General features: G+C 33.5%; 1 protein-coding gene across 1 annotated transcript; it reads left to right on the top strand.

Annotated features, from left to right (window-relative positions):
• The first annotated feature begins 9,793 nt into the window (after window positions 1–9,793).
• LOC129234386 (progranulin-like) lies at window positions 9,794–34,896 on the top strand. Its single transcript, XM_054868380.1, has 3 exons — window positions 9,794–9,815; window positions 19,187–19,296; window positions 34,176–34,896. The coding sequence occupies exons 2-3, from the start codon at window positions 19,188–19,190 to the stop codon at window positions 34,841–34,843; spliced, it is 777 nt and encodes a 258-aa protein (XP_054724355.1). The 5' UTR covers window positions 9,794–9,815; window position 19,187; the 3' UTR covers window positions 34,844–34,896.
• The last annotated feature ends 37,193 nt before the right edge of the window (window positions 34,897–72,089 follow it).

The raw sequence follows: 72,089 nt of genomic DNA on the forward strand, positions 1-72,089 counted from the left end.
ATTGCGTGGTAAGTTAATGCTTTTAGTAGCGCCGCTTACCCGGTGAGGAGTCAAAGGGCAACGTAACAGAGTCCTCAGAGCGAGCTGAACATTGAAAAAGTTTGGAATTCTTGATATAGGTGCTTGATTCAAATGGAACAATTTAGTACGCGGTCAGCATATAAAGCGTAAGGCAGCAGATGTGTAGTCTCAAAATTAGCACTCGGTAGATGGCTTAATACAGAAAAAAAAATCTACTTTCGTCGAAAATCACTAACATATAAAGCGTTTGGTTTTCTCCAAGCATAGACTATCATTTTTCGTGTTACTTTAGTAGCGTTTGAAATGTGTTGCGTCTTCGCGTGAGCCCAAAAGCTTTTGAAAGGAGTCTGAAGCAGTTTCCTCATACGCTGTTTTTAACCCGAACCAAAATATTTTTGAAACAATTTTGGAGCAATCTTCTTGTACGCGCTTCTGTAGTCCTTTCTAAAAATACCGTAAATGAAAGGATTTACTGCAGACGATAAGAACATCAACGTGAACGATAAGTAGTGAATTAGAGGGGGATTTGAGTGGCCATCTAGACTAACAACGTTAATATTTGTTATGACGATGTAGGGCGCAACAGAAAGGCAGTATGTTACGACCAGAACAATGACGCTCGTAACTGTCTAATTCATGATCGGAGTTTTCGAAACCTTTTCGACGGGTACAACTCTACGACGTCTTACAAACAGCATCATTACCTCGCCCTTACTCGCTGCAAAGATAATCAACAAGTTGCAGATTAGAATATGCACAGTGCAGGAATGTAGAAGCACGTGACGAACGCAAACAGCGTCGCAAAGTACTGTGTTTCGGGGAGATCCATGTCGAATGCGCATATTGCTTCAATGTAGTTGAACGAGGTCCAGTCCAGGATCAAAATCGGAAAGATGAAAGTCATTCCCAAAAGAAACAGACATATACCGAACCAGATGAATCTTTGGGTAGTCATTATGCTGTGGTACTGTAAGGGCCTAATCACAGCCACCGCCCTGTCCAGGGTTATAAACGAAATATTGAACGAAGAAGTACATAAGCAGCCGTAAGCTAGGGCATTTGCAGTTTGCAGAAAAGATTTGAAGAATGAATTGTCCAACCGTCGAACGCAACTCCTAAACCCGCCGGAATTGTAGCAACAAGTCCCGTGACTACATCAATCATCACAAGATATACCAACAGTAGATTATTCGGTTGACTTCGAAGGGTTTGGACCCGGAAAGAAGCAAAGATGACAGCAAGGTTTCCCAAGACGGAGGCCACGCCCATGAGCACGGGGAAAGTCGAACCGAGTACCCTCGTTGGAAGACCACGTCTATAAACTTCAGAAAGGTTTTGGCTGAAATCGGCAAAGAGTACCGTGGTGTTTGTAGTGTCCAAATCCATGCCTGTGAGGGAAGAAAGAAGTACTGAGAAAAGAATTCGTGTAATTCGTTTTAGCTGTTTTAACTAAGCATTTAAAACAAATTAGAGATAAAGTGATATTGTATTGTAAAAAGAAGCAGTTAAACGTGCATAACTTGTGAATTACAAAATTGAGTAACCATGCCATCGCCCTGATAATGGTTTAAATAATTTAAATTGAACGAAGCAGTTGTACAAAAGCTAGAACATGATGTAGTAGAGTCCTTTCCTACAAACTAATGGTCTATCAAACCACAAAAAAAAAAAAAAAAAAAAATCCAACAAATTTAAATACCAACAGATAGTGCCAGATTCAAAGTCAATTACGAGATGCAAATTCAGTAACCAGATTGGTTGTATTGACGTTATGTGGTAAGATTCTCACAGACCCTGTATAACACATGACTGACGAAGTTTCACTCGTTAATCATCGCAAATCATCTTTTTTGAATCGCTTCCAAATTGACCAGGATTTGTAAATATTTCAAATTTTCTTGTCTCTCTCTAAAGAGCTTTTGTTTTGTGATTTAACACCATACAGTTAGATGAATAGTAAATTCATTTTTCATAGGCGCGCAAAAAGAAGAAATCCCTTTAAATTTTGTAAGTGCCGTTCTCTCTCTATAAAAGAGTTTATTTGTTTAAAGACTATGCGTTGTTATTACGCATACATGATTAAGGGAGAGAGTTGTTCCTTGGGAGACTTTTCGTATTTTAATTTTTAACATCAAATATTTAAATCAAATTAAAAATTTAAAAGTCACATTACAATACTCCAACATGTTTCTCTGCCATATATATATATTTTTTAATTCAGACTGTTTTAAAATAAAATATTGTCAGCCATTTAAAGTAAAAGTTTCAAACTGTCCCGAGGTACTGCAGCCTATTGTATCTTGGGACACAACCTGTAATACCATGGGACACTCTTCATGATTCAGGAAACAGCCATATACTGAAACCAATTTTGCGCCGAAAAAAAAAATATTAATTTGAATTCTGAAATTTTGAATTCAAATTATGTTTTTCGCAATCACGAGCTGCTACAGGACTCTACTCAATGGAGTTATTGTTTCTAGAAACGGCTTCTGTCCCCCAACGCCTGCTACTCCTCTTGGGCGGTTACATGTGTATAGTTGTGTATGTGTATGTGTAGGCTTGTGTGTGTGCGTAGACCAGTGTGTATGTGTGTAAAGACGCGTGTGTGTATGTGTGTGAGTGTGTACGTCTATGAACGTACGTGTGTGTAGGACATGGACGCCATCGACCAGTAGAAGCGGATTCCGGGGGACATTGCTCAGGACCGAAGGAGACGCGCCTGCAGAGGGTGCTGGTGTTGAAAAAGGAACCAGACGCCTAGAACGGTCAAGTGAAAACAATTAGCAATCGTGATTGCTCAAAATATATATATATATATATATTTTTTCATGGTAATAAATTAAATTATGAACAATGAATAAAAAAATCATAAATTATAAACTAATGAATTAATATCTAACATTTAATGTGTTTAAAAGATTACATTAGATTACAACATTTTCCCGTATTCCTAAAGAAATCTTTAAAATTATTAAGATCATGCATATGTTGCGCCTTAGAACGTGTCCTAAGGTATAATATGTTGGGCTGTCCCGAGGTACAATCACCACGTGTTTTAAGAAAAACCAAAATGTTGGTCAATCTAGACGCAGTATCATTTTTTTCTCATAACAAAAATATTTAAAGTACTTCTCTTTTATATTGAAATTAAATTCAGTTGATTATTTTTACAAATACAGAAGTTACAATTACATTACAGAATTTACAATTACAGAAAATGAAATGGAAATGAAGAAAATATTTACTTTGGAATCATGGAATTTTCTCTCTCCCTCACAAAATCATCAGTTTAACTCATGTGATGCTGATTGTTACTATGGCACCATTTAGTTCTGAAGGTCATTATGAGACATTACAAGAAACATGGCTGCTAAAAATAGATTCTTAGAACTAAGCAGTGTCTCAAGGTACAACTCTTCCCTACCCATTTCTTTTGGGTTATTGAATAATATATGGTTAGTTGGGGTTGAAAGAAACTTGGGGTAAATATGAGCAAACTCTATTACGCCACTTGGGGTGGGTTTTAAAACTGAAACCTTCGTGAGTGCAGAGTAGACATTCTGAGAACTCCACGTTTTACCAAATAATTGTGTCGTCGTCATCGTTGCTTGACTGCACTGTAAGGAAAAAGTTTTTTTTTTTTTGAGCAATCACGATTGCTTATTGCTTTCATTTGACTGTTTTTGGCGTGCTATTATTTTATTTTCCCACCAGCACCCTCCGCACCATCACCGTCGACCGGCTCCTCACGATGCTGCTCCTATAGCGAAAGCCGTCTCCAGGTTGCATTCATGTCCTACACACACGCGCATACATACACAGCTGCACACATACACGCACACATACACACACATACACCTACACATATACACCTATACACACACATACACACACGCATACATACAGACACATACACACACACATACACACAACTACTCACACATTCATGCCTGCACACAGACAAAAACACACATGCTTATACACACACATACACACAACTACTCACACATTCATGCCTGCACACAGGCACACAGACAAAAACACACATGCCTACACACACATACACATACCCCCTACACACAAGCCCACATACCCCCCCACACAGACAATCACACACGCCTACACACATTCATGATTGCGAAAAACATAATTTGAATTCAAGATGTCAAATTCAAATTAATTTTTTTTTTAATTAGTGCTCCTAAACTTTCTTTTCTAGCTTTCTTACCCAAGCAAATTGGTTTCTGGAAAAATAGGAGTAAAAAGAAACATGATTTCGTTTGCTAACAATCAGTCAAAATGTTAAATTTTTCATACCCATTTACTCTCAGAGAATGCAATCTTTGAAATTTATATATAGTGTTTAAATTTATTATATGTTCTAAACAAAACTAAGCGAACTTTTTTAAAAGCATGATAAAACTTTATTATCAAGATATTCACAATCAAAAAAAATACTAAAAGCTTTATCTCACAGAAGTCTCACACTCAGAAAACATTTACATAGTAGTGAGCATTTTATTTTCCAAAAATTCTTAATTATTGGTGATTTTTTTTTTTGTTTTTTTGTATCCGTAATTATAAATTTAGTATCCTTGCATTTTGAATCGTTTTCATATGGGCCCTTGGCCTTTTCACGTATAACCCCTATAAGAGCACATGTGAATCATTGAAGACACTTTAAAAAATATCATTAGGTAAAGAAATAATGTTTTTTAATCTTAAAAAATGACATGACTGAAAGAAAAAGACTTAAATCTTGAAGATTTTTTTGCGCTGAGAAATTGATATTATTTTTTGAAATATAAGGAAATTAAAATAATTTGTTCACATGTGCTAGCGTTCCCTCAAAGTTTTGAACGCTAGAAAATGCATACTCTATTATTGTATTCTAAGACAAAAATGTATACAAATAAATAAACATTTACTATTTCTACTCTAAGTAGTTCTTAGAGCATTTATTAGCGTTTAAGGAACATTAAATTTTGAAATATTTATTGTTTTTTCAATTAAAGCCTATCGTTGCTAAATGGTTTTTTAGTAACATAAACTACGTTTAAATTAACATGATATTTGAAAGCGTTTTCTCCATGATTTAAACATGAAATAATAAGCCAAAGAACATTTTAAAAAAAAAATTCTAACAAATCAAGCGTTTAAACGTTAAATAAGTGTTTCCTCCCGTTATGTGCATTAATTTATTACCTACTTATCACTGATACTACAGAATAGATCTTTCTTAACGCCTTAGAAAACTAAGAAAAATCATAAAAAAGTACCATTTTTACCTGTTCCAAAAAATTTTGATGTTCTTTTTCTGAGAAGGCTACACCGAACTTGCTCCTTGGATGGAGCAAAAAATGTATCTGTTTCTCGTGCTCTCGTATATATATATATATATATATATATATATATATATATATATATATATATATATATATATATATATATATATATATATATATATATATTGTTACAATTGGCGCCCCACGTTGGGCGCCAATTGTAACAGATTCGGCGAGACTTCCAACTTTCTTGAAAGGATGACACAGTTCTTGATAAAAACACAGGAAATTTATTTACACTATGTACAGGAAATATCGTCAACAACTGCTAAATTATTCATCAGCAATTAAGCAATTATCACACAACACCGTAAACTCAACGTTTACACACGTATTTACTTCCAAATACGAAAACAACACAGCGAAATGCCTCGCAATAAACAGAGCTAATCCACTCACAGCACAAATTCTCAATCGAAACTCCCTTTATCCATCGCTAACGGCTTATATATACACCGAAAAGAAATCTCTCAAATATTCCACCCGCTTCTGGAAAAAAGTATTCATCATTTAAGTTCGCATTGATTTATTTTCATCCTTTACGTAAAAAAACTTACTCTCTTTGGACGTAGTATTTTTTTTATTTTTAACTACAACTTTTTGAATAGTTTTTACTCTATGAACAGCGTGCCTTCATAGATTGGATGACATTATTTTATTTATCAAAGGATTTTTTTTTCTTTTCATTTTAGAAAAATCAAACTTACTTTATGCGCAGTGTTCTCGAAAAACATCCAAAGTAGTTATTGGATAAAAGCGGATATGTATTTTTTAAATGCATTTTTTAGATTTTTAAAATGTTACTTTGCTTCAGACCATTACTTACCAGTGAATAGATCCAATAGTTGTCATCAAAAATTTAAGAAGTTCCGATGATGGCCATCGGGTCAACTCTTTTGGCAAGTAATGGTTTTCCAATTGCAGAAAAATTTCAACATAAATCTTAACACAATTTGCGATGTTTTGCTTCCAAACGTTCGATTCAAAAAGGTTTTATAAAACTTTTCATAAATTGCTATGAACTTTCTATTCTGTAAATATGAACCGTTTATAAAGTCAAGAACGATCAATGCCCAATCGACTTATCACAAAACATGTGGCCCCCACATAAGGGTTGCGAGGGGATACCACAGCAATGGGGCTTGGGATGAGAAAAAAAAACAAACAGATGAAACTAATTTTTATGTACCTGTTTTCAAACTTTAATAACAAGGCAAAAGGCACACAAAATGAGTTGAGAAGTACCCAATAATAAATGTGGTGGCAGGTGGTGGTTAATGTCATAAATTTTATGAACAAGTTACTGTCTGACCACGGATTCTATGGAAAGACGAACATCCGTTTTACAGCCGGAAATGGACAAATCTATTATTTTTTAGCGATGTCAGCTTTTGCAGAAGCAGAGTCTCATTCAAATGAACAGAATACAGGCATCAAATTTTTACTTTTCCCTCTCATTCATACAGATTCGTCTCATCTGGACGTTTGAAAATTCCATACAATCCGTGGTTGGAGAGTATCTTACAGGTTAATTTTGCTTATTCCAGTGAGCGATAAACCGCATGCACCGTGTATTTGCCTAATAATTTAATTTCGAAATATGCCGCGAGATGGATTTGTTTTGCAAGACCAGCTCATATGGGAATGACTGCATTCCTGGAAGAGATGTAGAAGAGACTTCGTCAGAAATAGGAAAAAATTGGAGTCTATCAGGCAAGTCGATGAACATTGTTTCTAATTAAAAACCATTGGCCTAATAGTTATTTTATCCTTTGTTCTTTAAAGACTGTGGTCTTGACCTTAGAGCAGGAGTTGGTAAATGGAGGAGGCAAGTCCAATCATTGGCTAAGCAAAAGCTGAGGCTACGACTCCAAGTCACGTGACTCAACAGCGACGAACGGTTAACAAGTTTTGCATGAAACCAGCGAAAGAAACCTGATTTCTTCAATGCTTTGCTTCAAAATCTATCACCTGGCTTGGGAGTTTTTGGTTTAAGAAAGAAAGTCTTCACTCCCTCCATTTCATCTCTTTTTATTGGTTTTGACTATCATCAATTAGGAAGTATCTCGGAATTGAGGCTGTCACGTGACGCATGACGTAATCTTTCCGAAGTGTATTACTTTGAGGTGTTCGAAATCTTACAAACGTCGGTAATTGGTCTCGGTAAGAGATTAAAAATCACTGGCTGAAAAATACGTCTCGGAATTTCCGTTCCGATGCCGGATATATCAGTTTTATTCATCTGTTCTCACGACGAGAGCCAAATTTTTGATTTGATATATTTTAAAAAGCTTGGTTCTCTTTATTTATACAATTATTTTGCATAAATTGAACTCCAATCCTACATTTGAAGCGAAGATACTGTCAAGTTGTTTAGATAATGAATTTAGAAGTTTTCAACTAACTTCTAATCATCTTCTAATCTAAGTTCTAATTGTTTCATATCTGGTGGAAAAAGTTTACGATATAATTTTCCAAAAGAAAAAAATTAAAACAAATTATTAACTTGACAATATTATATGCTGTATGGCCAACCACAAATTATGGTTTCGACATATTTTTAGTTATATCAGCATAAATTACAGATTTTATATGTATACTATCTATCAGAATATCAGATCATTTCATCTCTGTTTTTATTCAGTCAAAAAAGTAAATAATATTTCGAAAAAACTATAAAAAAGGGAGAAACAGCTGTGTTTGCATCTTGAAGAACATTTTGACTTTTGAAGAGCATTGACAAACTTATTTAAAAAAAATTTTTTTTAAAAATCTCCCACAAAAGTAAAACATATCGTTGTCTCAGAGAAACAGTAGGATACCTTGATGTTATTCCAGGGATTATATGTCTTAGTGTTGTTCTGAGGTGACGATGTGTACTCTCATTTTCTAATTTAAAAATATTACATAATTTTCATAACTTTCGTCTGTGCCAAATCAAGAACATTGTGAACTTACTTGTTTACTTAATTACAATAACATTGGCAAAAATTAAAGGTCTCGAAAACTCGTCAATTGCATTCAGAAAACTCGATTCCCGACTCCGATTCGACGACTAAGTCTCTGACTTCACAGCCTTGGCAGAAATATGCTTATATCGGCATAAGCCCATAAGCACGAATATGCTCATCGGATCACGCCCGCCAAAAGTACAAAATATATTGTTCTAAATACAAAAAAAAAAAAAAAAAAAAAAAAAAAAAAACTTTTTAGAAAGTTAATAATTCATATTATGACACAGAATTGTTCATTTATATTCAAATACATGAAAATTAAAATCTAATGTTTAAAATTTGGGGAGTAAATTTTCATATACAGTTGGCTCTCTGTTTAACGACTTTCAAGGGACCACAAAAAATCGTCCTTAAGTAGAAATCGTCCTTAAATAGAATGCTTTTAACACTATAGTGGACCATCTCGGACCGAGAAAAGCCGTCGTTAAATAGAGAAAAACGTTAAATAGAGCGTCGTTAAACAGAGAGTCAACTGTATATGTGCGTAAAAGTGTCACACGCGCAAATGGTTTGAGCCCTAACAACGTTAACATTGCAGGAAAAAGCAAGAACTACAATCATCTGTTTCGGAGTTAAAAAATGAGACAATCTTAAAAAAATAAGGGTTTTTTTTAATAAATATTTTTTAACGCACGTGTAGTTGTCTAAAAGGCTGCTAAGCGTCCCGTTGTGAGGAAAATAAAAAATGACCGCCATGTTGGTGCCGGAAGCCAAAAAGCGAAATGAACAAAAGGCGGAGAAATCATGATTTTTTTTTTTTTTTGTATTTACAGCCTTGACCAGTTTTGTTAGCTCCAAGTGGAAAGAAACCGTTTGCATGAGTGTTGCCTGCTTACACATTTTAGCAACTGTAAAAGCATTTATTTCCGCTATTTTTGTGAGCTTGTCGCGAAACTTTTGGCATCGCGAAATATTTTTTTCTCAACTTATAGTTCTGTTCGTATGAAATTCGCAACATTTTCAGCTCGCGAAATCGTCGAAATCTCCATTTTCACGGAAATTACCTCTAACGAAAATACATGCTTTAACAGTACTTAATTGAAAGTTTTTTAATTGCTTGTTCTGACTCCAACTATAACTGAGAAGTTTTAATTTGAAGATTATAATATTAAGCATGTTCTTCAAAATGATTTCGTATTTATTACACGTATCGTAAATAAGGGTTGTTCTTTCATAACAAAGTCTTTCTAATAGTTGAATAGCTTTTTTTTCTCCCAAGCTTCGTTTTTTTCTGTGTATCAAAACTTTGTCGAGGCCAAAGTAATATCCATTTTTTATCAGTAATTTTCTTAATCCACATGTGTACTAACGCAACCTTCGGTGAAGATAGACGAGAAAGAAAAGCAAAACCAGTTTCAGAAATCCTTGGTCCTTGTAACAAATGAAGGATATGAAGCATTCAGCTTACATAAAGGTTCAGGAAGAGTACCAGGTAAGGGATGTTCTCCTAATGGTTTCTCTAATTTTCATGCTAACGGTACAATATCACTGATCGGATTAGAAGTTAATATTTATACTACCTTCTTTTTCCCAAGTTTTATTAATAAACTAGTGGTACCCACACGGCTTTGCCCGTAATAGAAAAATTAAAAGGTCTTTTGGTTCGCCTGTATATTTACAAATAATGTATGGTGAATTTTCTCGCCAATTGGCTTGTACTCATGTTACGTTTACACGCTATGATAATTTCGTATCTCGCCAATTGGCTTCTGTCCATGTTACGGTTCCACGTTATGATAATTTCGTAATTTACTCGTCCATCTTATGATAGTTTTGTTCTTAAAATTGGAATAGAAAAAGAGCAAAATCGAATTTTCGAAAAATCGCTTCGAGGTGCACACCCTCATGCTACAAACTAACTTTGTGCCAAATTTCATGAAAATCGGCCGAACGGTCTAGCGCTATGCGCGTCACAGAGATCCAGACATCCTACAGACATCCAGACATCCTTCGGACAGAGAGACTTTCAGCTTTATTATTAGTAAAGATAAAGATTATTTAATTAATTTTTAAGTTTATGAATATGCATCTATCAAGCATAGCTCCAAATAAAAATTAAATTATGTATCTGAAATTAAAACAAAGGTGACTTTTTAAGACAACTTTTCTTACTCGTTTTTTTCCTTTAAATGAAAATTTTTCACTCAAAACGTTGGGTGTTTTTTAAAATTATTATTATTTTTTAATCAGTATGACAATCTTCAAAAGTTCTTTGTAACATTATCCCAGTTTGGGAAATTAAAAAAAATAGTTGCTGAACAAAATAGTTGACGCATGCCGTTCTGATATTAAGTCTTTACAACATTATCTATAATTTATTAATTTCTAAATAGTTAGCCATGCGTATTAAAATTCAAGAGTTTCTGAGATCCTTCGATGGAAAACAGTTGTTTGCAAAAAATATATTATATTTACATAAGATAATGTAGGTTGGTCCTCAGGGGGTTTTAACAACCAGTAGTACTAACCTCTATGAGTTAAATGCTTTATCTTAAAAATATTTGTTTCACTTTTCATAAAATACTTATCCATGCACAAAATCAAAGTCCAAAGCGCAAATAGCGATAAATATTGCAGATGTGTGTGTTTTAGATTTTGTATTTGTCAGACGTTTTTTGAACCTCAAGTTCACATCTTTTGCAAGAAAAAATTATTATTTCTTGTAACTTTAAAATGCTTGTCTGCAACTATTATTGCTATTTGTGCTTCAAACGTAATTTTCAACTTGATTTTTTTTTCTTTTTGCATTAAGGTCGACTATGGCCCATGCACTTGATAATTTTAATGTAGCGTATTTCTCTAAAAAACTTATACCAAAATTTCGTAATTACCAGTAAACGTTAGTAAAGAAATTTCGATATTTTACTGCAAATCTAGTTCTGTTAAAAATGATTGAAATATGTCTATGTATATCAAATGTTTCAATGTATAATTTCTGTTGCGGCCACATAGTTTCATGTTCGCCGTACATTTATCGTCTTTTTTAAAAAAGTATTTATTTTAAATAATTATTCTTTATTAGTTTCGGACTTAGTTTTTTTTTCCTGAAGTATTTCCTCTTTTAACTGAAAATTCCGACGACAAAATGTACTCCCTCATATTTGCAAATTTCCTTTTTCTTGGAAAATGCGCATACCATCTTATCGCTTCGCACATCTGGCATCATGACTTTCTCTATCATTTATATACAGTTAAAATTTTATTGCTTCTTTTAATTGCATTCATTCATTTTGAGTGTTACTTTACACGTACTACCTCCAACTGGTTATTTGATCAACCATGGCAGAAATAACTAAAAATTAAAAATTGTAGGACTTGAACATACAAGTGCTGTCTGGAAATGTTGTTTCGCCGGTGGGTAAAACACTTTCTGAGACATCTCCACTTTTCACTAGAGTCCTATTGCTGGAAATAAATAACGTCTTGGAGACGTCATACTGCAATAAAGCTGCAAACGAATGACGATCGGCAGACGCCTGATTACGTCTCAGAGATGGTTTGGGGTCAAAACTTCTCGGCCAAAACTTCGCTGGACAAAAATTCGCGGAATAAGCTTCCGCATGGATTGTCGCGCGGTCGAAACTTCGCCTGGACAAAACTTCGCCTGGACAAAACTTCGCCTAGACAAAACTTCGCCTATTCATAACTTTGCGAGGGTAAAACTTTGCGTATTCATAACTTCGCAGATGCAAAACTTATCTGGTTCATATTTTTGCCCTATTAGCAATCAACGAGCAAGTGAAAAATGTTTTTTTTTTTTTTTTTTTTTTGAGGAGGGGGGGTTTTATTGTTTGATGAAATCTAGGAACAAGTTAGCCACACACCATACAAGCAAAAACAACAACAACAACAAAAAAGAAGAACTTGATAGCAAATTGATTCTTTAATGTACTAAAGCATATCAGATGAATTGAACAATAAATTGATGTAAATTTAATAAAGAATTTTTTCCAAAATATTATAATAATTTTAATGTTCTATAGTTCACTAACTGAAATTTTTTTTATTACTAAACGATTTCGATATTTCAATATCCAAAATATTTTTCGCACAAAGTTTTGTCCATGTTAAGTTTTGCACACACGAAGTTTTGTCTGCACGAAGTTTTGACTGCGTGAAGTTTTGACCATAATCGGTGGAGTTTGTGCAAAACTATTTCACTTCCGAATACCAGTCTGAAATTTTATGTAGGGCTTATGTTCATATAAGAGAGCAAAAAATTACCGAGAGACATTTGATTGGAGGTCAAGATCTCCCTGTGAAAAATGTGTAGGAATAATTAAATTTTTATTTTCGGATAAAAACGTTAAAAAATAAAAATTAAAAAATGAAAAGATAAAAATGTGTTTATTACATCCCAAATAGCTGAGAAAAGACCCCCAATCTTCCTGTTCAAAAAATTATAATCGAAGAAAGAAACTGTACTTCATTTTTTGCAAGCTAAGATTCGCCATACTCAATATTCTACACTATTCTAACGAATGCTTGCAGGCAACTCAAACCCTGAAACTCAAGAAATGATATTCTCAAGAGGTAACAATAACACATTTACAGCCAGAAAGGTTAAATTAAGTGAAAAATCCGAGTTTTGAGCGCTTTTTGACGATTTTGGACCACTGTGTGTTGCCTAGATATGACATGGAAAGTTAGGAATGGAAATATTAAGACTGCATTCCTGCTCCGATACTGCATTTAAGATTTCAGAATCTGCAATGTTTTTCGTAGTTGGTGGCTCATATATTTCAATTTCTTGACAGATAACAAAGTTTGTATAGTCATTTGCATCAAAGTTGAGGGCCAAAATAACAAATTTTCTCCCAGACTGTAAGGATTTTGTTAGTTCTTTTGCTTTTTAGTATCTCTTGCCGAACGTAGCATCTTCCATCTCCAATCATTGCAAAATAATTTCTTGATGTGCGATGAAGCTGTTCTAGCTGCTGACAGTATTGACAACATTTTTCAAATCCTCTTTTAAGTATCTCGATCGATTAATAGTATCCCAAAGCTCACTTGTACTTAGAAACTGATATAACAAGTCAGTTTACGTCAAAATGACCGTTTTCTGTTTACTAAAGTTTGAGATTCTCAGTCTTAGACTAAAATTTGAGATTAGTCTTGCAAAATAATTTTTGAGATAATGAACCAAATGTTCGATATTTTTGCACTCGTAAAAACATCAACGCCTGGCATGAAATGGTGTAAATGGACGTTACTCTGACAATTTCAAAAGCATAAATATAATAATTTTCAACTGTAAGAAATACTCAGGATTAAACTATGAACTGTACCCTAGAGCTCTGCCCGATAACCTGTAGCTTGTGAACCGCATATGGATCATTTGAACTGTGCTTGGGGCTCTTGAGTACCTTAATAAAATTTAAAAAAAAAAGTTCCATCTGTCAATGTTTTGAGTATAATCTTTCATGTCAGCTCAATCGTCATATTTCAAAGTACATAATTTTCTTTGCAGAAATAACTTTGTTCTCAAATGCTTTTGTTTATACACTTTACCCCAAGATTCCCACAAACCGGGGAAAAAAAAAAAAAAAAAACTCCACAAGCCGTTTCTTCATGCTTGATGTGAATTAATGTGTTCATGTTCTAAATAGTTTATGTTTCAAGCAATTTATTTTTTGAACTATTATTCTGAAAGGAAGGAAAAGAGGTGGATGGTAATTTGTAATCTAGCCTTAACTACAGACAGGAATACGAACATGAAGATTAATACTGTTTTTAATATATTATTTCTGAGGGTTTTGTTTCATCTAATTTTTTTGTTTTTGTTTTAATGTTAGATGGTTTATTTCCTTTTTATGATTTTTAAAATCAGTAATAAAGATTTTTTATCAAAATCACTTTGCTGCGACGTAACATATCTCATTCCAATTAACATGATAGTGGTAAATAACGATTCACGTGATCAATTGATTCTGTGGCGGGCATGAATCGTTTAATTTTGAAGAAGCAACTTTTCTACCCGCGGTTGATTTCGAAAGTTAAGATTTTTTCCCTTCATTCGCGATAAAAATATACTATTTTAGGGCTCGATTTGCGAATTTCGACCACCATTCGGTGAACGAAAATTTTATCGGAATATGATGTAATTTCACATCACAGTGTTTCATCCCATTGAGTACCTTTTTTCACCCTGAACCATTTGAAAAGTTAATAAAAAGTAATGTATTCGTAAAGAAGAAAAAATGCAATTTTTTGACTCATTTTGCGAACTTTGACCGCCTTGCGGATCATGACGATTTTATCTGACCAACTTGAAATTTCACATGTAATTGTTTAGTGCTAGGTGGACAACTTTTCTCACCCTAACCTATTTGAAATTCAAAAAAAAAAAAAAAATCGATCCACCCTAATGTGTAAGTGGTGGTTTTTCTGGATTCTGAGGAGGAATTCGCCGGACATACAAGTGTCTTCTGAACAGGGCTTTCAACTTATGCTGCATTTACCCAGATTTTCCACCTCCCCACGTCTTCTATCTCTCGCTCGTAGATGAATTTTTTTAGGTCATGCGCACTCGGGTCTTAAAAAATGGGAAGGACAATTTTCGGATAATTTGGACATCGCGGTCACTTGAAGTTTGGATGATTGGGCAGTCCAATTAGTTAAAGTTTGGAAAATTGATTCTCGACTGCATTGAAAATGAACAGCGATAGTGAATCAGCATTTTGCCTAGATCGTTTTCGACAACCTTCCTATTTATTTTGGTTATTACCACTAAAAACATTTTCAGTAAAAACAAATGTCACAAACATACGTAAGATAAACTTGAGCCAGCAATTATTTCACTACTGTTAGTGCTCTTTAAAATTAGAGAAAAATATCAGAAAATAGTATAGGGTGTGTGTGTGTGTGTGTGTGTGTGTGTTCCCCCCCCCCCTTTTTTTAGAGCAATCACGATTGCTTATTGCTTTCACTTGACTGTTTTGATGTGCTATCATTTTATTTTCCCGCCAGCACCCTCTGCAGCATCACCGTCGACCGGATCCTCACGATGCTGCTCATCTAGCGAAAACAGTCTCCAGGTTGCATCCATGTCCTACACACACGCGCATACATACACAACTACACACACACACACACACACATACATACATACACCTACACACATACACAAACACATATACACATACACACACTCAAACACATACATACACACACACGCATACATATACAGACACCTACACATACATACAGACACCTACACATACACACACGCCTACACACAACTACCCACAACTCATGCCGGGACACAGACACAAACACATATGACTGCACACACATACACATTCCCCCCCACACAAACACTCATACACACAACTACTCACACACTCATACCTGCACGCAGACACAAACACACATGCCTACACATACACTTACCCCCTACACACAAACACACATACCCTACACACACACATAAACACACACGCCTACATACACACACACTCGTGATTGCGAAAAACATAATTTGAATTCAAAAGGTCAAAATTCAAATTAATTTTTCTTTTTTTTTAATTAAGTAAGCAGGAGGGAGAAGCGACAACGATTTTATCCAGCTGATTGGCGCACCATAATTACTATTTATAAGGCATTCATATTGCATCAAATTTTTAGTTTATGAAAGTGTTAGAAAAAGCCTGAAAGAAAAACTTCTTCACAAATTTTAGTTGATGCTGCCATCTACCGCTGAGAAATGCAAGCTATATCTCATTTTAAATAGTTCTTAATTTAACGTTGAACAATAACTCAGTTAAATACATATTTCAGACTTCAGATATGAGCAGACCCCCTCCGGAAAAATTATGAACTTTCGGAACCAATCGCAGTTAAATCTATTTTCTTTTTCGAATATATTTTTACGCTTTTTTCCGCCTTAACTTCATGTAATCATTGTTCTGTATATTTTTCAGAGCTCTTGTCTGGTTTTCGTTTCTTACATTATTATTTTGAGTTATGGAGATAAAATGCGATTTGTAATTCAACTAGGGATAAATATGTTAACACCGAATTTCTGCAACAAGTTTACTAATAAAAATAAACTTTTGAAGTTAGTGAACAAAACACCGTTAGCCGGAGTTCAAGTGAGTTAATTTCTCATATGAGTTGTATTTTCATGGCTTATTAAGATTCTAATTATTAACTATGGTTCGGGCAAACCTACCCTGGCAGCGTCATAAATGCTGTGTTTACGATCTGCGTGGCCTTCACAATGCTGCTTGCTTAAATTTGCCTCAATAGAGAAGTTTTTGATTTTTCATTTTTATATGATAAGTAACATGCATGAACATCATAAGTGAAAAAAAAATTGCGATACGATAAGTAGTTTTTTTTAAATTAATTTTTAAAGTTCAAGCGATTGTGACGTCAAATGGCACAGGAAGTGACGTCATGCGCTCTTCCGCCGCGGGAGAAGACGAAGGACGTGCAGTTGACTTCGAAGACGAAACGTAAGGCTTACCTCCTCGCGTTTCTGGAACATTAAACCTCTCATCCTCTCGGAAATATTCGAATACCATCATTGATGTTACTTGAGGAAGATTATTAGATTGTGCTTTAACGAATCCGGCCTCCATAGTGTGTTCGAAAGGATTATTGAATTTCTAAAAAATAAAAATATCAGCGCGCTCAAAATGTCCGTATCGAAAACAAGGGATCTTCGGCGGAAGGCTGCCCATTAGCGTGGATTTGCGCGTGGATTTTAAAAAATTCATTAAAAATCAATCACGGTGTTTTAAAATTTGGCGATGGTGAATTTTTTAGTTTTGAGGGTCAATTAACAATATCCAATAGTCAAAATATGAACATTTAATAGGTTGCAACTTCCCTATTGCTCTTTATCGGTCACCAGTCCCCGGCAGCACCCAAACACTTTCATTTATCGCAATCAATGCATTATTAATGCTTTAAATGTTATTATAATACCAAAAAAAGTATGCTTGCCATTAATACAGAAAAAAAAAACATCAACTAATTTCACTTGCACCAGTACTAGAACATTACACACCGCTCTTATTCATCCGTTCACTGTTCACCACATACTAAATACACCATCAGAGTCCATATGTGCGGGTTCAATATGGTATGAAGTATGCTGAGCACTAAATATTTTAGGCGTTGACGATTCGGCCAGAATGAAATGATGATTGCCCAAAATTTGGTGACTGTATGAAAATCTAAAGCGTCAAACGTTTACTTTCACTTCAAATAATTCTGCTAAATAAACGCAAGCATATTGTGCAACAAATTTATAAAACAGTGGTACTCCAAAATTATTAAAATGGACTGCAAACTATAGCTTTTGATCTATTTCAGTCTTTGCTCGAAGTTTTGAATGTTGACTAGTAAATTTAGACTTGAAAGTTTTGGATCAAAAGTTTTATTTGAAGTACTAGGGGGCTGCGCACCCTGCTCACTGACTCTCACCAACCCCCGAAGATTGCTTCGCAAGCTTATGTGAAAGTTTCAATGTTTGCATTTTACTTAATATAGCTTTGTAACAATATGAAATTCGTCATGTAAACAAAATTACTTAATGTGTAGTGTGTTCTCTTCCGAGAGTTAAGTAAAAGCTTTTTTATTCCTCATTAATGTGCTTTCTCTTTGAATTAAAATATTGTTACTCGTCCTTCAATCTCAATTATATTTAACGTTTTAGCTGGATATAGCACCGCGGACCCCCGGGTGTCCGCGGACCACAGTTTGGGAAACCTTGATCTATGTTTATAACTTCAATTTCAAAAATATTTATTGATGTTTCGTTAGTTTAAATAAATTATTCATTTTCGCATTTCCTCCCTGACAGGTCATAAATCCCCCGCCCCTAGCAAAAAGGCGGGTTTTAAAATTAGAAAACCTTTTCAGAGAAGACCTCCAAATCTCTGCCGAACATCACAAAAATCGTCTACAACTGCGTTTTTACGACTTCGATTATAAAATTATTCCAGGGGAGAGCCCTTGAACCTCTTTTCTTCCATACCATTTAAGATAGTAAAACAATTTTAATTTTTCAAGCTTCAATTTCGAGAAAAATGCCAGGGAAGATTCCTTGAATCATATCCCTTTACCTAATGTTACCCAAGTCATCCTAAATTTTCGCTCTTCAATCTCCAGTTCCAAAACACAATTTCGTGGGAAGACTTCAAAACCTCACCTCTCCCTAACTTTCGGCGTAAAACTATCAACAATTGCGTTTTTATTACTTCAGTTCTGAAGAATTTCCGGGGAAGACACCCCCCCCCCCTTCCCCTCCTTCGAGCTTTCCCCTTACATCATTGAAAGTCCTTTAAAATAGCGTTTTTTGAGCTCCAATATCAATGCGTGACTGGGAAGTTACGGACTTTGCTTCGGTTGCTGCGTAGTTTGTAAAGCAGTTTTGATGGCAGGCAGACTTCCCACAAATATGGTGCAATGTTCCTCCAACAGTTTGAGTTATAAAAAAAAAATATGCGCGACTTAGCCCAGAATTTATGTAACGTATACCTATTAACCATGGTAATATTTTACAAGATTTTTACATTTCAAAAATAGTTACCATACATTCGCTTTAGAATGCTTAAATGATGCAAAGAGAAACAAACAATATTGCCAACTATTTTTTTTTTTTTTTTTGTAAAATTATGAGTAGAAAACTAATTTCATAAACTTGTAGAGCGCAGCAGTAGACCTTCTAGTTGTGTTTTAATGTTTTTTTTTTTTTTTACTATTTGAAACTGTACTGGCACAATGTTAACTGGCGCAGCTCACAGTTACAATACTCGGCATAGTTTTTTCTAAAAATTGTAACTTTTTTAGGATGGCGCTGACTTCTATATTTTGGTGCGCAGTTGGTTATTTCGTTCTGGTACACATGGCGGTGGCACTTGCTGAATTTTCCTGCAGGAGCTCAAGCATTTGCAAAAATGGTAAGTCATTGGTATGATCACATAATTTAACCAAAAAAAAAAGACAGAGAAAGGAAAAGCATGCAAATAAATTTTCGTTCTCGCGTTAAAGTTTATTTAGAATCCTGTTTATTTTTATGATCAGGGTTTCAATTTATTTCAGGGACAATCTGACGCATCTAGAAAGGTGGATGAGAATTTGACATTTCTATGTATTTCTGTATCTGTTTGTCTGTTTGAGACAATGTAGCAACTAATCAAATGAACATACATTTTTTTGTTCAAACGGAGACTTGATCGAGAATGTTTTTATCTAGAGAGAGGTCTCATCTTTTTATAACTTAATTGCCAAAGATATTAATTAAATACCTCAAAAACTAGAGTTTTACTGATAAATTAGGTAGCGAAAGCATGCTTGCACATGCAACATATTAATGACAATCGAAAGAGCAAATTTTTCTGCTAGTAATGGAAGTTCTTCGGAACTTCCAATATATCTAGAACTTGAACTGTAATCTTTTCAGCAAGTTTTAATTACAAACTAAAGCTTTTTTCAAGCGATTGCTAACAATATAAGCCGACAAAGAAAGAAAGCTCAATGAGTAAAAAAAAGGAATCTGCTGCAAATATGAAATAATCTGCTTCTATTTGTTAACAAATAAAATATTTAATTTATTTTACTACGTAACTAAGACTTTTAAAAGGATGTTCAATTTGCCCTCTTGATTCGCCTTTTGCAAACATCAAATTTTGCTACGTATGGTCACTACTACTTTTACTAGGTCAGGTTGGTCAGCAAATTTTACTGGAATAATCAGCTTTTCGTGTTGACGTTCCTTTTAAATGTATTCAAATTTTGAGCTCAAAGTTCGCTCAAAGCCCTGATTTAAAAAAAAATCACAATAAACCACAATAAACCACACCGCAATAATATCAATAAACCACATAACACTTTTGACCTTTTTTAGGAAGTATTTCAGACTAACTATATATTCACGATATGAATTATTGCTCAGCATATTTCTCCTTTAATAAAAATATTCGCTTTTATAGTAACTGTGTTCAATAAGGAATAAAAATTTTAAAAGAAATATTTTAGCATATGATCCATTCACGGGAACCAGTTGCTATGGATAGACCATTGAGTTTCCATCTATAGACCACATTCTCAAATAAGAAAATCAAACCGTAAAGTATAAATTGTTATTACATGAGATAAACAAACACTACAAATAATAGTAAGTTATTCAAAAGAGAAAATTGGTTTTTTAAATTATGTTTTATTACAGGATAAACATAAAAACACCTCAGACTCACACAACACAGCTGTTTTCACCACACCTCGCTCACCACTTAATATTTTCTAACACGTGACTTACTCTTCTTAGCTAAAATTTCATGGGGCCTCTTTTGAACAAATGGGAGTCTTGTTTCATCCAAGTTCAAAAATGTTGCTCCACAAAGATTTTACTTGACGACAAGGACTTTGCTATAGCACGTTGCGTGCCTTCAGTAATCCACTGGCTTTATTTCACTTATTTTGACATTTTTCTCGAACAACAAACGTACTTGAAACTGTTTTAAAATTTAATTTAACAAATCGACTACATAACTTTTGAGGTTGAAAATATAATAACTAAGGGAAGTTTCCAAAACCTTTTTTAAATAGATTTTTTTTCTTCATTATCACATTTATTTAAAAAGATTAGTCAATCATTAAAGATAAATAAGCTGAAACTAATAATATTTGTAAGACTCTATGAATAAACCACTTTGTTAGCTGGTTCATTTGTAGAAACACCTAGTGGTTCAATGATAGCAACTGCGTCATTTTAAATGTTCTCATAGTTGTCACTGCTGTGACGACTCACGATGAAACTTTAAATATGGGGAATTGCATTTGAAAATGCACTCTTTCAAGTCAATGTTCCCATTTAGTTGTTCAGTAATATTCAAAGCATGTAAAAACAAAATGTAAATGTCAATCATTAGTAAGTAAAAAGTAGAAATCCTATTTGAGCGTTTAACAATATAATGTATTGATTCAAGCGCCTTGACGATTCTGCATTGAACTGCTTTGAGAAAAAAGAAGACACTAAAACTGATTTCGTACCTGAGAAAACTCTGGTGGGAAAATATCTTCGAAATCCAGTAATGGATTTAATTAATAATCTTCCCCTATATACATTAATTTCTGTATTCAGAAAAGTTTTACGTCATTAAAACGGGCAATGATGATCATACATAACTGAACAAATTTTACCTATCAAAAAGCTGCAAGATTAGTAAGTTCATACCAGGTGGTTTGATAATAAAATAAAAAAATAAGCAAAAAAAAAAAAAAAAAACTGTATGGTGCTCCTTAGTATCGTTGACGCTCAGCGGGAAGTAAAAATACTAAATGCGTAAGAATAAATGAATAAAGTAAAAGAGATAGGCGAATCAAGCCTTGCGTTCGACGAACCTCACCGGTCGACCGGTAAGTAACCGGTTACTAACCGCAGCGTTCTATGATCAACCGTTACTGCACCGGTTACCATTCTAAGCAGTTGATTGGTTGATTGGAGCACGTGATCAATAGCTGTCACGTGATTAACTAACCGGTCGCTACCGGTCGTGCTCGTCGAACGTAAGCAAGAATGGCTTAAGTTTTCAGTTTCTATGGAGGGAGGGGGGGATATGCAAAGAAAATGTTTCATTTTTCATGTTTTCCATTCCGGAAAATTTTAACCTTAATTAAACATTTCAAACTGGATGTATTACATGGAGAAACTAGCTGACCCGTCAAACCTTGTTCTGCCACACAATTTTTAAAGCTTCAGACATTGTAGTGTCCGTGAAAAAAATTAAGGACACAAGATTACAAAAAAGTCAGGACACTTAATATTCTTTAGTGTGTGTTTGTTCAATGCAGCAAAAAAAAGGCATCGTAAAAAAATACCAAATTCTTCATTTTAATTACATAATTTCTTGTCTGAAGTTCGATTTTAATCCCATTAATTTATCAACAGTATTGGCGATATCTTAAACTACAGGGTGCGGCAAAAATTTTGGATAAAGTTTGCACCATCGAATGGAAGTAAACTAATTTCGTTTTAATGAGTGCCTTTATTTATTTTTGTATCTCACTTTATTAGAAATTAATTTACAATATATCTCCCAGTTTATGTATTGCTTTTCGGTTTCATTAACAATTTTAAACAAAACACCTACTTTTTTTAAGTTGTCTAACCAAGGAGAACGACAGTTCGTTTGCTTGTTGTGCCTCAGCAAGCAGTATTAGATGCAATGTGCCATTTCAAGTGGCTTGGAAATGATAGTCGACGTCCAATAACTGTATAAAAACGAACATTGAACATTTCCGTTAATCGTCAGGCCATCCAATAGTAAGTTCCAGAAATCCTTGGTTTCCACAAGAAAAGTCGTTCGTGAGACGGGGTAATTTGTGACCGATAAGTGCGACTAAGGGCAAAAACAGAGCTCGGACAGAAGCTATACTAGTGCAAAAAGTTCAGCCTTTTTCTGAAGGAAACAAATTCGTGTGACTCCAAAGAAGCAAGAAACGTTTGAGGCGGGCCGCAAGTTCGCGCCAGAAAAGATATACCTATTACTGATTTACCGTTCAAGGTTCCAACCAACTCATAACCCCCAGAACGATAGGATTTGATCGGAAGAAATTCCAAGCAACTTAGAAAATGTTAAACATCGCCAAAATCCGAAGCCAGGCTTGGTCTGTGATAGAATCAGCACTAGCGACAAAAAAAAAAAAAATCTGTTTTTTTTTTTTTTTTTTTTGGATAAGGGCCGTAAAATGAATCAAAAAGTGTACCAAAAGGGTATTTTTGCAGATGTTGTACTTCTGTGAGCCTAAGAGCTCTTCAACGGTGTAGACTGGGCACTTCAATTAGACTCCACATCAGTTCATATGGCCAAAAAGACAAGAGTGGTGCAAGGCGCATTGTTTTTGACATGATATCATCCATAGATAGGACATTCTACTCGCTAGATCTCAATTCCATTTATTACACCTATGCTCTATTTTTGAGCCAAAGGTCTACCCTAAACTACACAAAAGTTTGGATTCTTTAAACCAATTGCTTTAGAAGGAATAGGATTGATCACAGACAAGACTTGCGGCCCTTGGCTGAAAATTTCAACAAGCACCTCTGTATCACTGCAAAAGGCGGTCAGTTTGAAACCAATTAAACTTATTGACTGCTAAAGGTCTACTCATAATTTTACATTATAATTTTTTTGCATTTTGTTAATTCATTTATTTTTAATAAAGTTATAACGAAAATTGTTTCTCCTGGTTTTTTCGCCGCACCTTGTACAACTGCATTTGTGACAAAAAGTTGTAGCTATTAACATTGTCTTTTTAATTTCACGCGCTTGATTATTTAAATTTAAATAAAATATCCTATAAATATTCCAAACTTATGTTCACATAATAAATAAATAGCATTAATTTCAAGTTTTTTATTGGAACAAATATTAAGACATTACTCCGTGTTTAATATGGAAATTAATAATTACATTTGTCTGCTACACTACTAATAATGCAGCAAAAAAAAAAAAAAAAAACCTGAAATATTTCTCAGATCATGAGACAAAATAAACTGTAGCCGAAAGAAGCCTTAAAACCATTAATTGTCATCCGCCGCAGGTGGCACAATGCCATTTCATGAGGTGGAGCCCCCTAGTTTCATATCAGTTCGTGTAGTTATTGTATTATTATTCTTTCATAGAGGGAAAAAAAATGATCTTTTAACGCATTACTAAAATCAAGAGTATATTTTGTCAGTTTTGAGAAGTTGCCTTTTCTGGCGCAAGATATTCAAACCTACCCCCATATGTGCACAAAATAATACAGATTTGGTTATCGATGTAAATCGCATACCTTTCTCATCCATGGCTCTACAAATACTAAGTGTATATAAAGTATTCGATATGTGACCATTATCTATTTCAACAGGTCATTGTTTAAACTTAACGGTAACTTGGGCTACCTGCATTTTTCACATCAATATTCTTCAAATTATTTTGCATGAGTAACTTTGCGTAATAACTAGAGTTGTCATGTCCGCTGAGGGTAATAGCAACTATTTTTTAAGTGAAGAAATTCATTAGGGACTTTGGAGAACTTGAGAAAGTTACAACGAATATACACAATATAGCAAAAAGTATTGGATAAAAGAGAATCCGAATAATCTGATGACATAGAAAGTAACCAAAAAAAAACTGAAATAATCAGGCATACCTTTTATTCTAGCATATATATATATATATATATATATATATATATATATATATATATATATATATATATATATATATATATATATATATATATATATATATATATATATATATATATATATATATATATATATATATATATATATATATATATATATATATATATATACATACATACATATATATATATATTAGGGTGTCCCGAAAAAATTTTTTTCCGTTTTTCTTAATGCAAGACCTCTCAAAATTTGCGAAATCGATCGTAAATTACAAAAATAATTTAAAAAATAGAATAAAACTATATCTTCAGGGCTCTACAGATCGTCAAAGTTTTGAAAAATTTTCATTTTTATGGCAACTGAAAAAGAAGTACTGTGAATAAGTTATAAATTTATTGTGAAATAAAAGCTCGACAGCTGAAATAAAAAGATCGTGATTCGTAATATCAACACGAACAGAAAAAAAAAAAAACATATCATGATTACTACTGTAAATGCCTATATGGGAATAACCCCCATTTCCGCAGTAGAATCGTCCACGAAGCTTGGCGCCACGTCTCGATTTGCATACAACAATATGTTACTGACGACTTCGACTTTGTTTGGTTTCAACTTGCTAATTCCTTTTACTTGTTTCGAGGGCTTTCTTGGCTTGACTCACGGGTGTTTTCTTCGTAGCCAAAGTAATTTTAATGCTATTAAAGTACAGTTGCAATTGTTAGTGTTATATGCCGATTCTGTTAGTTTTAAGTAATGAGTTCGAGACGTAGTGAGACCAAAGACCATATAGCTTCGCATAAGACTGGACACTCCCGTAGAGATCAATGCTTTCGCGTTTTCTCCCACTTCAATGAAAGTCGTTGAGCACATAAAAAAAACTTCACAGGCGTGTTGGCGATTGAATTTTGGAGGAAAAAATGTTTCATACTGTGTGCAGCGATTAATCGCCAAGTTCAGCCACTGTGCGTCGTGCGCCGTGTGCCGTGTTTGAATCAGTTCTTCTCCCCTCCCTCTGGCGAAGGGTGGTAATTATATGGGCATTTAAGCCTCAGAGAGGGTCATTAAGAAAAAATGAAAGCAAATAAATAAGCAAAAGGAACACAGAAGTGTGTTGTATCAATAACAGACTGTTTACGAAGATGCAAAGATCTTTCTCATTTCTTTTTTTGCTGTTTTATTTATTTTTATTTTCCTTTTTTACTGCCTATTTATTTTTATTTAATTCATTGACTTTGTATTTATTTACTTTGTGAAGCGAATGCAGAGATGTATTTTCATTTTTGTCACAATTTTTTAACTTATAAATTTTATAATTTCTCTATTCACATTATAATTTTTATTTTTTTCATGTCAACAAATCTTGTATTACATTACAATTAAGTTCAAGATGTCAAACTAGCAGAAAGAAAAAGATGAAAATATAATGTATTTAAGTTAAGGAAAAAGTGTTTGAACACAACGTGGGCTTATAATCTGCCGACGGTTAGAAAAGGGTTATGATCCCCATGACTCTCCCCTCGTATCCCCCTGTTTAATACCGAATATTGATCGCGTCAGGGCCGGATTTAGAAGAGGGAAGGCGGGGCAACTGCCCCGGGGCCTCCACAGCAAAGGGGCCCCCACAATAAAATTTTTACAAAATATCCTTTTTTTTTTGGTATTTCTACAAATGATTGCACAAGATAATATTATTATGGATATATCAGAAAGGGGGGGGGGCTCCACTCCTTCGTTGTCCCGGGGCCTCCACACTTCCAAATCCAGCCCTGGATCGCGTGAATAACAAATAATTTAAAAATAGAATGGCTAAGTATTTTGTATTCAGTTCAGATAAAATTATCGACGAAACTAAAGTATTATTAATGCATATTTTTTAATTTTTCGCTAATATTTTAGGTATTTTGAAGAGTATTTGCTGTTAATGATTTTTTTAATGCACATTACACGACTCTATTCATAAGCTTCTTGTACTTACTATTAAGGAATCGTGTTCTATCACGTGTTTTATCCTTCCAGCTGGTTTCCAAGTGTAGCAGGAAAACAATGTTTTAAATGGGGTGGTTTCCTTCAGTCAAAAATACTACTTTTAGTCATTGAAATGGATAGAATGAGCGAAAAAAAAACATGGACCCAAAAAATACTTTCATTTTCCCAACAGTTATTTTTTAATTAATTTTTTTAAATGCCAGATTTTACAAACGAGGCGTGGTCTAGATGACGTCACAAATGATGCACTTTTCCGCATCTTTCTTCGCGTTTCCACGTTCTGATAGTCAAGCAGCGAATTAAAATTGTGCTCTTCGCTTGTTGTCAATCATATCGTTGCCAACACACGTGAGTAAAGATGCGAATTAAATATTATCCACTGTAAATGGCAACATTGAATGGCATTTCATCATTTGCGATGTCACACGACAGAAACGTAAACAATGAAAGCAGACCGATTTAAGTAATTTTTAAAAAATATTAAACTTAAACAAATTATTTAAAAAATGATCAGATCCAATGTTTTCAAGTATGCTCTTTCAGAAAAAAATGCTTTTAAAATTTTGGAAACGACCCCATTATAATTATTTCTGAAATCCCTAGTTACTTACGGTTCCTTATTTTCCTTCTGTTTATGTTTAATTCCTTACATTCAGTCGAAGCGTATTTCAGATGTTTAATAGACAGCTATTAGATTTTTTTTTCCCTCCTTCCATGGCATGGGATTCAAGAATACTTACACAACAAAGTTTAATAAATTAATTCCGTTCTTTAATGTTATACCCTTTGACTTGGCGAAGGTTTTTCAAAAAATAAATAAAAATCATTACAAAATACTAATAATTATCATTAAAAGTATCAAACTTCTAAAAAGTTTTTATACATCTCATTAAATTAGGGTAGATAAAGCAATACAAATAGTTTAGTTCTCATTCTCCATCTGTCCCAGCGCCTATACGTTGCTATCTGAGCCGTACAATTTTGCTTTCCCTCCTCCAGGAGCGTGCACAGAAATTTCGTGGCCCGTCACAAATGACTTTTTCGGGCCCCTCTCCATATTGTTTACCCGTATTTTCACCCCTAGTCATAAAAATATTGGGCCCTCTTCAGGCTCGGACCAACAGGTGTTCCTTCTCCCCCCTGTGAACGCCCCTGCCTCCCCCCCCCCCAAACTCTTATAAAACTTACACTGCACCGATTTCGAGCCGGGGACTCTCCAAGGACCGGGCCCCAAGTTTCTGATTAGGCTATTATCTGGTTACCAAGATGTGCCAAATTCAGCTCCTTGATACATTCTGAGTAAAAAATGTAAAAATCATGATTCTCGCGTTCTTGCAGCACATTTTTCCAAGATGATTTTTTGTGACTGATGTGTTGCTCTTTTTTTAATATCGGATTCAGTAGTTTGGAAGTTCCTCTGCTATTCCACCACATGGGATTTCAATTCGACACAGGCTCTTAACTTGACAATGTTCTTATGGGATGAGAACACCTAAGAAGTTTTTTTGTGAAGGAAGTAAATTAGTGTGGTCGACGATAAGAGTTTATAGATTCTTTTGTGTGAAGCCCAGGGTAGGAAAAACTCTTCTGCCCCTGCTTCTGCGCTGTCTTCGGCTGCGAAGGAGAAAGGACAATAATAGGAGATAACAAAGAAAAATTGGTGACAATGAGGCAGATAAGCAAAGCTGTGGACAAACGCGAGAAGATTTCACGCAAACGGCTACTGCACTTTGAAATACTGATTTACACCCTGAAGATGAACTCAATCCTTTGAAATTTGAATGCAAGGCAGTTCGGTATGGAGTTAATGTTAGCAAGCGTAAGTATAGAATTATGAAAATAGTTTTGAAAGTCTTGTGATTACAAAGAAAAAAAAAAGTAGGTTTCATCCACAATTACGGGGTTGCGTGACATGAAATTTTTCAAAATGTTAACTGAAATTTTAAACTTAAAAATATGTTTTTCCAAATTAGATTTATCAACAAATTAATTAACATTTACGCAATTCATGTACATACGTGTGCGTGTGTTTTCCTTTCAAATTTCACGAAATCGTAATTCTAAGCGAAGGAAATTTTTCAAATTGAAGTCGTAAAGTGCGAAAAATGCCAAAGCAAGCCATCTTTTGTAACAAAGTATAGAAATTCGAAACACTCTTCCTGGCATTCATTTGAATTTTGAGGTCTTGAATTCAAATTACGGCCGCGATAAAAACCATTAGTAGAAACAAGAAATCCAATGAGCAGGATCTCAAACTAACCCCCACACTCCCTTAGTTCTATTTTTACTATTTTTTCTAAAAAAAAGTCTATGAAATAGTTTTAAAAAATCAAAATTTTTTTGGGAATAACGTTTTGAAATTTCCATCCCGTTCGCTGTTGCGCCCCTGGAGAGAGTTACTCCGGCCAATCCCTATTTACGCCACTGTTTACAAAGATTACTTTCACAAATTTCTCAAATGTAAACTATATTATTATACACAGGTATACCATTATTATATCAGGAAACCCATAATTTATGGAGCCGTCTCATATTTTGGTGCCCGGGATGATCCCCCCGCTTGCTCTCCTCTTCGCTGCACTATTTTGCAGAAGTTGATAAGGTTTAAAAAACTTCTCAGTCATCGACTACATTACTTAAAATTTTTTATCTCGCAAGATTTCCCTTCAATTTTCACTATGAAGTGGGCGACAAATTCGTTAGATTGAATGAATTTACAATTATTTTTTAAATTCTCACTCCTGTTAATTTTGTACTAGGGGGCTCCACTCCCTGCTCGTTTTGTTCGCCAACCTCCGCTCGCCACTTGTGGCGCGTAACGATTGGTAATTTTAATGCTTACTCCTTGGTGTCCTCGGGACATACAGGGTTCATGATATTCTCAAGACTGGATGTTGAAAGCCCAAAGCGGAATGGCTTTCTCTGGATGTTCGATATCCAACGAGACCAGTTTCGACCTGAGACATTCCTAATCCAGAGGAGATTGGGTTAAAAGACACACAGACAAATGCGTGTTTACCTAAAAATTTATTTCTCGTTAAAAAAAAAAATGTCTACAAAACTGATTCATTTTAAATCTTAATGTAACTTTCTTGAATTTTTAGATCTCTTCTATTTCAATTTATTTTTCTTTTACTTTGTATATTAATTGGGTTAAAAAAAACGAACTATAAGTCAAATAAATACTTATGTGCAAAAAGTAAAATGAGAAATAACAACGCCAAATAGCACACTTTGCAGATTACTGCAGATACGTGTTTCGGCGTTACAAATGAATGTCCTTTTCAATGCAAAAGAAATGAGCTTATGTTTGAAAAAACATCGGAGAAATGGTTAGGTTTCTTTTGTCGGGTGTCTTTTCAACCAAAAGCTCATTTCTTTTGCATTGAGAAAGCCGTCCATTGTAACGCCGAAACACGAGTCTGCAGTAATCTGCAATTCAGTCTGTTTGACGTGGTTATTTAATTTTCACAAACAAATGGGGTGGTTTCCTTCAGTCAAAAGTAGTACTTGTAGTCACTGAAATCGATAGAATAAGCAAAAACTATAACTTGGACCCAGAAAATACTTTCATTTTCCCAACACTTATTTTTTAATTATTTTTTTTAAATGTCCGATTTTTCAAACAAGGCGTGGTTTTAATGGCGTCACAAATGATGCAGTTTGCCGCATCTTTCACAACGTTTCCACGTTGTGATAATCAAGAAGCGAATTAAAATTGCGCTCTATGCTTGCCATCAACCATATCGTTGCCAATACACGTGAGTAAAGATTTTTGTTTAAAATATATTTTGATATTTGATCTATTACTGCATCTTTTTTTTGGCACAGTTTGATTTGATCAAGAAGAAAAAATTTGAACTTAAAATTAAAAAATTCTTAGTAGTTCACAACATCATTTTTTTTTTTTTTGTTTGTTCGCAAAAACTTAAAGCATTAATAAGAAAAAGCGTTGGAATTAAAGGGGCGTGTAGAAAAATTATTTTGTTTAGTTTTAGTTTTTGACAGCCCACTCCAAACGTATTTGTACTTTAGACTTTCTATGGCATTATGAAGAACACATCGCCGCTTAATCAGCGTCCCGTTAAATAGATTTTCAAAAGAATGGGAAGAGGATGTAAATTGAGTTTCAAGATTCCGTAGATAACATCTGGAATCAATTAGGTTTTGTTATCATTGTCGCGGGAACTGAAACCGGTGGTTAGTATCCCCGTCCTTTCTCCCCACTTTTTCTAAGAATTCTTAGTGTTGTAACCTTTACGCCAATTCCAAGAATCTCCAGTTCAACTTGGCGGCTATAGCTCTGAATGTCAGTTTTTTTCAAGCACCAGTTTTCATTCTACTTACGCTAGTTTTCCTTGCCATGCGTAAAAACCGGTCGTCGAGTGTCCAATCTTCACTAGTTCTATTATCTTTGGTGAGACTACTTGTGCTATACTGGGACCCTACAAGGAACTTGATGATCGGAAGCTACCTACAGTAAAAAACGTCATAAAATTTATTTTATTTGTCAGGAGCGAACAGAAATGTATGCATAATGGAAAGGACCCTTCCAGTTCAGATATATATATACAATTGTTTCTGAAAAAAATCAACAGTATTTGGACAAAACTTCAATTCCAATCGTAACTAAGGAACGAGTAATTCAATTATTAAAATTCTATTTCGAAAAGTACATCAATTTGAAACGATACCCCAGAAACAAACGAAGTGGTAGTTTTGAAAATAAACTGAAGTGCTTTTTAGAGTCATCTGAGAAGCTCTTCGACGTTGCGGCTTGTAAGTGCCCTATATTTGAGTCTTGTTCGTGTTTAAAACCTAAAAAAGTTCCCATCAATGAGAGAAGTTTCTTGTTGGATCAAAGAAATGACAGGAAAATGGTGATAAGAGGTGTCAATAAGAAAGAAACAGCTAGATTAATGAAACAACAGCAGATAAAACTTGAAAGGGCAGCAAAAAAGTCTTCTACTGAAAATAACGATTCTGTCTCTGCAAATTTTGATGTCGATGCGTGAATTTTCTCCAGAAACGTATCCCATAACAGAGACGAATACGGCCTCTACAGGGACACCATCAACTTCAACGACAAATAGTAATACACTGATCTTGCCAACAGTTGCTAAGGTCTGTGATAGATACGGTTTGTCGACGCGATCTGCTGCTGCTGTTGCTTCTGCAGTTTTAGCTGATGTTGGCTTGGTTTCAAAAGAAGATTTAACTCTAGTTGTTGATAAAAACAAAATCCACAGAGCCGTAGCTAAAGCTCGGAAAGAAGCTTCCAAAGATATTGGAAGTATTGTTATAAAAAGCATTTACTTTTATGGACGTAAAGACAAGACTCTGATAAATGAGAAAATAGGAGCTCGTTACCATCGCATAGAAATTTTAGAAGAGCACATCTCAATTTTAGCAGAACCCGGATCAATTTATTTGGGACACGCATTGCTTCTAATGCAATTCTAACTTCGATTACAGCTCTATTAGAAGGTCAATGCTTGAATTTAGAAGACGTGATTTGCGTTAGATGTGACGGAACTGCAATAAACACCGGTTGGAAGGGTGGCGTGATTCAATATTTAGAGGAGTATTTGGAAAGACCATTGCAATGGTGTGTGTGTATGCTTCATGCCAACGAATTACCCCTTCGTCATTTATTCTTGACCTTAGATGGTTGCACTTTGGGTCCTAAAGAATATTCCGGACCTATTGGAAAACAGTTAGCTGGTTGTGAAAATAAAATGACATTGTCTTTTTGCCCGGTGGATGGTAATTTGCCTAATTTGCCGAAAAATGTGGTTGATGAACTAAGCACGGATCAAAAATATCTTTATGAGATTTGTCAAGCTGTATCAACTGGTTTCTGTAGTCCTGAGCTGGCAAATCGTCAACCTGGAAAAGTGGCGCACTCGAGATGGCTTACTTCTGCTAATTGTATACTCAGACTTTATGTAAGTACTCTTAATCCAACAGAAAATTTGCGATTACTTGTTAACTACGTGGTTAAAGTGTACGCTCCAGTTTGGTTCTTAATCAAGCAAAAGTCATCTTTTAAGGAAGCAGTCAAACATCTTTTTCAAATGATTGTGTACTCTCGATTTTTACCCGAAAACTTGAAATCTGTTGTGTATTCTGTTTTCGAAAGAAATGCTCTTTTTGCGCACCCAGAAAATCTGCTGATCAGTATGTTGTTTGATGATAGGGAGCACATTTGGGAGTTAGCATTACGAAGAATAAAAAAAGCTAGAGTGGCTGAAAGTAGCACTAAACGCAGAATATTTAAAACACCAAAAATTAACTTCTCTGCTAAAGATTATACGGAAATAATTGTCTGGCAAGAGTGTCAGTTTACAGCACCACCGGTTCTTCGACATATTTCTTACGAGAACCTTCAAATGATGACAAAAGATAATAGCTTGAAAATCATTGACTTTCCTTGCCACTCACAATCTGTGGAAAGATGTGTTAAACTAATAACACAGGCTTCACAAAGTGTTACTAACGCTACTTCTAGAGATGGCTTCGTTAGAACCAGGTTGCAATCTCGCGCAGAAATGCCAAATTTTGGACACAAAAATAAGTTTAAATTCTAAACTTTTGTCATTATTTATAAACTGTAGTTTGTTTATTTTGTTTTCTTGTGCTTTGTTTCATTAGTTTCTTAAATAAAATGCTTTCTAAACTTTATTTTTGTATTTTTTAAATCATATCGTTTAGGTCTGTCAAAAATGTAAAATATGCAAAACTTCAAAGAGCGGTAGAGCCCTCAAGATGACACGCAATTCCATTTTTTTTTACCTTTTTCGTGATCTGTGAAAAATTTCGCAAATTTTGACACCTCTCGTGATAGTGTAGCTCAAAATTTTTTTTTCTCATATATGGACGGGACACCCTAATATATATATATAATGAATGATTGAACAAGAACGAAAAATTCTTTTAAAAGAAGGAAAAAATGAAAAAATCCCAAAATACCCTGGGGCCTCATTTTTAGTGAAGTTCATTTTGGTTGACTTGTACAGATTATAAATACAAAATATGATAGTGTTTCTTTATATATATATATATATATATATATATATATATATATATATATATATATAACAAAAAACGTAGGATTGTTTCGTACAATGCACTTTATCAGTTTCATCACTATACAGTTCAATGTAGTGATGTCGGCTTGACGCTCAATGTAAGCCATAATACTCGCTAGATTGTTGTAATTGCAAGAGTTGTACATTTAATGAACATTAAAATCGAATGTTTAGTGCACAAATTTCCAATCTCATAATTAAAAATTGTTATTTGTGTGAATATAAAACATCTAAGACTCTGCAAATGTGATCCAGATAAACAGGTACCGGATAAACGAGGTTCTACTGTACTTGTTTCAATTTGTGACATTTGAACATTGTTAAAAGCAACGAAATAGCTTCTATATATGTTTCGTATTAATTCGTATTATTTAAAAAAATATTCGTGCTTATTTAAGTTTTTAACAAAAAAATATTTCGTTGTTACACCATAATATCAGAGTCTTAAAATCAAAGGGTTTATTAATTAGTTCATCAGCTTTAAGTATTGATGCCTCACTTATATAGTGACCATTTTTTAATGTAAACTAAAATATAAAATTCAATTTTCCTTCCTTTTTTTCAGAAAGTGACGTATGCTGTGAAAATGCAAATGGAAATCAGTGGTGTTGCCCAGAGACTAAAATATGCTGCAACGAAGAGACTGGATGTTGCTTGTCCCGAAATCAGGAATCTCAAGGCAAACAGAAGGCACTGTTCAAAAGAAAAATTTTGAAACAAACTAAGAAGCCAACACTTTTGGACAAGTTTAAAAGACATGAAATCAAATTTTTAAGTTTGACACCCAAATACAAAAAATGTGATAAAGAGGGAATATTTTATTGTCCGGAACAGGAAACCTGTTGCGAATCTTCTTCGGGTCTTTGGAAGTGTTGTCAGTACGAAAACGGGACTTGCTGTGGAGACAAAGAGAACTGTTGTCCTGCCAATAGGACGTGCGACGGAGAAGGGTGCAAAAAATTAGGTCCAAGCTTTGAGAACGTCCAAGCTCCAGGAGAATTTTGCCCTGACCAAAAACAGGTGTGCCCGGACACTTTCTCCTGTTGTTTAAATGGCATCGAAACGTATGGGTGTTGTCCGTATAGGGATGCTGTTTGCTGTCCAGATCTCCTGAACTGCTGTCCCCCGTTGACGGAATGTGACATCGTAGAGAAAAAGTGTGTTCCATTTCGGCATCAGACTGGGCAGTATACCAAAAATATACCTTTCACAAGGCTTCGTATGAATAAATAACTGGCTGTTGGTTTTTCTGATCTTTACTTTTCAAACTTTTGTGCCAATAAAAAAAATATTGGAATTAAGTTACACTTCTAATAAAGTACTACTATAAATCAGTGGTAATTTTTCATCAAATAAAGTAACTTATCTCAGAAAGTCATTTTATCCAAGAGTTTGAATAAAATACACGTTAAAATATTTGAAGCCAAATTCATGAAAACACTATACGTATGATCCAGAAAGTGTTCGACAAAAGGGGACACGTGCCCGTGTTCAAAAAGAGGCTAAAGATTTGCAGTGTAACCATCAAATTATTTGCAATATTATTCCAGTGCTTGGTAAATTTCGCAAAAATAGTATTCCTTATAAATTTTCACACTTTTTCACCTTTTTCGAAACCTCTTTTCTTTCAGCTTTAAGGCAATATAGAACTTGAAAACATCAGAAAAAAAAGAAAGAAAGAAAAAAAACCAGTTCGGTACTAATTATAGTCAGCAAAAACGAATTTAAATATGAAATATAAAAAATAGCCTGATTCTTGATTGATCTATAGTACACTGTAAAATAATTCCGAAACGGTACTGAGTATTTCCATGTTACGTTTCGGGATTTTAATGATTTTTATCCACTTCCTGGAAAAATCAAGTATCATTGTCAAAAAGTTTCCTGAATTGCTACAAGTGCAGAGTTCTCACAGTTGCGAAAAATATTCTTAGCTCCCAGTGTCAAGATTGACTGAGCGCATTTATAAGGTTTACCAACTTCAGCTCGATTACGGGACGTCCATGCTGATTAAGCTCCCCAAAGGGAGCAAGTAAGTATGGACTACGTATGGCTTTGCAAGAATTGCAGGCGAGTAAATCTCTCGATACTTGCTTGCAGTTCTGGCTTAGCTTTGGCCATATTTGCAATACTGCGTGTGGAACTTTCTTTGGAAAAAGCATTTTATTCTAAAGTTCCAGAGACACGACAGCTTTCAAATGGGGAGATTTCTGAATTTTTCAGGAGGCTTCCGGGATAATTGCAGGCAGGTTATTGAATTTTAGCAGAAAACGCTCCTGGTTTTTGTAAGGTATCTTTCTGGCAGAAATTGGGCACATCAGCTGCCCGTTGTTTTCCAGGAACGTTTCTGAATCATTTTTAGAGTGTAATGACAATTTATGTAAGATAATTGAATGTTGCTTTAAATCGCATTCAAGTTCTTCTATTTCAATATGAGCGAGCATATAAATAAACATATAGGGATTAAGCAAAAGCTGAACTGTATATCCTAAAGAGGACTGCTGAATATTTACTTAAGTGTACAACTGAAAGCAAATTAGAAGATTTTATTGCTGTCCCCTCTGTCTAGAAATTTTCAGTTTGAGCCAAAAATAGGTCTATCGCGCTTGCTGTCGTCTAGACAGGAAGATCTGTTTCGGTCATAGATTTCTCGTAAATCTTTTCTCTTGGTGTATATACTTGGTGTATTTTGATTCGACCTATGATTCCGTTGTTTGGGGTTTGATCTAGAAACCGAATGAAAAATTAAAACAGAAAAAAGTTTATTGCTGCGAATATTTAGTTCATTAAGTTTTCTTTCTTTCCTTGTCATTTTGAAAATACTAACAAAGTAGTTGAACCCGCTCAGAACAACTACACTCTTGCAAAATTTAAAAAAAGTACATATTGTGAAGCAATATTCAATTGAATTTATTTTTGCGAAATTTTGCAACAATATGAGCATTGAGGACCGCTATTGTAAATAAATAATCCTTTAATACAAGGAAAAAAACTCTTTTTTTTTTCTTATGTTTGCTGCAATTATACGCGTAAAATTAAAACGGAACTTCGGTTAAAACTTCGACTTAAAAGGAGTACATTCTAGACATAGAGACAATTTTGTATTGAGTACCGTAAATGTTTTTGAAATCGATTGAAAACTTCGAGATTATAGAACATTCATGTTATAAGGGTTCGAGTTATCGAGGGTCGACTGTATATAGATTGTATTGTAACGGTATAAACGATCAACAGGTAGTGTTTCGCGCAAACGTTTATGCGTTTCTCAATTTCTCTATTAAAAGAAATGTGTACTTTACAGGTTGAAATCACAATAACAAACCATTCATAGCATTGAATGTTACCTTTGCTAAAAAGTGTCCAACGAAAAGTAGTTTTACGTTTATAAGATTTTTACCAAAAACTGAAAAAAAAAAAAAAAATAATAATAATTTTAATTTTGACATCTTGAATTCAAATTATGTTTTTCGCAATCACGAGTGTGTGTGTGTGTAGGCATGTGTGTTTGTGTCTGTGTGCTGGCATAAGTGTGTGGGTAATTGTGTGTATGAATGTGTGTGTGGGGGGGTATGTGTGTGTATGCATATGTGTATTTGTCTGTATGTATGAATGAATGTGTGAGTAATCGCGTGTATGTTTTTGTGTGTGTGTGTATGTGTAGGTGTCTGTATGCGTGTGTGTGTGTGTAGGTGTATGTGTGTGCATGTGTTTGTGTGTGTGTGTGTGTGTGTGTACACGTGTGTGTGTCTAGTTGTGTATGTATGCGCGTGTGTGTAGGACATGGATGCAACCTGGAGACAGCTTTCGCTGTAGTAGCAGCATCGTGAGGAGCCGGTCGACGGTGATGATGCAGAGGGAGGCGGTGAGAAAATCAAATCAAAGGACATCAAAAAACAGTCAAGTAAGAACAATAAGCAATCGTGATTGCCCAAAAAAAAGTGATGTGGGCAAACATTATGTAATATAGCTGCTAAATGCTTCACTGTCTTACTCCGAACATGTTTCGGGTACATTCACAAAGACGCATTAATTTTTTTTCTGAAATTTAGAAAAAACACTAGATTAATATAAAACCAGTATCCAATCCAACAGCTGTTTCGGCATTCTGGAGACTGGAGTTTGGCTATTGATCATCCATTTGAACTAGCCATAACTAATGTACACACAAATAATCTCATACAAGTACTGACCATACATGCTTTGATGTTTAAAGTATTTTAGCAACCCAGAGAGAGATTCGCTAACTTTGTACATCTCCACTTCAAAAATGTGAAGATAAAAGTTACGATATTAAGTTAAAAAATACCACCCTTTAACCAGATAAACTTGTACCAAGTACACGGAACATCTAGCCGGTATGATAAATATTTTAAGCTGTCACTGTCATACATAAAATACACTGACTGCTCAGTTATTCGATCCGAGGACTGCAGTCCTCGGATGGAATAACTGAGCTGGCGGTGTATTTTATATATTTATCGCCAATTTAAATATTAAGTAGTCCATCAGTAAGCACACTGAAAAATTAAAAGTTTGGCACAAAAATCATTTACAGTGCTACAAACGTAATTTTAACAATGATTTCAACTTCCATCAGAAGTTTTCCATTACATAATTTTTGTTCAACCATGGGGTTTTAACCATTTTGTTAAACCTGCACCAAGTTCGCGGAAAATCTAGCCGGTATGATAAATATTTTAAGCTGTCATTGTCATACATAAAATACACTGCCTGCTCAGTTATTCCATCCGAGGACAGCAGTCCTCGGATGGAATAACTGAGCTGGCGGTGTATTTTATGTATTTCTGCCTTAGCCCTGGCTCAGGGCGGTAACTTACTGCAAAATATCAGTGTGACAATGTACAAAACTCTAAAATAATATTATCCGTCTGCAGCTCGGTTACGGCTGCTCCAGACTGGTGAGTTCAAAATGAATGCACTCTCTGGATGATGTAACTAAGCTCCTTAGAATTGCTTTCAATTCTACCTCAGCTTCGGCTATGATCCATAATTTGCAGCTATACCATAGCTCTTTTTTTATTTTAACTTTTTCAATTTACAAGTGTTCTGAACTATTTTAGTCTTCATTGAAGAAAAAATATGCCTAATTATATGTAGGTAGTCAAAATCACTGTTGATCCTATCACAGCATCATTCTTACATTTTAGTACCTAATAAATTAGACTAAAAGAAATTACAAAAAAAAAATAGGAAGGGAAAAGAGAGAGGGAGAGGGAAACTTTTTTGAATAGTAACGTATAGGATGGATAATGGATATATTCGTACAATGCTGTATATCACCTATTTCTTTACTCAAAAATTTTAAATTTAAATTTTATTTCCTGCTTTAGTATTAACCTAAAAATAAAGATCCTAAGAACAAAAAAAAAAAAAAAATGGAAACAAGACAATTTTTGTGAGGGAAAAACATTCTGAGAAATATCATTTCTATTAAGCCTCACCTCCTTTAACACCGTTTTTCAAATATCTTAGTAAGCATTAAATATCTCTCAAATATTATTTACGGTTTCTTTTAAATTAATTTTATTTTTGTAGTTTTAAATCAAAGAAAAAGATTACTCCTGTTACTTAAAGCTAACCCCCCATGAATTACGCTGATGATAAATAAGCAGGGTCCGTCAAATCCCAAGAGTCAGATGGCTCAGACGACTAAAAACTTACATTGGCGAGTAGTTTTTCTAGACAAGAACATCCCTTTCAAGAAGTTCTGTTATACATTTTTTAAAGTAGAATTACAATAAAAAAACTACATTATTTTTTGTAACTGATAATCCCTTTCCTATCCCACTACGAGAAATTTGTATGTATTTCATAAAACACACTCTCCCCAAATCTTTTAAATTTATAAATTTTGAGAAGGTAAGAAATACGTTATTATTATTATTATTATTATTATTATTATTATTATTATTATTATTTTGATAAAAAGTATTCAACTACATGAAATTCCATTTAAAAAATAAGCTATTACACAGGTATATTTATCCTTTGGAACAGTGGTGCACAACCTACGGCAAGTGGGCAACGGGTCACATGTGGATAATGAATTTGTCAAAATTTTGTAGTCGAATATTTCTAAAAAATTTTCCTAGAGACAGAAACAAACTTCTGCAGTGGAGAGCCTCTATAAACTTCTCTTTGAAATCCTTTTTTTATAAGAATTTACACCAGTCTGACTGTGCCAAAAGTTTTTGAGGTATTTCAAGAATATTTCATCATGGTTAGCAAAGCAGGATTCATTAAATTCAATACCTCAGAACAACTTCAGTAAGATAGCGTAAAACGGTCATAGGCTAGGCTTAACTTACATTCTTATTTTTAAATCATTTGATATTGATTTGTAAGGCATATATAAGTGAAAAAATCCTTTTTACTAAGCATTTATTGTTTTTAAGGTTAGCGAATTTAAATTGAACTGAACTAAACTACAAGGTTTAAATTAGTGCAATATTGCAATCATTTAATATTTGACCAATTCTTGGCACATTTTCGGAAATCACTACTTTTAATTTCTTCTAGTTGCATTTATGTCGTAAAATGTCGGTATCAAATATTAATAAACATTTGAGGTTTAGATCTAGAAATATTTTTTACGCACTTAGGAGTTAGATAAAACTAGATTTTAAAAAAGAAAGAAAGAAAAAAAGAAAGACCCCCCCTCCCCAGAACTATCTTTAGAAATAATAATTTCGTAATATCTATTGTAATTAATTCAGACATTGCGTAGGTACTATTCGTATTTACTATGTTCCAAAAAAAATTTATGAAATGACAACAAGTAAACATTGGAAATGATCACACGTTCCCTGATGACATTGATGAAATTGATGAGTCAAATATGATTAAAATTGTCGTTGAGCCAACTTTTAACCATAGTTGATGATTAAAACCGTGCAGTTTTTTTTTTAAATATACATTAGACGTTCTATTCTGAACATTCACAGGACAGAACAAAAGTGTTCAGATTATGGGGATGTTTATCATAGAGGGAGACTGGATAATGCATGTATACGTATTCTATTGCGTTACTGGACAATGTTCAGTAATTTTCCCGATGAGCTATACCAGTAACTGAGGTAGAGGTGTTGAATTTTGGATTGATGGCTAGTGCAATGTCTAATTCAATTCGATAGGACCTAAACTCTTGCATTTGTTTCCTTCATTTTTAGTTTAAAAAGTTTAACGCAACATTCAACAATAAAATATTACAATACAACTATCGGTGCAATACCTGAAGAAAAAAAGGTACTTCTAATATCTTTTTGCATTGTGTATCCTCATGCGTGGTATGTGCTATCATCTAAGTGAAAATGTTTGCGGGTGATTCTCAGCCGCATTTTGCTTAAAGGTAATCATGCTTTAAACGTCTTAAAAACAACTTGATACAAATGCAAATACAAAAGTGACGACCAGCAACATGCTCTGGGCCCAGCTAGACTGGTCCTAGTCAATTTACAATCCCCAGTGAAGATCAATGGCCCTCTTAGATCTATCTACTCCCGTGCTCATTACCACCTCTTCCGGTAAGCGGTTCCAAGGTTCCTCTACCCTGCTATAATAATAACTTTTCCTAACATCCATGCTAGCCTGATATTTAAATAGCTTAAAACAATGACCCCTTGTCCTGTTTTCAGTGCTAAACTTCAGCCCTGTAACATCTTTCATTTTAATAAATTTAAACAACTGAATCATGTCCCCTCAGTCTCTTCTTTGCTCAAGACGTACATGTTTAGCCTTCTAAGCCTGGAATCATAGTCTAAATGAGAAAGTCAATTTATTAGCTGTGTAGCCCGCTTTTGAACCCTTTCCAATGCATTAATATCTTTCTTAAGATAAGGAGACCAAAACTGAACAGCATACTCCAAATGAGGTCTTACCAAACTTCTATATAAGGGCAGAAGAACTTCTTTAGACTTGTTTGAAATAGATCTATTGATAAATCCAAGCATCTTATTGGCTTTGTTGCTAGCTATGCTGCACTGATGGCCGAACTTTAAATCCTGACTTATTAAGACGCCCAGATCAGTAACTTTTCTGCCTGACTAATGACTGAACCTTGCAAATAATAACTTGTACACTTATTTCCATGCCCTAAATGTAGCACTTGACATTTCCCAACATTAACAGCCATACCCCATTTATCAGCCCACTCCGTAATATGATCTAGATCCTCTTGCAGACAATGGTTGGATTCTTGAAATATAGTTTAGTGGCAGAAATTCAGGCTCATATTGCTCAGCTGAATGATTTCATGTGATGCAGTAATATCGAGGAAAATAATAATTTTTCTTCTTTCTCAATCCATTTTCTCTTTAATGCCATTCAATCAATGATGAAATCGTGAATGTATTTTAGGTGCCAAATTTGTTGCCAACTTGGCGACAAATTTGGCGATTTTTCTAAAAAAACTTTTTTTTTTTAATCTGGTTTTAATTTGGTCACTGTTGGTGATATTTAGAGAGTTAACTATTGAATCACATTAAAACTGACAATAATGAGAAAATGACATTAAATTAGAGTAAAAGGTAGTCATGTGATGCACAGATCAGCTAGTTTTTTTTAAGTATAATGAATATTTAAGATAGGGTTTTACTTGTATTTTTAAATGTGACTACGTTTCTCCATAGTAGGTTATTAATACATAAGAAAAATAAAATGTCACAAAACTATTTAGAACAAATTTTTCTTCCTAAAAATTTCTGCAATGTTTGTTTATTAAAATAATGTGACCTAAAAACAAAGAAACACATTTTAAGTTTTCAAAGAATGTCTTGTATTTATATCCACCTTAGTGGAAAAACCAAGATTTTCTGAACATTTCACCCTACCACATCCTATTCATGTTTTCCTCAGGTGATTTCCTGGTCTTGTTTATTTCTTTGCTAAGTGATGCATTTTATTGTACGTGCCGTTTGTTTAACAAAGTAGCGCTAGTCATTTAACGGTCAATTGCAGTCTTAGGGAAGAAGCACTACAAAGAGAGTAACTGATGCAGGAAATGAAATTTTGTTTTCCTTCGCCAGAGGGAGCTAAACAATGAGATAAAGGAAGAATATGCATGAGTTATTATCAATGGATGCTTACTTAAGCCTTTGCATTGACAATATTTACAGACTTGGACACAAAAATCACGAATTAAAAAAGATAACGCACTGAAAAATAAAAATAAAACAGCTTATAGACTTATTAATTAACTAGAAACTATCTTTTGTGTTAGTTAGCTATGGGTTTATTTCATTCGTTTTGACGCCATGGTGTTAAACAAGTGGAAAATTAAGTAGAAAATGTCCCCTGTTACACTGTAAAAAAATTCCGAAACGTTACTGAGTATTTACGTGTATCATTTCGGGATTCCAATGGTTTTTATCCACTTCCTGGAAATACCAAGTATCATTGTGAAAAAGTTTCCTAAATTGCTACAAGTTGTCCGATTGCAGACTTCTCTTTGTTGTAAAAAATATTTTTAGCTCCCAGTTTAAAGATTAACTGAGAGTATTTATAAGATGTATCAGTTTCACTTCGATTATGGCTCGTCCATGTTGATTAAACCCCCGTAGGGAGTGTGTGGACTACGTCGCTTTGCAAGAGTGATATGCTTGATACGTACTTGCAATTCTGGCTTAGCTTTGGCCATGTCTGCAGTACTGCGTTTGGAACTGTCTTCATTAATCATGAAGGTGCCAAGCTGTTATATTATCTCCACCTAAGATAACTCTGAAGTTCCAGAGACACGACTGGCTTTAATCGGGAAGATTTCTAGATTTTTCAGGAAGGTTTCTGAATTTTAGTGAAAAACGTTCCTAGTTTTTGCGAGATATGTTACTGGCAGAAATTGGGCACATCAGCTGCCTATTGAGCCAAAAAACAAAACAAAACATTATACATTGTAAAATATTCAACAAATATTGTTTCGTACCACAAATCATGAAACAATATATGATTTATTGAGTACTTCCCTCAAAACGTGCAGATGATCTAAATATCTTCATATAAAGATTAAAAAAGAGCAGCCAATAATATTTAAGCCAAAAATTAGGAGGAGAAATATCAGCGGTATAGTATTCGTGCAAAGGTTTCTTCACGCAAATTTTAAATTTGAACTAGCTGCGTCGCCCGGCTTTGCACGGTCTACCTCGAAAACAAAAAAGCTGTGTCAAATGACACGAGTTCAACAATCAGGCTTGAAAAAAAAAAGAAAAAAAAAACAGCAAAATTTTGCGATAGCGGTAAAAAGGAAACATTTTAAATCCCCCGATTACAGGAAAAGCCTCAAACCAGAAATTTATTTGTTCATATTCGAGAAAAAAAATGGCAACACATTTCTTTTTGCTCTATGATTTTTTTCACGTTACACATATTAATAAAAGCATTGTTATGGAAAGTTGAAATGAAGCACTGAATAATAATTTTAATGGAGGAAAGCCTTCGAAAAATACGGATTTTATGTCGAAATCTAAGCTTTATAATTAATAGTTTTTAGTTCGCAACTCCAGCCTGCCGAAAAAACTAAGACATTGCCACATTGCGTTTCACTTGTGTCTATTGACGTATACACAGGCTGTTTGTTCTGAGTATTTATTAACGCAATCGATGTGTCTTAGATTGAATTCAGCTACAGAAATTGTTTCGTCCCTTAGTAGTATTCTCGAGCTTCTCAAAATAATGTTAGTTTTCCTTATTTCCTTCTAAAACGTGAGTTGATTGAGAAATGGTAAAAGCTGTTAACACAAGAAAATTCTGGATTAAAAAACTTGGATAACGTTATACCAGGTAAAACATTTTATTGTTTTGTGTAAATTTGTAAGAATACGGGTTTTTTGTTTTTAATCTTAAATTAATTTAACTAACCATATTTGACAGCAGCATTTAGTTATAATGGACAGTATGCAAAATATTTTCTTGAATAAATTATCGTAGAACAAAATGAAAAATTTTTAACCGAGGAAGAATTTACTTTATTGCTTTTATTCTCAGCTGAAAGGTTTCGCCAAATTTGTTTAGGGTTATAGTTTTAGTATTGTGCGAGCAAAGTAACCTTGGCGAGATTCCTCATGTTAGTTAAACCATTTTTAATTTTTATCATGAGTGGAATAAAATGGTAGAAATATTACAGAATTTGATAAGTAAAAAGAAATAATGGTAGATCATCTGAAAAGAAATCTGCCACCATATATCCGTGAGAATTTTGTTGATGATTTGCGTAGCATGACATAATTAAATCATGACTCAGAAATTAGAAACATCGAAACAGAAATTTTTTTAATTAACGATTCGGGAATTTGAGAGAAACAACTCAGCTACAAATGCAAAACAATAAGCGCTAGCCAAGCAAGGCAAAGAAGTATCATCTTCTTTTGATAATAATTCGTAATGTCATATTAAATTTTCTACACTGCAAAAAATAAACTGTTGTTTTTACAGTATAATACTGGCAGCTCACATTCCAAAGAAAAACTGTAAAATTTACAGTTCTAAACTGTAAAATTTGCAGTAATATACTGTCTTATAACAGACTTTTACTGTGAAATTTACAGCGATAAACTGTAAAATTAGCAGTAATATACTGTTTTTTAATGGAAGTGCCCTGTAAAACTTACGGTATCAAACTGTAAAATTAGCAGTAATATACTGTATTTTAAAGGAATTGCCCTGTGAAATTAACAATGATTAACTGTAAAATGAGCAGTAATATACTGTTTTTTAATGGAAGTGCCCTGTAAAACTTACGGTATCAAACTGTAAAATTAGCAGTAATATACTGTTTTAGGAATGACTTGACCTGTAAATTTAACAGAGATAATATGTAAAATTAACAGGAATATACTGTTTTTTAAAGGAATAACCCTGCAAAATTAACAGTATCAAACTGTAAAGTTAGCAGTATTATGCTGCGAAATCAGCTGAATTGTGCATTAAGAAATATAAAAGCCTTTTACATAAAAATAGTTAACTGCTGCTAAATGTTTTATTGATATTAATTTCATTGTACACAAAATAAATCAATGCAATATCTCTATATTTTATAAACACCTGTTAAAGAAGAAAAAGTGGCGCATTTTCATTTTTACAGAAAACTATTGCAAACTTAAAAATTTACAAAAAGAAGGAAATTGCAAAATATGGTCTGAAGCTTTATTTTAAGAACAGTTGTAGCTTTTTCAAAAAACAAAACTTTTTGATCCATGAATGTAGTAAAAATGAGAAGGTTTTTATATATAACTGAAAATACATCGTATTTTCATTAAAAGTACTTTTTTTCACTTCCAGCATTATTGAGTTGCTAAAATGTGCAGCATAACGTGGGAAATGTTTTGCAGTATACAATCCATTATAACTTTAAGTTTATTTTAACTTTATGCATGCAATTCTCTGCATTAATTTTCCTTTTCTGGTAAAACAGAAGTTTTCACAGTGTTGTTCTTTTTTTAATATTATAAGTTGCACTTGGACGTACTTTATTTGAGAAATACTACTGACAAACTAATTGTATTTCACACTATATGTGCAGTATTCAGCATTTAGACTGCACAGAATGGTTTTTATTGTATACTAATTATTATAGATTAGATAATACTTTTTCCTATTAATCTTTTAAAGTTTACATAAATGAAAACAATAAATATGTGACAGTTCAAGATTCCAGAGCTATTAAACAGAAACAGTTTTTTACTCGGTATAATAAAATCTGTCAGGTTTATGAGTACTAGTATTGAAAGTTAAAAATTAGTTTCACTACTCCAAAATTATATAACTTTACATTGTTATACTGTTTTTATTAGAAAAAACGAAACATTCACACCATTAAAAATTGCAAAATTATTTTATTTCGTATACATTACCTATAAATATAGATTACTCGTTTTTACAGTGAAATTACAGAAATTCATTTAAAATCGAATGCTAATTTTTTCAAGGCATCACGAACATTTTTACATAACGACATGACATTTTTTATCACGACATTTTTACATCACGAACTTGATTCTTCTTTGTGACATCTTTGCCGACTTAGGCGTCATCATTAGAACTTATATTATGAAAGCATCTGTCAAAATAAAAATTGTTACAATCTCATAAAACTTGTAGACACCAAAAAACATACATGGAAAAATCAAATTACGTAGGTATAAAAATACGTCCTAAAATGATTAAAATTATGACTCTGAATTATCTGAAATTGCCTTTGGAATTGCTTTTATTTTGAAACCGCTCAACATATACCTAAATTGTAATTGAACCGTTGATTTCAGGAACCAGTTAAGCGCTAAATATGTTGTCTTAAGGAGAAAAAAAACCGGTTTGGCAGCAATTTGCAAACTACGCATTTGCAGAGGTGGTTATTTAATGTTTAATTAAAGTAGACCTAATCTGGATACTTGACATAAGAACTCAAAAAATAAAAAAGAAAGAAAATAATATCTTACATTTTATCTTCCATGTAAAGAAATGCACTTATACTGGTTCCTGAAATAATATTTTAAAAAAAATCCTTGTAATTTTCGGTATTTTTGAAGGATTTTGTAATTTATATAAGACTGTTGATTAAGAATAATGTTTATTTGTTTCGATCGGATAACTGAAGTGATCGGGAGAATAACTCCTTCTATAAGTCAAGAGAAAAAAAAACAGCGGAAAGTTGTCCAGAATGGGAAAGCTAGCATCTTGGCCTAAAGAAAAAAAAAGTTTTAAAGATGATAAAACTTGAAACTAGTTTCTGCTTAGAATAGGCTTCAGATTATCGTATTGCAATATATTTACTTCAAAACAATAATTAGGATGAGGTAGAGATATTTTTTTAAAAAAATTTAGCAATTTTGACGTTTAGGACAACCAATTCGGAAATATTGGGGTATTCATTTAAAAACAATGAATACCGCATCTAGCCTCTTCTACCCTGCCCCCCTCCCGAGTTTTTTTTTTTTTTTTTTTTTTTTTTGTAACCGATATTCCTTTCCAACACTTGTTAAATAGCTCGAGCTATGTTCATTGATACCAGCTTCATTTTCTTTTTCTTTGACAGCTCCCCATTATTATAAATATTTAGAACTCTGTCTGTACTTAATGTGAAATATTTTACTTTAATTTTAATATATTTTTTTTTCATATATTTTATTCCACAATTGTGTTATTACATTGGTAAAATTTCATTTTTTGGAGTTTTTTTTCTTAAGTACTAAGGAATCACATAAAAGAGTCATTTGAGTTGAAATAAAATAATACCGTAAGAACATTCTATCTTATATATGTCTTAATATTTAAGCATAATTTAAGATGTTTCATTTATATTCTATGACTTTCAAAATGGGAAGCCCTCCCCCCCCCCCCTTCGTTTTGAACAGCCATCGATCTCCCCATTTAAGCCACCAGCGACTTTTTTTTTTTTTTTTAGTGGCACTTCTTTTGAAAGGTTTTACACAAATTATCTTTAAGTTTTTCAGAATTTACCTGAATTTTGGAAGAAAATTCTTTATTTCCAAAATCAAGATGGCTTAGTTAAAATCAGTTCAGAAGAAAATGAAAATCGGTCAGAAAAGTTGAAAGTTTTTAACAAAAGAATAAACCGTCAAACATGTCAAAAAGTGGATTAAATCTGGTAGTGCCAGTTCTAATCATTAATTGTAAGTCCATATTTGGCCCGCCGTCCTTGTTGTAAACAATGCTACCCTTCTTCAAAACGCTTGCCAGAAGACCGCACCACTTTTACTGTAGTTTTAAACATGCTCACATTTGCAAAATAACTGCTTTTTATTTACATTACAATAAAAATAATCTATAATTTTGTTTGATAAGTCAAGTCTGAATATACGAAGAAAGTTTCATACGCTTTATTACATCGTACTTTAAACTTTAATCTTTAACGTTGTTCTCATTATGAAGTTTGCTTTAAATTTTGTTCCTTAAATTTTTATAAAAATACGTACCATAAATAATAAAGTACTCAGCATTCTGTTTCGGTTCCTTCGATTTTAATAACATTTAAAAACAAAGAATCAATGTTCTAAAATTTACTGGAAAATTAAAATAATAATAATACTGAAAGAAATGTACGCCTAATTTAGCTCTAGCAACAGAAATTTCTATATTCCGGTGATTCTGGAAGTGTTAATATTCAACTCCCCGCAAAAATTAATATTGAATTACAAATTTAAAAAACTCAAGACTTAATATGAGTAATAATGAATTGTATGACCGATCACATTTTAATCAAAAAGAAATAAAATTTAGTTTATATTGTTCCAATACATAGTTCTTGATTGTAAGTTCTTGATTGTAACGATACATAGAACCTGACAACGGGCCACAAAAATCAGCTGCAGCGAACCAATATGGCACGCAGGCCGTAGGAGAGGGTTCAGTGCCTAAGAACGCTCTAAAACTCAAAAGTATTTGTGATTACAAATTACATCCGATACAAAAATAGAAACGCAAAAATATAAATGAAAAGAGATACTTATAAACTTCCGTTGCCGACATTCATGTCACTAAGTGAACCATCGCAACGTCGTTTAGACAAGAGGCTTCTTTGAAATTCCAAGCGGAACGCAACTGCGAACTGCCACGAACCCATTATTCCATTCAATTCTGGTCACAAGTTACGTAGTTCTTTACATTTGCATACCACTAAACTCAAAGAAATAATATTGCATTAGTGAATAAATTTAAATGAAGTGAATTCAGGCAGCTAGAATGAAATTTATAGTTTAAATTTTTCCGAAATACCTAACGCAACCATATCACCGGGCACAAATTCAAAATTAAATCAACTACAATATTTTTTTCCTCCGTAGAGGGACAGGAACAAAATATTCGCTAGCATATTCCCCCCCCCCCCTTCTTGGTACGCCAGCACACGGAAAAAAGGAAATACTTTAAGACATAAATAAAAAATATATTACAAGCCATCCTTTTGTGTGCACAAATTATAACTCAAACATAATGGAATAATTGAAACATTTCAAAAAAAAAAACACTTTGAAAAATATGTCATTGCAATTCAAGCTTTACATAAATTTTCCCTAGAGAAAAGTTTTGTAAAACAATCAGCTAAATTATTTTTAGTTTCAACAAATTTTATTCCAAATTCATTTTCATCAATCAAATTCCTTAGGAAATGGTACCCCACATCAATCTGCTTAGTTATGCAATTTTCTATTGCAGAACTAGAAAAATCGATCGCTACTAGATTGTCACAGTACTGAGTACTATCTATCAATCTAAAATTCTTAAATCTTTTCGTAGCCAATTAATTTATTTGAAATTCTTTTGATCCGCATAACTTCCTTAGATTGTCCACTAAATGAAATATACTCCGCTTCCATCGTTGACAGTGCTACGCATTTTTGTTTGAATTTACGCCATACTAATCGTATCTTATCCAAAAACACAACAAGCCCCCCCCCCCTCCGCCATAGAAATCTGGTCGTCGTTATTCGAGGCGTAATCTGAATCAGAATGACAATAATTTACAGACAAAATTTAGATTTTAGGGATAGACAAACCCTTCAGGTTTGTCTCACAAATCTCCCCTTTTAAATCCCCATATAAATACGCAATGCAATCATCTACTTGGAAATGAACCCAATGTAGCTTATACACAAAAATTGAAAAGAAAGCCTTAATCAAAGGAAATTACTGGAAAGAACACTTGCGAAAAGTATCCCCCCCCCCATACCTGGTTGCTACCTAAAATTACCAGTCTTGCCTTAAAGCGCATTATTTCATTCTGCTCATCTGTTTTTAAATCAAAACCCTCATCTATATCCTTTTTTCTTTCTAAAATTTTCAGTCAATGGAAACAATTCGTAAACGTTTCTTTCTCAGATCACCTGAATTTCTTGAGCTATTGCGTTTTGCCAAACGTCACTTTCTGGCGTTCTCAAACTTTGTTTCAAATTCGAAGGAATTACATCTTCAGAAATGTTAGCTTCTAGCTTACTTGAATTATACCCCCTATCTTCATCGGAATCCGATCCTTTTGTTGAATTATCATCACAATGTGTAATCAAAATATATTGGGTCATATTTAATGTTATTTTCAGAACAATAAACCTCGGCTTCGTGATTCGGACTTTAGAACCGTTGTCGTGTCAATAGAATAATACATATCCCTGAATTGTCTTCTTTGCCTTGGTATTTATTTAACCCTATTAATTCTCAACATGCTCGATTTTATTATTCTCAGGATAATCTTCTCCTACTTCAGATTTACTCAGTAGTGAAATAAATCTGTGTCCCTCTGTTTCCCGTTAATTTTTTACGCCCCCAGAATTTATTTTCATCGACTTAAACATACAGCGTTTCTGTCATTTCGCGATTATTGGGGGATCCCAAATTCTATAACCTTTCGTATAAAACGCATATCCTACCATGACTCCCTGTTTAGCTCTCATATCCAATTTGTTGATTTTCTGTTTTGGAAGTCCAACATACGAAATACAGCCATAAAACACGGGAGTGTTTAATAGATGGCTTTCTTCCCCCAAATAGCTCAAAAAAGGTTTTGGTTTTTCCTTTTAAAACCGCTCTAGCCCGTAAGTAGTGGTAGCATATAGCTGCTTCGGCTCAAAACTGCTGAGGCAAACCCGATTCCTTTAAAAGTGTCCTAATTCCATTTATTAATGTTGAGTTATAGTGTTCTATGATGCTATTTTGTTAACTGAAGGATTTGTTGGTTTTTTTCAATTCTTATGCTTTGGTCGCTAAGGTAAATTTTAAAGCGGGAGTTCAGAAATTTCTTTCTGTTATCGGATCTTTCTCGCAAATCTCTCTGTTCTCTTTTGAAACCTGACAAAGTATTCAAAAACCTCACTTTTCTTCTTTAAGAAACAAACCGAAGACTTTCTTGAAAAATCGTCTATTATTGTGAAAATAATCCCTCCAGCCTTAAAGCATTCAACTGCTAAGGAACCCATCGCATTTAAATGCAAAAGATCTTACCCGGCTTTGGCTTGACCCTCCGTTACAAGTTCAAACGAAATTCTCCGATTTTTCCACTTTACACGGATAACAATCTGACATACTTTTACTTTTTATATGCAGTGAAAGACAGTGAAGTACAGAATCACATTTTTCAGTATTTCTTTCTTTTCCTTTCTTTCGGTGCTTAATTGCACAGGTTTATTTTGATGAGGACTACAATCTGAGTGCTTTGCCTCCCTTACGCATGATATATTTTATTACACATATAAACAACACATGAAATAATTTACATCACAAAGAAGGGAAAGTACAACCGGAACGAGGGTGGGAGTCGAACCCACCGCCTCAAGTGTGTCAATGTCAAGCAGTTACTCAGACCGCTCGGCCACTGAGGCCACTTTTCAGTATGTATAATGTAGTTTTTGTCGTCATCATAAACACGTTGATGTCAATCTTTAAAACCCAAGGGTTCTAAAAGTTAAAATGTAAGGAAACTGACGAGTTCAAGGTTAAAAGAGTTTCAAATTCTACTGTAGTTCACTAGCATCTACTTTTCTAAATGAGCATGTCCTTTAAGGCGAATAAAATATGACAAACAATGCATAATAAAGTAAACATTCTACTTTAAATTAAAAAACTAATTTTGACGAGAACGGAACACTACCAGATAAGAAATGAAGAGCTGAAAATTTTAAAATATAGTCAAGCACGGCCTGAACTTAACTATGTTGGGAAGGCGTATAATCTCAATTTCTCAATTGGAACTTACATATTTGCCGATTTATGAAATACTGGTGCATGCACACATTAAGTACGCACAACAATAAGTACAATATCTAATGGAATTTGGACATTCGAGAATTCAAAAATTGCAACATTACAATTATGTCCCAAAATTTGCCGAATCGCCAGACAAATTTTCCCAATGTGGAAATTTTGAGGAGGTCATAGAGACTTCCCTTGACCTCCCATCGAGTGCCTTTGAATATAGTTTCTAAAATTATTTTTATGTTCACAAGTTCCAATGGTACTAGTGCATTTTTCCTGAAGTAAAACTTGAATTTCCTGCTGATGGAAATATAAAACTTTTAAAACACAAAGGTTTTATGATTGTATCTGAAAATGCTTATTTTTATTAGGTGTTTTTTTTTTTTGGAGTGTTTCATTGATTATTTTTTTAATAACTATTATTTTAGTTTTGATCGATAAGTATGAAAGCTGGCTCCAGATTTCAGAGAACATTGTATCGTTCAGACATCAGACTGTTATATTTTCAGAGTGGCAAATTCTTCAACAAAAAATATCAGTAAACGTGATACTGTTTGCATGTCTCTCAGTCACGTTGATATTTTTTACATAGGAATTTAAATTTTAAGTACTGACATCCTATATAACACAAAATATAGTCGTAAACAAAGTCTAATATTCTAATAACTTTAAATACGATCAAGAAAGGAATTGATTTCTTTTAAAAACAAATTTGAGGTTCAGAAAATGTTTAAAATTTATTATACGTGCATAAAATGTTCAGAATCACAACAACTACTCGGATTTTCACTATAAAGCAATCTGTACAACTTAGGAACTAAAATAAATTGCAAAGTCAACATCAACGAATATTGGGATACAAATTGCGATTTCATAAATGAAAACTTATTTTACATACATTCTCGATGATAAAGAGAACTACATTTTGAGGAAAAGGGAATGAGTAATATAACTAGCACTTACCTTTAACGTGGATTACATCTGAGCAGTCCTGCCTCAGCACTCCTGAAAAATAACTAACATGGCTGTCTCGATACCTTGAATTCATTTTCTCTTCCGTATGAAAAGAAAAACCTTTTGCGCATCGTTTTGCGCAATCTAAATCATTTTTACAGTTTTTTTCTGTTATTTAGCACAGAGAGAGAGAGAGCAGTATTAAACTGTAGGGAAACACAGTATATTACTATAAAAACAACAATTATTTTTTGCAGTGTAGCATTAGTTGTTATTCTTGTCAGGCCACAATTATTATTTAGTTTTATCAAGAATTGATAAATATCGAATTCAACATTGTGAAAATGGCTGCTTAGAACTACGAACTACGTAGTTTGCTTTAATATTTGACGTTTAGTAATGCTTCTTGAATTCTCATTTCTTTCTACGTGGGCCAGAATATCAACAAGACTTTGAAAAAAAATTTAAAAAGAATAAAGCGAAAAAATCATGCATACGAACGAAATTTCCTAGGCTTATTAGCATTTTCTTCGTTATCGCGTGCGTTTGTTTTACCTTTTTCGTCCGCCATTAGAAAGTGGCTACAGTACCCCCTATAGTTCGTTGGAGTTGCGAATTGATATCTTCGCTAATTTTTATGTGAGGATTATGTTAAATAGCTAAACCTGAAGACGGGAAAATTACGAATCCATCGATACCTGGTTCGATGGTCCCGTTTACTGGCGTTCAGGAGAAATAACTCGGCCATACGTACATACATAGATACATAGGTATACGCTCAGTTTTTACTTATATAAGATTTTATTTGCTGCTTTAGAATGAACTTGAAAATAAAGATCCTAAGGGCAAAAATTGTGTTTTTATTGCTGGAAACAAAACACTTTTTATATCAGGGAAAAGAAATCTGAGATTTCTTATTTCTGTTAAGCCTCACATCCTTTAACACCGTTTTTCAAATATCTTGGTAAGCATTAAATATCTCTCAAATATTATTTACGGTTCTTTTATGTTAGTTTTATTTTTGTAGTTTTAAATCCGAGAAAGAGGTTACACCTGTCACTTTAAGCAAATCCTACACGAATTACGCTCATGATAAATAAGCAGGGTTCGACAAATCCCTGGAGTCAGATGGCCCTGGCGACTAAAAACATACCTTGGCGACTAGTTTTTCCAAACAAAAACATCCTTTTTAGAAGCCATGTTATACAAAAATAACCAATTATCAGTGAGATTTAGTTTGCCTGGTGTCTAAAATGTTTTCCGAGCTCTTAAGATTATGCAATTTTTGTATGGAGTCTGCACAGAAAAGAGTGGTAGAAGTTGAATTGTGCTCAAGCAGTTATCTGTTTAGTTATAAAAATACAGAAAGTTGCATCATAGAATTTTTATAAATGATCAAATTAGCGTGGTCAGCATTTACGTTCAGTGCTCAAGCACCGTTAGGAGCACACAGACTTGAAAAGAAGCGTGAATTCAAGGACCGATAATCTCTTAAGATTATGCAATTTTTGTCTGGAGTCTGCATAGAAAGGAGAGGTAGAAATTGTATTGTGCTCAAGCAATTATATGTTTAGTTATAAAAACACAGAAAGTTGCATCATAGAATTTTCATAAATAATTAGCGCGGTCAGCATTTACGTTCAGTGCTCAAGCATCGTTAGGAAAAGAAGCGTGAATTCAAGGATCGATAATCTAACAAAGTCATTAAAATGATCAAGGAAAATGCGTTAGCTGTCAGAAAACGATATCAAAACTTCTGATGAAGAAGTTGCAGAGGTTATTTTATTTGCTATTCATTCGATTCGAATTCGTAAATGTTTTCATTTCCTCAAAAAGTTATCCACCGGTGGCAACAGGAATGGGTTCTGAAAGAAAACGAGTCGGTTGTGTCTCTCTGTTCACAGGAAGCGAAATTTGTGCACTTCGAAACTTAATAAAATGGTTGTTGTAACAACCATTCCAGAGATTTCAAAATGGTTGTTGTAACAACCATTTTGAAATCTCTGGAACGATAAAACGTGCGTGTGATACCTGGATTGTTTATTTGCAGGCAGCGGCACAGCGCCGCTTTTATTCTTTAAGTTTACTTTGTTTTGAGTTTATTTAATGAATACTTTTTTATTCTAAAATGTTTAAGCTATCTAATTTTGTCTGAGACGTTCTAAATCAAGATAACGGAATATGGTCCATTGACGCAATTAATTCATTTTTTAAAAAAGAGGAAGCATTGAAACAATATTTTTCTTTGTAAAAAATCTCGCAATAAATCAATTCCCATCGTTGTGTAACCAGGCTCATTTTATTCTGAATGATTTTCTTGCTTTTCTTATATATTTTTAAAAAATTACGGACTATATTTTCTACTGCAATTTTTATTATTATGATATTAACAATTGACTATTGGGGTTAATGGGCGCTTTCACTCTTGCAAAAAAAAAACAAAAAAAACCAGCGAACATAAAATACGATGCATAAAAGATATCAGTTTTTATTTTAACAGACATTTTTCTCTACTCCGGCGGTCGTGATTGATTGGACAAAAGAGAACAAATGATTTTAAACAATAAATTGATGAATGGGGCGTGACGATGATCACAAGAAAGGAGTCTCGAAGCTTTTGAACTTCGTTGATTGATAAAGTAAAATATTTCTAACGCACACCTGTGAGTGAATGTACGAGTTTATAAATCTATCAAAAAAGATTTAAATTTCCTTTATGAGACATGGATTAAAATTATGGAGTATGTTTTTATTTAAGTTTCATACTTAAATAAGAAAAAACGTACCGTTTAAGGGCAAAAGAAGAGTATGCAAATTACTTATCTATTTATGCAGAATTTAAGACAAAGATAAACCAACTTATTATACTTACTATGTTAATTTACTTTTGCTTTTGGATAAATTTGGTTTTAATATGAAAACCATACATAACATAGGCAAAATTATGATGTTAAATAAAAAATGCATTCATATTTCTTAAAATAGATGAATATTTTCTCTGCTAAATTTAAGTAAAATTAGTTAGTTTATTATTAATCAATATTAGTTTCAAAAATATTTAAACTAGTTTATGGTATTCGCTCAAATATTTAGTTTGAATTTTAACTGAATATTCGGTACTCCGCAAAACATGGTATTTGATGTATCTCTAACCTATAATAAAAAAAAATTTTCATTTATCTGAATTGATTTCACATAATTAACTTCTATTGTTCCAAGTATCTATTGAAATTTTAACACGTTCACCTTTTGCTGTGCAAATGCCGACCTACGACTTTTTCAATTTCAAAAACCTAAATAAAATTTAACTTAATTTTAAGAAAAAGAAGTGTCTTCGCTTAAATCAAATGCATTGATTGTTGGATACATATATATTCTTTCAGATGCAAGCGCCTGTCGTTGATAATAGTACATTAGCACTTGCACGGATATAGAAACAGTCATCTCTCGACTGCTCCAAAGCAGTATTTGTCCCAAAAGTATGTTTTGTCCTAACTAGCAGTATGTTTCCCATCTAATGGAGTAGTTAAAATAATGATAAGATAGATAGATAAGATTTATTAACAAAACACACATACAATAACAGTAAGCAAAATAAAATGAAGTAAAGTTAAAACATACAAATTATAAAACATAACATACAGACGTCAATAACAATACATTAAAAAATTCTTGATTATAGTTCAACATGAGTTAGTAGTAAATTCAACACTAAAGAGCGTCAAAGGCACTGTCCGCAGTGTTATTTAATTGGATTAATATGGAGTACAAACACAAATATGTATTAAACAATAATATTTACAAATTAATTTTACACAAGTATATTTCACACAGAACAATGATTCGACTGTTTGACTCCAGAAAAAAAAAAAAAAAAAAACACAACTCGCATTGAAACATTTTATAGTATAACTAGTGGTATTCGCATGGCTTTGCCCGTAATAGAAAAATTAAAAGGTCTTTTGGTTCGCCTGTATGTTTACAAATAATGCATGGTGATTTTCTCGCCAATTGACTTGTACCCATGTTACCGTTCCATGTTATGATAACTTCGTATTTTACTCGTTCATCTTATGATAGTTTTGTTCTTAAAATTGAAATAAAAAAAGAACCACATCGAATTTTCGAAAAATCGCTTCGAGGTGCACATTCACATGCTACAAACTAACTTTGTGCCAACTTTCATGAAAATCGGCCGAACGGTCTAGGCGCTATCCGCGTCACAGAGATCCAGACATCCAGACAGAGAGACTTTCAGCTTTATAATTAGTGAAGAAAAATACCATAATGTTCCGCTTAATTTAATAAAATTGCAATGTACCAAACCGTAGCAAATTGTTTCTGCGTTAAATTTTCCAGCCACATAAGAATATCATGTTTTGAAACAGTCCCGGTTAAAAGAATAGTTTTTAGCCAGATCAATATCGATGTATATATACTTTCATACAAAGAATAACGTTAGAGATGTCAATAAAAGTATATTTTAAAAACGTTTTCATCTTATCTCAGAGATATTTCCATTTCTATAGAATTTTTATATCAGATACAATATTGCTTCTTCATTTCGTATACCTGATATTCTAGGCATCTTTTTAGAATTTTATAATAAAAAAGAATCTTAGAAAACATGATTTGAAAGAAGTAGAATAGAGGAAAGTATCATTTTGAGAGTACATGTTTTATTTATTTTACATTCTGTTTTAATAAAGATCGTCTCTTACATCAGCGTAGACCGAGCAAGCTCAAGTTTTAAAATCCAGAATATGCTAGCCAAAACTTTTAAAAACCTCTGATTTTTTCAATGTATTGTGTGCATGTTAGAAAAGGGATATGTATTTTTTAGTATATAAATTATTCAAAAAGTGTTTCAAGATTTAAAAAAAATAATAAATAAATAAAATTATGTTACGTTGTATCGATCTTGTTTGTTCGGTTGTAACGATTATACGAATGTAGGCAAAAAAACTAAGATTTACTTAAAACTATTATATTCACTTAACATACGTACAGTAAATTAAAATAACATTGTAAATAAAATTAAAACCCTTCTTGGTTTTGTAAAAGTTCTGCGATATGCAGTGTAACGGACGAGTGTCCGAATGCTGTTGAGATACATCAGGTAGGAAGCCGCTGCTTCTCATCGAGCTGTTTTATGTCCACAGTCACGTGTGCTGCCCTCTGCGGGCAGCGCATTTGCATATTGGTGCAGACAGACATGTTTAAAATTAAGTTGATTTTCTATTCGGGGTTAGCAAACGACTTGAGTAGTAGTAGTAGAGTACCAGTAATATTCCCAACGAAAATAGCTAAATACTTATGTTTCAATGACTGATTCCTTACACTTCATTTTATAACTAATTATATATTAAGTAGTCCATTAGTAATTACACTGAAAAATTAAAAGTTTGGCACAAAAATCATTTACAGTGCTACGAACGTAATTTTGACAATGATTTCAACTTACCTAATATTTGTTTTCCATTACCTAATTTTTGTTCAACCATGGAGTTTTAATCATTTTGTTAAACCTGTTTTTATTCATCCTGTGGCGTAAAAAAATAAGAGTTCACAGAAAAAAATTCCGTCACAAGAACAGAAAATATATTGTTAGAGAATTTGATGTTTTTTCATTTAGTGCAATCTGTTTAAAACGAAACTAGACGGGTAAAATTTTATCCGATATATTATCTTTCAAAGGTATATTTTGTATTTCCTTAATACTTTATTTAACTCTATAAGTAAAGAATCATTTTAAAGGTTTTTTTTTTATTGCACCGCTTTCAGCAAAAAATAAAGACAGTTCACATTTCGGCTGTTTAGTCAAAACAAAGATTTAATTTCTTTTTTATTATGCATTGCTTTTGTGCATAGCATCTCGAAATGGAGGCTGATTAGATCAGTTGGTTAGAGCGACGCGTTGCTAATGCGAAAGTTGTGTGTTCAAATCCCCAAAGGTTAAAAAGTTGTGTTGAATATCCTTATTTTAATTTTTTTCTACAAGGGTTTTCAATAAATGTATAATCTGAATTTATAACACGAATCTAAAGTACTGTTATGTTTTGTTTAAAATTATTAATACGAACTTTAGTTCTTACATGGTAACTTTTTAAAAGACAGTTTAGCAAAAGATTTGGCTTGTGTAACATTGATTTCAATTCATTTTGTTACTTTATTACGCTTTGCTTTAGGGTATAGCATCCTGAGACTGTGGTCCTTTAGCTTAGTTGGTAGGAGGATCGTGCTAATACCGCAAAATGCACGGATCGGCACCTCCATGTGTCAGGAAAATGTAGTACCTGAATTACTAATTTTCTTCCGCTGAATTCTGTGTCCAATTTCTTTAAGTATATAACTTTGACTCATTTAAGGTAGGATTCTGAAACACAATTCTGTATTTTTCCATCAAAACATGAAAAGACAACGTTTATTTTAACATGATAAATCGTAGTATCACAAATATCATTTATCACGAAACTTTTGTAGGTGTGCCACAACTTTTTAATGATTCATCAAACTTTGCAAAAATTTTAAGTAAGACATCACTTTAAAGATTTTTTCTCTACTATCAATGAAATAAAGAACTAATAACATTATTATTAAGGCTGTGAGTAGCAGAGGGAAGTAAGTGGCAAAATTAAAAATTTGGAGAAAACCAGTACACAAATGGTTGGTGATCCTCTCTGACTTAAGGCGAGATAGTACTAGTAGCTCTCGTAGGCGCTGTTATACCGCATGATTTAGGAAAAAAAAATCATGAAAACTTACACAAGACTGGAACTTATAAGAAACAAAACGTAAAATTGACAACTTACATCCCTTAGTTTCTCAAAAGCAAGTAATCTATTTGTTAACAAGTAAAGTAGTAACCGGAGTTTGATTTTTAATAATGTTCCACCAACTGCTATATCATCAACGAAATCACGTAAAAGTTCAGAGTACTGTTTAAAATTTGCTAAAACTGGTTATGATTAAAGTTTTAACGTATAGTTTTGAAGTTTCTAACAAATCAATCACACGAAAAAAAAATACTTGTTTTAATTGGTACTAAAATTTTTAATTTAAGAGGAAGTTTTCACGACCAACATTGAAAAGGAATGCATGATTTCTATGTTTAGCGAATCATTTAGAAACGAGCTGATGTGTGCATCATATGACTTCCTTTTACTTCAGTTTTAATGTCATTTTCCCATTATTGGAAATTTTAATGTGATTCAATAGTTTACTCTCTAAATATCACCACCAGTGGGTAAATTGAAACCAGATTTCAAAACAAAATCGCCAAATTTGTCGCCCAGTTGGCGACAAAATTTGGCGACCAAAAAACTGGCGATATATTGCCAAGTGTCCGACAAATTATAACACCACTTGAGTATACATCAAAATTAACAATGATTTCCAACGCAAAAAGGGGCGAAAGACCCCTTAAACAAACCTTACATTACCCTACGTACCAAATTTCAAACTTTCTAGGACATACCGTTCTTGAGTTATCAGACATACATACGCACATCCGAAAATCCGCACATCCGCACATACATACATACGTACATCCGGACGTCACGAGAAAAGTCGTTGTAATAAACTCGGGGAATATCAAAATGAATATTTCGTGTGTTTATACGTTCTTAGGCACTTATCCGCGTGTGGTCGGGTTGAAAAAAAAAATCAACATTAATTCGGGGGTGAGCAAAACGGAAATTAAGGTCGAATTTTGATTGGAAATTTTTTCCTTTTTTTTTGTAAAAGGAAGTAAAAATTTGTTTAAAACTTATTTTAAAGCTTAAAGACAAAAAAACATATTATTCACTTAAAGCCTCTAGCATAAGAAAGCTTTATACTGAAAAACCTTAAGAGTTTTAGAGTCGCGGAAAATATTACAGGCCACTTTGTTTTGAAATTTTTCTGCAAACCCACATGTCTTATCCGTCACAGATCTGTACGGCTAAATTGGCATGGAGAATGTAAAATATAAGCGAGTTTTTGGAGAAAGTTTTCAATTCGCTGAACACACACACACACAATTTAATTCACTTCAAAATTGTGGTCAGGTTCCTGACGTGTAGGTAAAACTACACCTGACATGTTTATATTTAGATGCGACAGCACAACGTGAAGCTTTTTTGTCAAGAATAATTACATCCAAAGTGGGCAGTTAGCGAGTATAATCTCAAAACTACTAAACCTAACATGTTTATATTTAGATGCGACAGCACAACGTGAAGCTTTTTTGTCAAGAATAATTACATCCGAAGTGGGCAGTGTTAGCGAGTATAATCTCGAAACTATGTAATTAGTTTCACCACACGAAAGCTCAAGCTTCCAGTGTTCAGATAAAAAGATAAATGAAAAATAAGTTGAAGAGCCTTTTTTTATCTTGTTTATGGACAATATGGTAATCTTTACTAATAATAAAGCTGAAAGTCTCTCTGTCTGGATCTCGGGATGTCTGTGACGCGCATAACGTCTAGACCGTTCGGCCGATTTTCATGAAATTTGGCACAAAGTTAGTTTGTAGCATGGGGGTGTGCACCTCGAAGCGATTTTTCGAAAATTCGATGTGGTTCTTTTTTTATTCCAATTTTAAGAAAAAAAAAACTATCATAAATTACGAAATTATCATAATGTGGAACCGTAACATGGGCACATGCCAATTGGCGAGATACGAAATTATCATAACGTGGAACTGTAACGTCGGTACAAGCCAATTGGCGAGAAAATTCACCATACATTATTTGTAAATATACAGGCAAACCAAAAGACCTTTGATTTTTCTATTATGGGCGAAGCCGTGCGGGTGCCACTAGTCCAAAAGATAAAATTTGAACAAACAAGCTAGTTACTTTGAAATCCCAGATGTACCCTATCATAACAATAATAGTAATAATGAGAATCATAATTATAATAATAAAAAGCTAAAAAAATGCTTGACATACGTTTAGATAAAAACTTTAGGAAAATGTCATCAGCGCAATCTGAGCGAATGTATGACTTCAAAAGCAGACTGGCTTTGAAATTGAAATTAAAGATTTGATTTTTAATTTAAAATGTTTAAATTTTTAAATCGTCAATACGTGGTTTTTACATTTATTACTGCAAAGAAAGCAGGTAGGCACGTCGAAATTCAGATATCGTCAATATGGACTGTACAATCAATAATTGTGTTTCAGTTCGTGTCTCATTTTTATTTGGTACATTTTTTGCTCTCACCGAATGGAAGAAAAAAAAATACTTTATCAGCACACATAACAAGTCGAATTCCGTAAACTGTATTTAATACAAAAAAAAAATAAATAAATAAATAAACGAGCTGATTTGTGCATCACATGACTTCCTTTTACACCAGTTTAAAGTTATTTCCCCACTATTGGCAATTTTAATGTGATTCAATAGTTAACTCTTTAAATATCATAAATAATGGCCGAATGGAAATCAGATTTAAAAAAAAAAATCGCCAGATTTGTCACCAAGTTGGCGACAAAAGTTGACAACCGAAAGCTTGGCGATATATCGCCAAGTGTTTGCATAAATTATAACACCAGTTGAGTTTGCACTGAAATTAACATTGATTTCCCCCCAAAAAGGTGTAAAAGAACCCCTTTTGAACATTCGAATGCAACCAAAAAGGGAGGTGCACAACTAGATCCCACTAGGAGTCTACGTATCAAATTTCAACTTTCTAGGACATACCGTTCTTGAGTTATGCGACATACATACGCAAATCCGCACATCCGCACATACGGACGTCACGAGAAAAGTCGTTGTAATTAACTCGGGGAATGTCAAAATGGATATTTCGGGTGCCTATACATTCTTTGGCACTTATCTGCGTGTGATCGGGGTCGAAAAAAAAAAAACTCAACATTAATTCGGGGTTGAGCAAAATGGAAATTAAGGTCGAATTTTGAGTGAATTTTTTTTTTCGCGAATACAATACTTCCTTTTTTGTAAAAGGAAGTAATAAAAGGAAGTAAAAACATATTTATCTAACATTTTTGAAATTGCTGTCATTACTTTTCAAAATGCGAATAGATCCATCACAATTTGAAAAAATCATCAATGTGGATTACACAATCGATTAGTTTTCTTCAGTTGGCGTCTCATCTCCATTCTGCTCATCTTTTTTGGGATCCGCTGTTTCTGGGATGTGTTTAATGGATATAAAAAGGTCAATTCCGAGATGTTGGAAGCTGTGCTTCCGATTACAATTGCAGTGATAACAACTAATCTTCTAATTCCACCAGTCGCTCTGCTTTTTCGAAGGCAGTAGTATGACACCTTGGGGGCACAAATCCATTAGGAAGAGGCTTTTTATCGATAAAAGCAAGAAACTCTTTTGCCTGTTTTTCACTCTTTACTTTGGTGAGAAAAAATTGTTTCATTGAAAAAAAAATATGCAATTAATGTGATTTCGTGTACATCCGTAACTTACTTTCATTTGTCTGTATCGTTTTGAAAACACATCATAAAGTTATTAAAATAAAATGCCAAGTATTTTTTCCTTCTTTTTATTACGAAAAACAAGACTCAGGGGATGAATTTGCGGAGTTTTCGTCCTTACTTTTTTTTTCAAGAAATGATGCAAAAAAATACGGGACTTTCAAATTATTTTTAAAAGGAATTGTGGAACATATTAAGATAATGTATAGTATGTCTGTAACCCTTGCTCCTCAAACAGTATATGTCTACCAGGTCAATGCTGGCACCGTTGGAAACAGGACATCCAGGGGACAACATTCCGTCCTGTCTAACCTTTCCAAATCTTAAGAGACCTGAAATCTAAGATATCCTGAGGACATCCAGGGCAAAAGGCATTAAAATTTCAAATTGACACCCGCCGCTGGCAGAATTTCTTGGAAATTCGACTCTGGCTCTGATATTAAAGAATAACTTCGACTCCGACGGTGCAAACATTGGCCGATTTGAGGACTTTAAGGTAAAATGACCGATTCCAACTCCGAGTCTTTGAATTCAAAACTTTCGACTCTCGAATCTGACTGTTTCGTAGCAAAATCAGGTCGACTCCGACTCCGACTCTGCAGCCATGGTTTTTACTGTGAAATAATTAATTTTAGTATGATTTGTTTTTATTTTCCCTCTTAAGTTTAATTTATGTATTCAGTTTTTGGAGGAGAAATTTGGAGTTCTTTATGTTTCTACATAACGATATGCGCAGATGATTTTTTTTTTCGAGAATTTAAATTATTTCTTTAAGTTGACATTTTATTCTTCTTATTTATTTTTAAAAGTACATTTTATTTCATTTTCAAATTATTTTTTGGCACCGGGGGAAAAAAACGATTTAATTTGTTCATCTTTTTTTTTTGTTTTGTTTTTTGAAAGAACATTTCATTTCATTTTCAAAATTATTTTTTGGCAACGGAAAAAACAAACGATTTTATTTGTTTATTTATTTATTTATTATTATTATCATTATTATTATTATTATTATTTTGATATGATGCATTTATTTTAATGAGCTTTTAGTTTTAATCCTTTTTTTTCTTTTTGAAAGCGGTTAAAGATTTTTTTTAATGGATAAAATGTATTAGCTGCTTTTTTTAAAACGGGCTGCTACTTTATTTGTTCGTTTATTTATTTTTTACTCATCTAATTCTTTACCTCAGCAAGGCATATTTTATTTCTAGAAATCATCTTTAACTATTAAAAAATTATGTTTCAAATAATTTGTGATTTTAGCTCATTTTGAGAATATTGATCCTATACTAGAAAGTCGATATTGGTACACTGGTAAGTAGGCTCGTTTATTTCTAGACGGAACTTCTTTTTTTTCCGGTTTTTTGGCCACTACTGAGCAAGATTCGTGGACACTATGTGCAGCATATGCAGCACTAGATCATAATATTCTCCACCTGATTCTTCTGAGCTGTAATATGGACATCGGAGTCTTAATAATGACAATCAAAGCCTTATTGGGCTACAGTCTACTTTTCTAAGATAATCAAATCATAGGGGAAAGAAAACGTGGTGCAAAATATTTATCTTTAATTCGTTAGCTACATAAATAAGGATTTTTGATGTATTTGGCAATTTTTTCCATACTGGTAAACTACAGTGAACCTCGATTCCGAGTCACAAATGACTACAACTGTATTTATGTCGAGGACTGCATAATAAGCGCCTTGCCTCCATTATTTTTTATACTGATAGATGGCAGCACCATCACCGGATCGAACAGTTAATGAGAATTTAGAACTAGACCAGGAGCTAATAGCTACCTGGTGCTAGCACCCCCAGAGGTATCGTTTCACTTGGAGGACATTGAGACCACGAGCATATTTAACGTCACCCAGTCCCCTTTAATGACGACGGTGGATCTTTGACCATCGAGGTTCGAACTCAGAACCCTCCGGCCACGAATCCGACACTCTACCGATCGGGTTGCTTTTTTTTTTTTATCAGACTCTTTTGTAATACCTGTAGCTACTTTTGCCTGTTGCTAAAACTGCCCGTTAATAACGCTTTATCTTCAGTTTGCCTTTCTAAAAACGACACAATTACAATCGAGCGAGTTTTTACTCTCCTTCATAGAAAAATGATGCAAACAACGTTTACTATACCATTTACATTTACTTTTCTCTAAGTTAACTTAAATTTTAATATATGTATTAGAAGAAATCTAAATGTAAAGATCAGTTGCAATTTTTTAATGATATAATTAAGAAATAAATTTTTTTTCCATACAATTTAGTGCCGCCCAAACGTATAGAAATAAATTTTTGAATATTATCATAATTTTTTTACTATTTTATTATATCTTAATTAGATGCGTCTTCTGCGAAGTATTAAAGGTAAGGGTAGGTAGACAGACGAACCGATAAAAAAACAAATCTCTCCTCATACTTTTAAGACTTTATTTCTAACTTTGGTTTAAAACTAGTTATTTTTTATTCATTTCCACTTTTTTAGAAATGTTTTGTGTTCTTGTTCTTTTTCTTAAACTAAAACACTTTGTATCGTTTGCCTTTTTTATTCTTCTTACATTGTACGTAAGAATTTACTGAATTGAGGCAGTGAAAAGCAAAGGGATGTAAGTTGACTTTTACACGTTTTGAGTACAACGCGTTTAAAGATAACATCCTATGTAGGTTCAGTAAGTTACCGCCCTTAGGCCAGGGCTAAGGCAGAAATACTACGTGCTAGTATAAGCATGAAACTGCTGTCCTCGGCTGGAATTGACTGAACTGGCGGTGTATGTCATCCTAGGTAGGCTTTCATTGAAATTTTTTTTTAATCATGCTGTACAGCAGCAACTACCAGGGCCACTAGTACCATCTCTTGCTCCAAGACAGAGGAGAGGTTAACCTACCATGTGTACTGGTTATCCCTAATTTTTTAATTTTACCACTTACATCCCTTTGCTTCTCACTGCCTCAAATATAAATTTTGCTTTGCTGCTGAAATTAATGGGTTTTTTTACTTCCTTTTACAAAAAAGGAAGTATTGTATTCGCGAAAAAATTTTCACTCAAAAATCGACCTTAATTTCCATTTTTCTCACCCCGAATGAATACTGAGTTTTTTTTTTTTTTCGACTCGACCACACGTGGAATAGTGCCTAAAAACGAATAAACACGCGAAATATCCATAATGACGATTCCCGAGTTAATTACAACGAATTTTCTCGTGACGTCTGTATGTACGTATGTATGTGCGTATGTTGGTATGTATCTCGCATAACTCAAAAACAGTATGTCCTAGAAAGTTGAAATTGGGCACGTAGACTCCTAGTGGGGTCTAGTTGTACCCCTCCTCTTCTGGTTGCATTTTGATGTTCCTAAGGGGGTCTTTTGCCCCTTTTTGCGGGAAAATCATTGTTGATTTCGATGTTAACTCAAGTTGTGTTATAATTTGTCGGACACTTGGCGATACATCACCGGTCTTTTGGTCGCCAAGTTTTGTCACCAGCTTGGCGACAAATTTGACGATTTTTTTTTATTTAATTCCGTTTTAATTTGTCCACTGTTGTTGATATTTAGAGAGTGAACAATTGAATCACATTAAAATAGCCAATAATAGGGAAATGACATTACATTGGAGTAAAAGGAAGTCATGTGATGCACACATCAGCTCGTTTGTTTTAAATATTAAGACCGGTTTAGTACTAACCATTAACAAAAAAAAAAAGCTTACATTTATGCTTAATTTGTGCCTTCATTTAAAAGTTTATACAATGCGTTTTTTTTCTTTTCAAAAATCAAGTGTTTACCTTTGTGTCAACATTCAGAAAAAAAAAATGTCGCTTGAAGTAAAATATTCATAAGAAAATGTTTTAGCAACATTTACATCAGCACATATTAAAAATCTTCATAAGACTTGAATGAAAGTAATAAGTTAATTAAAAACTCGAGCAAAATTGTTATCGTTAACGCTTTAAGAAAGAAACATTGCTATGGTTTTGATGCAAGAGAATGTATATTTTAAAACAATGCACTTTTGTGTCAAGTAATACTGTATTTTTTTCTGTTCGTTAAATGCAATTTTTACTTATTCAGAAAAATACAATTGTTTTTCACAATCTTTAAGCAACACCTTGACGTACCAGTGCTTGATATTCTGACAGAGACGCTTCCTAATTACATTCTTTTTTATTAAAAGTTCCACATCCAAATTGAACTTCTGCGAATTTCTTCCGTTTGCTTCAAATTAACGCTTACACCGGTTTAGCTTAAAATATAAATTATAAAGTTAAATGAAAGAATCAGAACATCTGACACGACATGTTAGACATCTTATGTTCTGTATTTTTGAAATAAATAGAGAAAGATTCTAAATTATATTTTCTTTTTTTTCAATTATGTATTTTAGTTCAGCTATTTCAGTATAAAATATTTTTGTTTTCAGTTATGATTTCTTTCGTGTGCGAAAACAATCCCTGATCGAACAAGTAATACAATAAAAAAAAGGCAAAACGTTTAATAATAACGTGAATAATTAATAATGTAGCACGTTGTCACTTTAAGTACAGCAGAACGCCAAAAATCTCAAATTAGTGTGTACGATTTACTTTAAAACAAAATGAAATAGGGAATTTAAAAAATAAAACAAGTGCATATATTATTACATTTTTCTACCATTTTTTTTCATTTTAGCCAGATGAGAAAGGAAAAGAACGATTAACATCGGTTTGAAACATATCTAATTACTTTTAGGGCCCGTTTCTGTATGAGAGACTTTCAAATTTTAGTCGTACAAAACTTTCACTGAATTAGTTTGCATTTTGAGATCTTGAATTCAAATATTTATTTTTCACAATCACGAATTGCGATAAGCGAATTGCTTACTCGTTAGGTTTCTTGTTTCTGCTAATGGTTTTTATCGCAACCATACTGTTTGACCATCGATTACATGGAAAGGCTGATATCCGGTTTATGGGCGTAAATGGACGTATCTATTAGTTTATAGGGGTGTTAGTTGATTTGCTACAGATGTGCACTTTTGCCTCTCTATTATTTAGCCTTAGTTGTGTAAAAATGAAAATTTGCTCACAGTAACATTTTTTAAATCTAAAGCATATTCGATCTATATTCTCACGGCAAAAATTCATTGATTTATTTATTCACAACAAAGTTTTGAGCTTACCATTTTGCTTTTATGTTCCTGAACGAAATGAAAATATTTACTTTTCTTTTTGTTGTTTCCATGGTAACTATATTTGTTTTCCCCTATTTTATTTTAGAGAATGCAATAAATGAATAAGGCACTAGTGACATTATAAAAAGGGTGCATCAAAAAATCCCATCGTTATTTTCCCTTCTCCCCTGCTAGATTAATTCAGATGGAATCTTCTTTACTTGGCAGATTCCCAAATTACATACAATCCGCGGTCAAACAGTAATAATTTGAATTCAAGACATCAAAATTCATATCAATGCCAGAGCCTGGATGTAGGATGTTATATGCTGGATGCTGTTTTCGTGTAAAAAGGATTGTGAAAAAATCGAGAAGAGAGTAGTTTATAAATAATTTGATTCCGAGACACATGGACGCCTGCATTATAAGCATAGAAAAAGAAAATCAAAGGGCGTCATCCAACGGTCAAGTGAAAACAATAAGCAATTTGTGATTGCTCAAAAACAAGTTTCAACTGTTAAAAGTAGGTATAAGAGGATTTTTTTTTTGAGCAATTACATTGCTTATTGTTCTCATTTGACTGTTTTGAATTCTTATGATTTTATTTTCCACCCGCCTTCCTCTGCAGCACCACCGTCCCCTCCCGATGCTGCTCCTCTAGCGAAAACCGTCTCCAGGTTGCGTCCATATGCTACACACACGCATACATACACGCACCTACACACACACATATATACATACATGCACCTACACACACACATATATACATACATACACCTACACACACATACACAAACACATACACACACACGCATACACAAACACATACACACACACTCATACATACAGACACCTACACAAACACACACACACACTACACACAACTACCCACACACTCATGCCTGCGCACAGACACAAACACATATGCCTACACACACATGCACATTCCCCCTGTTACACACAAAAACTCATACACACAACTACCCACACACTCATACCTGCACGCAGACACAAACACACGCCTACACACACACACACACGTGATTGCGAAAAACATAATTTGAATTCAAGATGTCAACATTATTTTTTTTTTCCCTTTGGAGACTGAGTGAGCGAATTCTATGTCAAAAAAGTCATCCTTGAGAAATTGTACATAATTCCTCCCTCCTAGTGATAGGATCACGCCCACCAAATGTTAAACTCTATTGACCTTCCCAAGTATTCTCGGGGTTGCCGCCAGAAAGAGGAATAAAAAGGTTTATAATTGACTAGCAGTACACGCACGGCGATGCCCGTGCTAATAAGTTAAAGGAAATCCGTTGAACAAAAAAAAAAAAAAAAAAATCCACGCCCCCGCCCTCTTTTTGATGTGAAATGATCATTTTTCTTCGTATAAAATGCGTAACACACCTTTTCAAAATACCTATTAAAATCTCTCTGGAATTTAAAACTATGCGGCAAAACACAAAGAATTATTAACAGTAGTTTTAAAACTCAAAATAATCTTTCAACTGCATAGTTCATCGCTTAACACGCCAAGCAACCACGCTACCGTAACCCTGCCTTTTAGCGAGTGAAGCGGTTTTTTTTCCCTGCAATTTAAAATGTTTCGCCAAGTAAACAATGGTATTATAAAAACATTATAAAGAACAACCACAATTGAATAATACGACAAATCAAATTTTTTACTTAGATAGTAACTATCTCCAACTATATGAACAAAAACAAACGTGGAAGAAATAAGGAAAACAATACCAAATAGAAAAATTATACAAAATTAAACCTGAAAATCGAAAAAAATCGCATTCACAAATCTGCTCGCTGATCACAACAGCGTAGCATGGACATGGTTCCTTGCAGCTATCGACACTGTCGGACAACACCCTCTCGAAGAGTTAACTTACCCCGCCATCTATTAGGAATTCATAGAACTAAACAATCAATTAAACATTTAATTTGCAATTACAAATGTTTCTGTCAATCTGATTTAAAAAAAAAAATAACCTGTAGTCTTCCTCAATAAATGGACTATGAGAGGAGATGGAAATGAGTGGACTATTCAACACAAAAATAATTTTTTAATTCGAACAAGTAGTTCCTGAGATTAGCGCGTTCAAACAAACAAATTCTTCAGCTTTATACTATTAGTTAATTAATCAGAAAAATAAAACAATGTTACTTTTATACATTTTTTTACAAATTATTTTTAGCCACATTTAAGATTTTCCCTGAAAATTACCCTCGACATTTGTACCTGACTCGAACCTACGCCCACGAACCCTGGATCGCGAAGCCCGCACTTAAAGGTCGAGCCACCGTGACTACGCACATTCTGCGTTCCAAGCATTTTATATTATATTATAAATTTTCCAGTTTTCATAACATTTTTTATTGCACTCCTATTAGTCATAGCGTGATGTTTTTAGCCTATAGCCTTCCTGAATGAGTGAACTATTACACATCAAAAGTATTTTTCAATTCGAACCAGTAGTTCCTGAGCTTAGCGCGTTTGAAGAAACAAATTCTACCGCTTTATATTGTAACAAATTCTGTAAATACTAGCTATTTTTGTGATTAATTTGTCGTAATCTAGCTGAATTTGGCGTTTACTAAATTATCTTTCATCGAAAATTATTGTAGAACGTAACCTGTAAATAGTTTCTTGTAATGAATATGCAGCCCCCGTACATTCGGCTGAAGTATACGGGCTCCTCATTTCTGAATGATAAAATTTGTGAATGGAAAGAAATAAGAAAGTAGCATTTTCTGGAATAGTTGAGAGGTCTCTTTCGATGTCGATAAAAAGCCGTTACGCATGAAAAAAGTCAGTCTCGATTGAGAATTTGTACTGAGAGTGAATTAGCTCTGTTTATTGAAAGGCATTTCGCTGTGTTGTTTTACGTATTTGGATGTAAATACGTGTGTAACCGTTGAGTTTGCAGTGTTGATTGATATTTGCTTAATTGCTGATGATTAATTTAGCAGTTGTTAACGATCTTTCCTGTACATAGTGTAAATAAATCTCCTGTGTTTTTCTCAAGAACTGTGTCTTCATTTCAAGAAAGTTTAAGTCGCACCGGATCAGTAACAATATTATTAGTATATATTCGAAAATAAGAACTATAACCACAATACTAATTTCACAAGGAAATGAAATTCAGTTCTTATCTTTAATTTCGTATAACTTTATCCCATTTCGTTGCTTATTAATTTCGAAATCCATGCCT

Source organism: Uloborus diversus, chromosome 1 (genome assembly GCF_026930045.1).
Source record: "Uloborus diversus isolate 005 chromosome 1, Udiv.v.3.1, whole genome shotgun sequence".
NCBI lineage: Eukaryota > Metazoa > Arthropoda > Arachnida > Araneae > Uloboridae > Uloborus > Uloborus diversus.

Excerpts from the sequence above, each read along its gene's own strand:
- LOC129234386 (XM_054868380.1), top strand. The coding sequence starts at position 19,188 with ATGGCGCTGACTTCTATATTTTGGTGCGCAGTTGGTTATTTCGTTCTG. Across the intron at positions 19,297-34,175 it reads CTCAAGCATTTGCAAAAATG|AAAGTGACGTATGCTGTGAA; the intron begins GTAAGTCATTGG and ends CCTTTTTTTCAG.